At 40.2% G+C, this 69,556-nt stretch overlaps 7 protein-coding genes across 17 annotated transcripts in view; 1 reads left to right on the top strand and 6 right to left on the bottom strand.

Annotated features, from left to right (window-relative positions):
- Positions 1-77, bottom strand: part of mst1rb (macrophage stimulating 1 receptor b) — a 21,780-nt gene extending 21,703 nt beyond the window's left edge. For both annotated transcript variants that reach the window (XM_039796327.1, XM_039796326.1), the window contains exon 1: positions 1-77. This exon is cut by the window's left edge and continues 186 nt beyond it. The gene's annotated coding sequence lies outside the window, so the exon portion shown is untranslated.
- Positions 78-1,094: 1,017 nt separating this feature from the next.
- mon1a (MON1 secretory trafficking family member A) lies at positions 1,095-7,823 on the bottom strand. Of its 3 annotated transcripts, none has more exons than XM_039797827.1 (6): positions 7,667-7,823; positions 6,879-7,030; positions 4,215-4,598; positions 3,333-4,098; positions 3,046-3,193; positions 1,095-2,215 (listed from the first exon to the last, which is right to left on the bottom strand). In XM_039797827.1, exons 2-6 carry the CDS (start codon positions 7,000-7,002, stop codon positions 2,075-2,077), a joined length of 1,563 nt encoding a protein of 520 aa, XP_039653761.1. In that variant the 5' UTR covers positions 7,003-7,030; positions 7,667-7,823; the 3' UTR covers positions 1,095-2,074. The 3 variants fall into 3 exon arrangements, with proteins under 3 accessions (XP_039653761.1, XP_039653759.1, XP_039653760.1); XM_039797825.1 differs by having other exon boundaries at positions 6,879-7,034; positions 7,667-7,822; XM_039797826.1 differs by lacking the exon at positions 7,667-7,823 and adding an exon at positions 7,474-7,645 and having other exon boundaries at positions 6,879-7,034.
- A 617-nt stretch (positions 7,824-8,440) lies between these two features.
- LOC120557474 (TRAF-interacting protein) lies at positions 8,441-16,928 on the top strand. Of its 2 annotated transcripts, XM_039797831.1 has the most exons (17): positions 8,441-8,615; positions 8,875-8,993; positions 9,083-9,140; positions 10,307-10,390; positions 10,511-10,550; positions 10,632-10,759; positions 10,864-10,958; positions 11,212-11,325; positions 11,443-11,530; positions 11,621-11,710; positions 11,796-11,884; positions 11,982-12,137; positions 13,157-13,196; positions 13,278-13,382; positions 13,478-13,528; positions 14,645-14,788; positions 16,817-16,928. In XM_039797831.1, the coding sequence occupies exons 2-16, from the start codon at positions 8,896-8,898 to the stop codon at positions 14,750-14,752; spliced, it is 1,344 nt and encodes a 447-aa protein (XP_039653765.1). In that variant the 5' UTR covers positions 8,441-8,615; positions 8,875-8,895; the 3' UTR covers positions 14,753-14,788; positions 16,817-16,928. The 2 variants fall into 2 exon arrangements, with proteins under 2 accessions (XP_039653765.1, XP_039653764.1); XM_039797830.1 differs by lacking the exon at positions 16,817-16,928 and having other exon boundaries at positions 14,645-15,285.
- grm6b (glutamate receptor, metabotropic 6b) lies at positions 15,452-35,252 on the bottom strand. The gene is made up of 11 exons (XM_039797829.1): positions 34,755-35,252; positions 33,018-33,610; positions 28,166-28,382; positions 25,774-25,909; positions 25,132-25,286; positions 24,647-24,787; positions 24,323-24,523; positions 23,084-23,223; positions 21,413-22,036; positions 21,020-21,331; positions 15,452-16,990 (listed from the first exon to the last, which is right to left on the bottom strand). The coding sequence occupies exons 2-11, from the start codon at positions 33,555-33,557 to the stop codon at positions 16,763-16,765; spliced, it is 2,694 nt and encodes an 897-aa protein (XP_039653763.1). The 5' UTR covers positions 33,558-33,610; positions 34,755-35,252; the 3' UTR covers positions 15,452-16,762.
- A 528-nt stretch (positions 35,253-35,780) lies between these two features.
- comtb (catechol-O-methyltransferase b) lies at positions 35,781-42,208 on the bottom strand. Its single transcript, XM_039799168.1, has 6 exons — positions 42,040-42,208; positions 40,686-40,857; positions 36,711-36,828; positions 36,410-36,603; positions 36,193-36,324; positions 35,781-36,107 (listed from the first exon to the last, which is right to left on the bottom strand). Exons 2-6 carry the CDS (start codon positions 40,854-40,856, stop codon positions 35,928-35,930), a joined length of 795 nt encoding a protein of 264 aa, XP_039655102.1. The 5' UTR covers position 40,857; positions 42,040-42,208; the 3' UTR covers positions 35,781-35,927.
- Positions 42,209-42,767: 559 nt separating this feature from the next.
- LOC120557080 (SRSF protein kinase 2-like) lies at positions 42,768-53,883 on the bottom strand. 6 transcript variants are annotated; one of them, XM_039797107.1, is made up of 16 exons: positions 53,759-53,873; positions 53,504-53,611; positions 51,300-51,571; positions 51,111-51,219; positions 50,906-50,993; positions 50,233-50,320; positions 49,851-49,957; positions 49,537-49,702; positions 49,334-49,359; positions 49,158-49,214; positions 46,480-46,837; positions 46,189-46,286; positions 43,763-43,870; positions 43,572-43,641; positions 43,399-43,491; positions 42,768-43,285 (listed from the first exon to the last, which is right to left on the bottom strand). In XM_039797107.1, exons 3-16 carry the CDS (start codon positions 51,496-51,498, stop codon positions 43,101-43,103), a joined length of 1,752 nt encoding a protein of 583 aa, XP_039653041.1. In that variant the 5' UTR covers positions 51,499-51,571; positions 53,504-53,611; positions 53,759-53,873; the 3' UTR covers positions 42,768-43,100. The 6 variants fall into 6 exon arrangements, with proteins under 6 accessions (XP_039653041.1, XP_039653044.1, XP_039653042.1 ...); XM_039797110.1 differs by lacking the exon at positions 53,504-53,611 and having other exon boundaries at positions 46,543-46,837; positions 53,759-53,883; XM_039797108.1 differs by lacking the exon at positions 53,504-53,611 and having other exon boundaries at positions 46,492-46,837; positions 53,759-53,883.
- Positions 53,884-55,526: 1,643 nt separating this feature from the next.
- Positions 55,527-69,556, bottom strand: part of ccdc120b (coiled-coil domain containing 120b) — a 14,294-nt gene continuing 264 nt past the window's right edge. The window contains exons 1-10 of one of the 2 annotated variants that reach the window (XM_039797113.1): positions 69,413-69,556; positions 62,272-62,371; positions 61,392-61,522; positions 60,449-60,550; positions 60,232-60,352; positions 59,978-60,037; positions 59,499-59,652; positions 59,224-59,325; positions 57,882-58,919; positions 55,527-57,192 (exon numbers count right to left, since the gene is read on the bottom strand). The exon at positions 69,413-69,556 is cut by the window's right edge and continues 264 nt beyond it. In XM_039797113.1, the coding sequence (XP_039653047.1) occupies positions 57,096-57,192; positions 57,882-58,919; positions 59,224-59,325; positions 59,499-59,652; positions 59,978-60,037; positions 60,232-60,352; positions 60,449-60,550; positions 61,392-61,522; positions 62,272-62,320 (1,854 nt within the window). In that variant the 5' untranslated portion in view covers positions 62,321-62,371; positions 69,413-69,556 and the 3' untranslated portion in view covers positions 55,527-57,095. The remainder of the gene's footprint in view (positions 57,193-57,881; positions 58,920-59,223; positions 59,326-59,498; positions 59,653-59,977; positions 60,038-60,231; positions 60,353-60,448; positions 60,551-61,391; positions 61,523-62,271; positions 62,372-69,412) is intronic. The other variant, XM_039797114.1, reaches the window with a different exon arrangement.

Consider the following 69,556-nt stretch of genomic DNA (forward strand, 5'->3'; position numbering starts at 1 on the left):
CCCAAAGCGCTGGGACATGTAAAATATGTTGGTTTTCGGATTTAACTTCGGTCCTCTTTGCCTCAGTAGTGCTCCAGCTCGGCCCTCCCCTTTCAGCTTCCGACTGACACTATCTGTCTGGAAACCAGTTCTGGATTAGCTACTGTCCATTTACCCCCCCCCACCGGCACTATTCCACACTGAACCAGCTTCAGAGCTACTTACAATACTTTGATTCTGCTCCCAAGTCTACAGTTTGCTTACTGTTAGGAATATGACTGTTCTCATGATGGTATACTGTAAATCAATAAATCCTAAAACACAATATACAGTATATACGTAGTTATGGCACTCACATTTTCGTTGTTTGGGTCTCTGTGCAATGATAAAGGTTTATCTTACCTTATATGATAGATCAGTAAATACACAATAACAGTAAAGTAAATAATAACAATTGTATAATTATAGCCTACTTGTTTTTAAATGTAACTAGTATTATAACTGTTTTATAACTATCATCAGTGGTGGAAATAAGTACATTTACTTAAGTACTGTACTCATGTACTATTGCACAACTGTGAGGTACACTTGAGAATTTCAATCTTCTGCTACTTCTACTTCACTACATATCAGAGGGAACTTGTACATATTACTACATGTGTCTGACAGCTGGAGATACTAGTTACTTTTATCTTACTTTTTAAGGTGTTACAAACAAAACATAAATTTAAAAAAAATATGAATACTGTGCTATGGATTAAACTATCCAACTGTTTATAGTCAGAATGTGCTCCATCTCCACCAGCTGTAACATTAAAATGCTGCTGCTGCATGTTAAAAGCATCAGTAATAACATTCCAATACTATAATATAGAAAATATAACCCTGAAAGAGACCATTCCACCCAACAAGTGCTTTTACTTTAATACATTTTGCTGTTAATACTTTTGTACTTATACTTAAGTGAAATCTTGAATGAATTTGACTTGTAACACTATTCTTTACAAAGCGATATTGCTACTTTGCAATTAGATAAGAGATGAGTACATCTTTCCGCCATTATGCCATTACTAATAAGTAAACACCAAGGTTACAGTCAAGAAAGACACATAATCTGTTTTATCACCAGCCATATATTTATTTATATCTAATAATTCTGGAATTGTGCAGCAGCCCTAAATCTGCACTGTTACAACCTTAAATTGGCCTTGTACAATAACAATTAGTTAAGGCATGATTTAGTGGAGGCAGATGTGACAACGTTGCAAAGCAGGATCCCATGAAGTGAACCTTGATGATTAGACACAAGCAGATACAATTAAATACTTTTCTTAATTAACATACAAATTATGGTAAATTAGAGAAAATTCTAATGGTAACTGGAAGATCAAGTGACTGAAATGTTGATTCCTTTACACTGACAATACATATTAACACAGAAAAATGACAGCAGTAAACAGGTTACATACTCATGAACGCATTTCTCTAAGGAGTGCCTTTTGCATTAAGAAAGTGCATAGATTTAAAATTACGATGGTTCTTACGGTTATTCATCATGTAAAGATAAAACACAACAGGACTAGTGTTAATCCATATTTTGACAGTATACCTTTTAACAAGTGATCACATTCTACTGCAGGTCCTCAGAAAATTCCAGTTTTTTAATTGAAATTTTATTCTTGATTTTGAAGAACTGCGCAGAAAGGATTTATAAAACAAAGACAGCATCTTTCATATTGTGAGAGGCATGTATAGGTCTGTTAAAGTTAGAACAGAATATACAAACACCCCAGTTCATGTTGTTATTGTGTCTTCGATGATGCTTCCATCTGTTATTCAAATTGAACTAATAAAAATCTAGCCAGATAAAATACATCTTTAACTTACCTTCATTGCACAATCTACTTCATTACACATGTGTGAATTAGATCAGGGGAAACCAGAAGCAAAAAAAAAAGAAAAAGAAAGCATAGCTCTGACAATCATTTGTGAACACTGAACTGACTACTGCATCATCCGCAGCTGTTGTTAGCACCAAGCCGTCAATGTTTAGGGTGATGCTTTTTATTTCAGGAGGTCAGCCGGCAGCGAGGGCTCAGTATGTGAGAGGACTCAGGATAAAGAGGCGATCCTCCTCCTTCCTGATCCACTTCAGCAGTTTGTGGACAGCAGAGACGGCCAAGGCCTTGGTCCCCAGCGGACTGAAGCAGAGGTAGAGCTCGAAGCCACTTGTCACCTGCAGCAAAGGAGGTAGAGCAAGACGAGGCGTGGGACTAGGCCGGCTACATGAGTATTAACAGGATTTTACGATTGCTCTGGTTTAGCTTGATATGTAAAACTCTTTATGCAAAGAGCCAAACTGACTTGCTAAATTCTTACCTTTAAAAACAAAATGCTGTCCTTACATACAAAGTGCAAAAGTCTACCTCACATGCTCCGTCCTCTGAATACAGCCACCTCATATCTTCGGTATAGTATTACGACATAATAGCTCATCACCACTCATCAAAACACACAGACTTCCACCTACAATAGTCTTACATATTATCTACTGTTAGTTACTGGTTTTATGTTGTAATTGCTTTTAATATGCTTGTTTTATGTGTTTTTAATGTGCTAAATGTGCTGGTTTTACTGTAAAGCATCTTTGAGTACCATGTAAAGCGCTTTATAAATAAAATGTATTATTATTATTATTATTATAATAGCTTACAACTTCACCACTCCTGTCATACCTTTCAAACTGTGTGGAGAGAAAAAAAGGAGGAAAATGCAATACAAGAGGGAAAATGTTGTGATGTATTAAGTGACTGTTACAGTAGTGCTAATTGTAGTTTATTGGCATACAGTATTACCGTATCCCTGTGGCTTACTGTATTTTAGACTATTAAACAAATGATTGAAATATCTAATGTTGTGAAACACACTGAGGGAAAAACTGTTGAAAATTGAGCCGGAGGTGTTGCAAAATACGGTAAAAGACAGTACAAGCATCTCAGCACAGGAATTTCCCCAGTGTGGGATTAATAAAGTCTATCTTATCTTATCTCACAATGCCAGGCTTACCCATGCCAGCAGGTTTTCAGTTTCACTACAGCGGTAGAAGGAGCGGAGAGGTCTGGTTGGATGATGCAAGCTGCTGTGGAGGTCCTGGTACAGTCCCATCAACCTTTCCTGCTCTTTATCAGACTGGTACACTTCAGGGAACTCTGGACTGCAGGAACAGAAAGAAGAGTATCTTGTCAGAGGGATGCCAAGAATTAAAAGAAAAGAAATTGCGTTATTTGTGAAGCTGGCATGTTTGTTACGTAATTCAATAACTATGAAACTGTTTCAGCAGATGTCCTGCCCACCTGGTGTACAGCCCTGAGCTCTTTGATTTGTACAGGAAGTGCCTGAGCTCCGGGATGCCGACCTGCGCCACAGAATAGCTGGGACATTTAAGAGCTTCTTTCAGGGCCTGGTAGGCACTGCGCTTGCTCAGCCTCTCCAGGAACCGCCGCTTGCAGTCGGACATGTTAAAAAAGTCCTCTCGATCGGTTGAGACCAGGATGAGGCAGAGCTCGGACGCAGGCTCCAGATAGGAAATGTGAGCGTGGAAAAATCCTGCAGTGTTGAACTTTGGCAGACAGATCGGCGTCCAGCCTTCGCCCTCTCGAAAGGACGAGGAGGAGCCGACGAGGTTGAAGACCAGGTGCAAGTCTATGTGGTGCAGGAACTGGTCCTTTTTCCTCACCAGGGTAACCAGGCGGTCCCCCGCCAGCAGGATGGAGAACACCAGGTTCTTGGATTTGGCGGCCTGCAGGCCCGATGAGACCATGTCCCTGGCGGAGCTGGCCAGAGGCAGGCACGTGACGGCGCTGAGCAGCAGGCCGGGGTCTCGGTCCAGCCGGTGCAGCAGGTTGTCGGTGAGGTACTCGGAGCCGGCCAGCAGGCGGCGCAGGTCGTAGTTCTGCTTGTGCTGGAAGATGTGGTTGAGCTGGGTGAGGGTAAGCAGGCTGACGATCTGGTAGTAGATGTACTGCAGCTCCCGCAGCAGCTCCTTGTCTGACTGACAGGTTCGAGACACGCCCACCAGGACCAGAGGACTCTTGCTGAGGAAAACCACTTTACAGCCATCTGACACACAAAATGTTTACAGAGTTGACATGGATTCAACATAGTTCATAAAATGCACTTTTTTTTTAAACTCAACTCAATATCAACCATATCCTACATCTAAAGAGTATTCTGACCTGCATGGATGGAACGAATGATGTTCTTCTCGGCCTCAACGAAGGATACGAGGGCCATCATAACCCCCGTGGTGCTGGACAGAGCCTCCTCCGTGCCGTAGCGGGTGTAGATTGGCTTTCCAGCCTCGCTCAGCACAAACACGTGCTTTCTGTGGCTCCTCCATGCCTCGCCGGTCACGTCTTCCTCCTTAGTCCTACTCTCTGATGTAATGTCGTTGTTGTGTTGCTCCTCTATGGTTTTCTCTCCCACCAGCACCTTGAGCTCCTCTGCACACTCTCCCGACTTGTCCAGTTCGGCCTCCCTCCGAACCTCATCCTCAGCCTCAGCAGTCAGATCCTCGAAAGACTGTGCATGAACAAACATAGCACTCTTCTGACCGGCACCTGTGTTAATGTAGGGATACATGATTGTCAAATGTTTGTCAGTGTAAGGTATGGATGGGTAAGGAATAAATAGATAAGCCTATAAAACAATAAAGCCCTGTTGGAGGCCGTTTCATCTGTTGGTCTAGCCCCATTAAGGACTGTCTAATCCACTGAGTGGGAGACCAGTGGATAGCTGGTTCCCATAGAAAAGTCACAGATGGGGCTGTGCACTGCACTTTAATGGAGGTGAGGTGTTTAACCAGACATACATTTGCCAAACCAACCACTTAGTTCTCAGCCTTTAAGTCCTTTCTTTTGTAAAAGTAAAACAATATTGTTTGAAAAACCTTCCAACAAAGTATAAATCTTCCCTTTTTCTGGCTAGTCCAAGTCAGTGAGGGTAGCGTCTTCTTTACATAGTTTGAAAACTTCTGACACAAAAGTATGATTCATACTTGATCGGAAGTGTTTTCAAACACTACATTTCAGGTTTACAGGAGAAAAGACTTCAAGGATAAAGACGTGCTAGTTGGTTTGGCAAATGCACTTCTGGTTAGCTTCCCCGCCTCCGCACATCTGCTCACCTAAGATTTTCTATGGGAACCATCCAGGACTGTCTCCCATGCAGTGGCTGAGACAGTCTCAAAGGGGGCTAATGCTGGCCAAAAAGGTAACTGAAAAAGCAGGTAAATGATACAAGGATATACTTTTGAATGCATACATTATGCCTTGTCAATTTGCAAGATAGGATTTTATCCTTTTACTAAAACAAAAAAGGAAAACTCTAATAACAAGTACATATATATTTTGAACACTGACTGATATTAGCCACAGTCCAGGATAAGCATCAATAACAGATGATATATTTGGTCTTTTAATGAACATATTATTAGTGACAAAAACAAGAATAGTCCTAGTTTAGGCTATCACTTTTCAGACCAGTCACAGCAAGAGAAATTACTATAAACTCTGGTCACAGCTTATCTAATTTAGAGAAAAAGAAAGTAGGAGAAGAATAGAACCAGTCTGATTATGAGCCAGCATGATAACACTACAAAAATGTCCTGTTTATATCAAGGCTCAGTAGAGCAAATCCAGGAAAAAATACATAATTTCTCCTGTCAGACTTCGATTTGTTCAAGCTGGTTGTGACATACTCGCTGGTGCAGACGTGCTTTCATTGTAACACTTTTTTTTACAGACTTCAGTCAGGAGATGTCTGTATTTTTACAGTTCTTGGAAAAGTATATGGTCATGTTTCCTTCATATACTTTTAGTAAGGCAAGGTATTCCTAATGCGTTTAAGTCTTTTGCCACATAAACTTCGAGAGGTTATTAATATTATTACAGAGTAGGGTCTCAGAGCCCAAAACTAATGATGCATTCAGGAGCTGCATGTCAAATTCCATTCTTTGAGAAGTAGATGACATTCCCCTCAAACAGCCAACAAAGTGGCATGCAGATTACAAAAGACATTATTTTAATCATATGTTCAATACTTCTTTGCACAAACAGGATGTGCATACTCATGCTCACTCATGTTCACACACACACACACACACACACAATTTTAAATGGAGAACTTCACCCTGTACCCAAGTGTTCCCAAGTATTACTGTCGTGCTTTATGCATGTTTTTGTCATGGTACAATTATGTATCCATTAAAAATCCATATTATTACAGGCATAGTCTGCTGATAATTTTGGACAGATGCCAAAGAGGGAATAACAAAAGGTTTAATTATGTATCAACGACACTGCATAAGAGTTACTTAGAATTCAAGACAGTAGAACTCTACTTATCCATGGTTTGACGCATGACCAGCCCAACTGAAAGAGGTTTCTTTGTATAAGGGACACTGGTGTACTGTAAATGTTATACTTGTGTACTGTAAATAGTGTTGATGTTTTGGAATATAATTCCATGGGGGTTGGGCCAGGAGATGGATTATACAATTCATTCATTCATTCACTTATTCAATGTAAATATGTTCAGACAGACCAACAGTTTTTGAAGTAAGCATGAGGGGACAAATGGTAATACAGATCCCATTGACTGTGGCCAATTTCGGGCCATTTACTTGTTGCTACAACTAAAGGCATTATATGTCACAGTGTACAGTGCCTGCAAGTGGGAGCAAACACACTTTTCACATTTCAATATATCTGAGCTTTCCAATCCACTCATGGTTAGGATAATCAAGATGTATGTGAGACTTAAATTACACTGAAGGTCTGTGTGACTGCCTACTGACAATGAATCTGCAAAAAAAAGTGCTGAATATGGAGCAGACTTACCTGGTTCAGTTCCCTCCACCAGACCTGGTGTGGGGCTGTCCGCCCTCTCAGAGCGAAGGTGGTCCACAGGAGCCAGAGTACCATCCTCCCATGACACAGTCCCCTTGTGGTCTTCTCCATCCATCACTGCTACTTAGGGCAGGGATGCACACCTGACTGACAGACAGACGGACAGACAGACAGCTAGAGCGCTATATGGGACCAAAGGTCAACAACTTACTCCACAGCGCTGTGGACATAGGTCTGGCAATGCGAGACAAACAACTTTGTGAAATGCAAATATAGCCTACTACTACTACTACTACTACTACTACTACTACTACTACTATTATTATTATTATTATTATTATTATTATTATTATTATTATTATTCTTAACCTATTGCTTGAATTACCCCTGAAGGGATGAATAAAGTATATGTCTGTCTGACTATCTATCCATTTTGACCACCAGTGCGCGAGTCATTAAATGTTATGGTCTGACTTCAGCCCCTTTTTACTTTCTGAGAAACGTCAGTTTCACTCTTGGTGCTAACGTTAACGTCACAAGCAACCGCTGGTGTAATGCTAAACTGGAAAACAGAATAAGATATTACTTTCTTGTAACATTTCTTCTTGGTGTTCACACTCCTCCAGTCTCAGAGAGATGTCTGATACTTTGTACAGTTACTTTGAGAGCTAACTTAGCCGAGCTCATCAACAGCATCTACGGCTAGCCGGGTCTGGTTTCACCGCTTTCGATCTGACAAAGAGCTCTCATGACTCGTTACATTATTTCCAAATGATTACCTTTCATTTCTCGAGCTGTCTGCATTTGATCGCTGCGCTCCACAACTCTCTTCTCACTGCAACTAACTAGCTAACTAGCTAGCTAACAAGCAGAGACTAGACCAGACTTGTAACGTTCTTCTAATGGTAGTCACCATGCCCTGCTAGGTTGCGGAAGTAGGAATTGTGGGATATGAAGTTCTCTTCGGGAGAATTGTTCAGGAGCAGTAAACAGGACGATTTGATTCAAATAAAACAAAAGTTGATTTTGAATTTTGATTTTGTGAATCACTCATGTAGCTCCATTAAGCATATTACATTCAGATTACATTAAGCAATATTTGCTGTTATGTAGCTTAGTTCCTTATTGTATCTTTATGATGCATTCATAGCCCCTAGGACACCAAACAACTGCTTGCTAGTTCTCGAATCGAGATTATGGAAAACCAGGAACATCAGTTCTCATTGGTCTGAAAATGTTCTCCTTGGTTGAAAAAACTGAAATATAACGTCCCCTCACAGTGCGTGTACATGTGTGAGATAAAGAGATTTAACGTTAAACAACAAAAAATGTATAGCAAATGAGTGGAGATTAATTCGTTAGTCCCTAATATATTTTAGCTTCTCTTATCATTAGTTTAAAAAAGAAGCTCTGTTTTACTTGTGAGTAACTTAATTGTATTAAAATACTTTGTAAGGTATTTTTTTAATACAAGCAAAGTGTTGTAGAAAAACTAAATTGACATTTAAGAAGAAATGTGTCTACGAACAGCACCTGAATGCAGCGTACGGGGCGGGACTTGGCGTTTGAACGTACAGCGGGGAAACGGAACAGTCAATTGTGTTTTTGTTAGCGAAGTTCTGTCTGATAGAGACAGTTTAACTCCACTAAAATGTCTTATTCCACACAGTATTAGGGATTCTTGATTTCATTACGAAGGACTGCGCAATAACTTAACATCCTTGTTTTGTAAGTATGGCAACTGTTTAATACGGCAGCCAACTTTAACAAAAGCTAGCTAGCGTTAGCGTCGCAACATTTTGACGAGTGCAGGGCCAGTAACGTGTCAGCTATCAGCCAACATTAATGTTAACTTTAGATAGCTAACATTACTGTTAGATAGCTAGCATTAACACGTTACAGCTTGAGCCACACGAGCACGGTTATGCGGAGAGCAGATCACTGTTTGCACGTCAAGTAACAATGGTTGCTATCCTATTCATAACAGGGAGATCCGTGTGACAGCAAGATGCCTATCCGAGCATATTGCACAATTTGCTCCGATTTCTTCGATCACTCCAGAGATGTCGCTGCCATCCACTGCGGACACACTTTCCACTATGAATGGTAACCTGATATAGAAATGTAAATCTTCAGCACTCACATTTCTGACACGTTATAAATGACCAATTGTTCCCTTTCCTCTCTCTTATCAGCCTTCTCCAGTGGTTTCAGACAGCCCCGACAAAAACCTGTCCACAATGTAGAAAACAGGTACAGTACTTAAAGGGCAACTATTATATAGCATTTTCAGGATAATACTTGCATTTTGTGTTTGTAATAGAACATGTTTACATGCTTTAATGTTTAAAAAATTATTTTTTTTTTCTTATACTGCCCATGGCTGCTGCATCTGTATGAGCACCTGTCTCTTTAATCCCTCCTCCCGAAAAAGCCCAGTCTGCTCTGATTGGCCAGCACGCTTCTTGGAAACTCCGGTGCCTCCATGTTTCGCTAGCTAGCTAGTTGAAGCTGGACCTACTGTAACGGAGTATATAGCAAGACTTTGTACCATGAAAAATCACCAATAAAATCTTCTAAACCAAATATTACACAACACTACTGTCCCAGCAGTAAAGTGAACAGAATTTGGGAAGAAATTACCAGCATTGGCCAAGATTACAGCTATGTCGCGTTAGCATGTAGATACTTAATAGTTAGCAGTATGCTAACGTTACATTGTAGTGGAATGAAGCAGCACTTTAAAGGCTTCTGAACCGAACACTACCCAATCGGACATGTTTCAGCAGTAATTCAACCCAGAATTTAACAACATTGGCAGCCCAGATGACATTGTTTATTGTCGTTAGCCATGTAGCTACTATTGTTAGCAGTGGACACTAATAGAATATAGCAGACATTTCTACAGTCAAAATAGCAAATATATAAAGACTTTTAAACCAAATACTAGCTACATCAAAAGAAATGTTTCAGAAGTAATGTGACCCAGAATTGGGGAGGATTTAACGACACTGGCAGCCAAGATGACATATTTTACTGCCGTTAGCATGTAGCTACATGCAACAATGTTAACACCGCAGTGTCTTAAAAAAGATAATACTCCAGTAACTGCCTACTTGGAGCAGATGACCAATCATAGCAGGCCGGATTAGAGTTGCGTAACACTTAGTGAGAAAACTGTTGCAACCAAAGTGTTCAGAATAATTGGAAATCTGAACGTTTTAGCTCACAGGGATTTGTCTAAAATACGTTTACCTCATTAGTTGAATTTGGCCACGTTTAACATCAAAATCCAACATTATAACATTGTAGATATGACAGAAAACACGGAAAAGCATAATATGTCTCCTTTAACACTTCCACACACCACCAAACAGAAGAAAAACATCAACTTAAATACCGTTGTGCTCTGTGTGTAGGTCAGCACCAGACACATTATCAGCAAGCTGTTCTTTGACATTGGTGGAGAGGAGGAGAGCACAGCAGACCCTGAGTGCTTGCAGGTACCAAACTTATATCAGAAACAAGATATCAGTGTTGACAAATGCTTTAGATAGTCATTCTTGTCATTACATCATCTGGATTTGATTTGTTTTTGTTTTTTATTTGTGTTTTTCCCTTAGAATGATCTTGATCGAATGAAGGCACTTTTAAGCTCTAAAGGTAAGAAACTTAACATTGTTGTGATGCTTGCTTGGTAATAGTCTACTGCACTAGTTCACCGTCCATCTGATCAATATGTAGAGCGAGACTGGCGGGATAAACAGAAGCTGGTGGACAGTTTGAAGGACACTGTGGACAAGCAGAGGAGAGACCTGGACAATGTACGGAAAGAGATTATGGAAAAGGAGATGCTCTGTTCTGCCCTCAGAGTAAGCTGACTGACTCCATCATTTAAGCCCATTTTTGTGTTCCGACTCATCGATTATTGTCTCTGCAATGCCCTTCTGTTTATTTGTATAATTGTTAATGACAGAAACAGATGACATACCTGGAGACGCAACAGAATGAAACTCAGGCTGCCAAGGAGGAAGCCCGGAGACTCAGGACCAAAATGAAAACCTTTGAAAGGTATCTGAAGTCATATAAGTACTGTCATATTTTGTCATTTGAATATACAAGCAAGGAAATAATTAATTGTTCATTTCCCTCAGCTAGAGCAGTCAGATAAGTTCAAACAAAGGAACCATTTAAGGTTACTTCACAACAATGTATTGACTTAGTCTAGTATGATCATATTCTATCCACAAGCTGTGTTTGTGTTTTCCTTTTTTATTGAAAAAGAAAGTCATGCTGTGCACTAACACTGCTGGTGTGGCCCCAGCCTGGACATGTTGTTGCAGGGCCAGAGAGCAGAGGTGGAGTCCATGATCACAGATATGGGTGTCAGCCAGGCGGCAGTGGAGCAACTCTCAATCTACTGCATCTCGCTCAAAAAGTAAGGAGCCCAAGAGCTGCTGATCAGTGTCAGTCATTTTCACACTACTTCGTTTAGAGCTTCAGTCCTAATGAATGCAACTTCCCCCTCGTCACTCACTATCCCTTACTTTCTTAGAGAGTATGATAATCTTAAAGGAAGCCTGAAGTCTTCGAATGACATGTGTGAGAAGCTGAAGAGAGAAGTGCTCACCTCAAACAACAAGGTAACTTTATGTCACTAAGTCACCACACCCAAAGGAATCAATTCTTGAATGTGGAATCTCTAAGTCAAAGGGTTCTTTGTGTCATTTTAGTTACTCAAAGCCACAGTGGAGGTGAATCAGACCAAAGAGGACATGAAGTCCCTGCAGAACGATCTGGCCAACGCTGACAAAGAGATCTCTGTAAGGCAAATCCACCAAATATGCCATTACTTTCAATATCGGAGAAAGCCATGGTTGTGATTCCTGCATGTATGTCTGTCCACAGAGTCTGAAGAAGAAAGTGGAGTTTCTTCAGAGGACTCTGAGCACCCCGACACGGACAAATGAAGCCCTCAGTCGGCTCGTCTTTGAAAGGTGTGTCACTCAGTCACTAGACTGAAATCTACCCTTGCTTCGATTTGACATAAACCATGTGTGATTTACCGATGAGGTTTCTGTGCCCATCTTTCAGCCCGGCCCCAATGGAGCTGAAGCAGCCTCGTCTCCACCAGCCTGCAGATAGCAAGGATATTGACCTCAACATGACTTACGACGTCCCTACGCCAGAGGATGTGGCCAAGAAGCCAATGCAGTTCCAATCCAAGAAGATGCGGCTTGATCCAGCAACGTAGGTTTAATGTAGCTCATTGTGGGATCTCTTCTGAGTTTGGTTGTGGTAGCTGCTGCTGTCTGAGCTACTTGTTCATAATTTTGTTTTTTAAAATCTGGTACTGAAGAATTAAAGTGATGGTTCGAAGTAATTTCACCCTAGGGTCCTTTGCACCACGACCTCGAGCCAAACACCCCTTCAGAAGCTTTTTTCAGCTGGGTCGAACATTAACACGAGTTAGCATGATCAGCTGAATAGCTTAGTGCAGGCGCTAATGGATCCAACTTTGTATCTCGTTAATGATCCCACTAATAATGCCCGAAATGATACAAAACTTCTACACTAGTACACATAGGTTATGTACTCATAAAACAATGGATTGGAAAGTTTGTAAGTACACCAGGAGTTTATTTAAATAACACTTGCCTGCTGGCTTCTGCTCTCTGCTGCTACCAGCAGTAAGACGAGTGCTTAGGGACGTCTACAAATTACAACACCGAAAAAGAGATACAACAAAAATATTTATTAATTAAACTTATTTTTTAAAAGTAAGTGCTGTAGTAGCAGGAGACAAGTTATAATTGAGGTAAGTTTGGAGACATGACCTTATTTAATCATTAAATTAATAAATATTTTTGTTGTATCTCTTTTCGGTGTTGTAATTTGTAGACGTCCCTAAGCACTCGTCTTACTGCCGGTAGCAGCAACAGCAGAGAGCAGAAGCCAGCAGGCAAGTGTTATTTAAATAAACTCCTGGTGTACTTACAAACTTTCAAATCCATTGTTTTATGAGTTTGGTATCATTTTGGGCATTATTAGTGGGGTCATTTATGAGATACACAGTTGGATCCATTAGCGCCTGCGCTAAGCTATTCAGCTGATCACACTAACTCGTCCAATGTTAGACCAAGCTGAAAAAAGCTTCTGGAGGGTTGTTTGGCTTGAGGTCAAGGTGCAAAGGACCCTAGGCTGAAATTACTCTGACCCATCACTTTAAGTAGAAGTGCATTAATAGTGTAAAATGTTTTATTTTTCAGGTTGTCCAAACACAGCGAGAAAAGTTCATCTCTAAGCAAGGTACCTTTTCTAAATGTCACTCAATAAGGTCAATTTATTAAATTAGTTGCACATGTCTCAAAATATGTTTTCTTACCTCAGGCTCGAGATGAGGATGGATCCATGGATCCTTTTTTGAGGAACTCCCTCCTCTTCAGAAAAAAGACTTTCGGTAGCATGTTGGACCCTCAGAGGAAGCCCGGAGTTGTACGTACAACCCAACAATCTCCTGCACTTTAGGTTGAATGTGTTAATGTGGTTTTTTTTAAGGGGTTGATAAAAGAAAATGTTTCTTGTTTCAGGTGAAAAGTGGTTACGATGGTTTAGGAGGACGTACTAAATTCATCCAACCTGTATCCTTTTTTTCCCTATGTGGAATGTATATGTGTCTTTTCTGATTTGACTTACATTCATTTGATTGATGATGGTGGAGCGGTTTACCTGTTTGGTGTTCAAACTATTCATCTGTGTCGAGGCTTACCTCTACTGGATTGTTAGCCCAAATAAATTGCCTATTTATGATGCAGTGTGCTCTTCAGCAAAATTTAAAGCTGCACTCAATTTATATTTTTATATAAGATTTTTTTATATTATGTTATACCTACTGTACACAACCTGCCCGGCACAAAAAAAAGCAGACTAACTAGTGAACACAGTGGAGCATTTTGCTGCTAAAGAGCCAGATATTTTTCTCAGGAGTTGGAGATCAAACCAGAGTTTAAATATTGGACTTTAAGTGTATTTGTCAGATAGTCATGAACAAGACCAATGTTAATGTTGCTAACACGTTTCCCATAACAACTTTAGAAAGTAAGAATGTGTCAGTGTTGTGTTCTAACTACTGATCCCATTTGGCGAAAAGAAAAGAATGCAGCTTTAATTCAAAAAAATGCATTTGGACAGTATTCGTTTTAGACATTTTTAGTTATCAGAGAATAGTTGTGGAAAAAGTCATATAAAAATAAAAAAGTCAAATATTCATATCAGAACCATTAGGGTAAACTCAGGTGCAGCTTGACTCCGGATACGCGAAGAAGGTTTGGAGACTTTGATGACTTACACAGAAGCATTTAATGAATCTTATTGGCGCCGTAACACGAATGCTTACCTAAATCATGAATTCAAACACCTCAACACTGACTGAAAACAATGGCAGCCTGACCATACTGTGCGTGATCTAATTCCAGGGACCATGGGAGATACACAGGCCAAATCCTTTTGCTATCGTACAGCTGCTCAGTCTCCCTCAACTTTGAAGACCCAGAGTTAACCTACAGCCTGTTCTACAAAGGTTGTGATAAAGTGCTTCCAAACTGAACATTTAGGCTTTAACCTGTGACTTGAATGTGATCTAGGGTACTACTTGTTTCAATTTAGCAAAATTCTACCACAAGAACATGATTAGGACAGGGGAAAAAAGCAGCCCGTATGTAAACTGCATCATTCTTTAACCAAGCACTCCACTCCAGTCTCCTTTATCAGAGATTCGCCCGCTGATGAAAGCTAAAAGGAAAAAGGTAACCAGGCCTCAACCCAAGATTGCAACTTGCCTGACTCTGGACGGCTTCCTCGAGTAAATGTGGAGCTCTTCTTCCATGGATGCGGAGTCTAAGGTCAGAACGCTGTAGCTGTGTGAGGTAGCATGTTTGTGCTGCTCTGGCACACAGAACCAGCCTGGCAGCGGTTCTGCCGCTCAGCACCAAACAGGACTCTCGGAATTAACTTTACCTAAAAGTAGTAACTGACCTCCCACTTAACGACGGATGCTGAGTTTTGGTGACATCAGCAAACCTGCTGTACATTTTTTTTTTTTTTTTGTTGACTCTGACTTGTTTGTGGAGACTGTGTCTTGACCAGCCTTTGCGTTGGAGCCTATTCTTGTTGTCATGTGCGTGTCTGTATGCGTGAGACAAACCGACTTATTTGCGGACCATTCAAATGTCAGTGCTCTGTATTATGTCACTGATAATCACTGATGCATCTGTTGGCTATACCCGTCTTGTGAAACACCTTCATGTGGATATATACTTTAGGTATTATTTTATTTTTAGCTTCACTGGTCCTGCTAAATGTAAACCAACTCAAATAATAAACAATATTTTTTTATTAAGGTTTGTGTGGGGTCTACAAACAATTCCCTCTCGACTGTTCTTTTATTCAGAACATTTCACTGAGGTGTGCTCTCCTGCAGAGGGCAGTACAGTGTTTTCTCACGTAAGGGGCATGAATCTCAGCCCTCATGCACTGTGAGAAAAAAAAATGTTCTGCTCGTAGTAAATGCTTAATCCATTTGTATTAAAAAAGGCTTCGCCAGTACAGTAGGAAATCCTCAAGAAAAACGTTATTTAAAACCCCTTCGGTAAAACCTGAGTTGTGCATTATGATCAAGTAACAAAAAGTACACTGCAAATCATATCCTGGCAAATGCGGGACTGTTGGTAATTTTAGGAGTTGCCTCATTAAATGAATTATGTGTACAGAAATGAGTACTTGTAGTGATGGAGGACTTTGAATGGCACAAAATCAATCCATTGCAACTGATGACGTGAAGCTTTCTGACACGGTTCCCATTTATGAACAAAACCGTAGCTTGTCATGTTGCCTTACAGGCTGGCCTTCGAGGAGATTGCTTGATATTTTTGACAAACAATATGGGGAAATGCCAAACATTGTTTTCCACTGCAGAGCAGTAAAAGTACCAGGTAGAACATAAATATCCTGCTCATTATCACTTGTATCCTGTTTGCACCCATGGACTTACCATTTCCACAATGAAAATCAGCTTTTATCGTAATAATTGCATACGCAACTTAATTTAAATAACATGCTTTGTATTAGTGATTGGACATTGAATGATTCTACTATGGGTGATTATGATAAAGTTGGTCATTATAGCTGCCCGGGGGACTTTATCAGAAATAGTAACAGGACATGGTGGTGTATTCTAAAAGCTTGTTCCTTCCAGTGCAATCAGAAGAGAACATCACAACACCCCGTACAAACAATATCTCAAATTGTTCATGTACACATAAAACACAATTCATGCAGTGCTTTTGGAGCCAGTAAACAACGCTTCATTGACCCCAAGGGATACCACATACTATACATTTACATCTTCCTGTAGGGCAAAGGTCGGCATTTAAACTTAACTTCTTTTTTTCCTAAACAGCATTTCCCAGGGAAAGTTAAAACTAACAATACCTCCTCAGTCAAGTTGAGGTGCATATGTGGATGTTACAAAAGAAGAAAAAAATCTTAAGCCAGTCCATTTCAGGACAGCTCAATGTCCTTCCACTTCTTGTTTAAGTGTACTAAAAAGCTGTCCATTTTAAGTGTTAGCATTTCGGTTTCCTTTTGTGTTTTCTTCTTCCAGTTTCAGAAGATCTGAGTTACCTAAATTAATGTAAAAAGAAACAACATCCAAGAACGTCTTTGCTGGTTTTTCAATCCCCAGTAAAGGGGAAGAAAAGACAATCCAGCCGAAGCTAAAGTAAAAAAAAGTAATTGCTGATTTATTTTTTTATCAGGCGTCTCAGTGAGTGCTTGTGACATTAGAAGATGAAAACATGGACCCAGTTTTATTTGTTTCACTGTGATCTGTCTGGCACGATCTTGGACTCTCCGTTTGACTTCTGGGACAGATTCGTGGACACGGTGGCTGCCTGCGCCACGGCTTTGAAGCTGCGCTTTCTCTTCTGGACGTTCTGCTCCGGGTGGAAGATGATGACGTAGACCTTGGGGATGTAGAGCATGCCCAGGGATACGGTGGCGCTCAGGCTCATGGACACGGTCAGGGTGGTGGTCTGGATGAACATCTGCAACAGAGCCACGGAAGGTCAGAATGATCCTTACTAAGGCTGAGCCATTAATCGTTTTCAAATCGAAATCGCGATTTGAAAGAATGTGATTAGCTAGTCGTTAAGACCGCGATTAATCAAATGTGCAACATTTAGTTGAATGTTTGGTTTAACGTTTTTTATTCCTCTTTCTATAATAACTATTTTACTGTTTTTTCAAAGGTAATGCTGGGATAGTGTTACACATCACAGATTGTTTATGGAAATGTCCTATTGTCAGTGGATTTTTTATTATTACTTTTATTAACATGATTGTAGAAGGTGCCATATGTAGATGCTGCTATTGAACTGAGGCATATAAGAAACGTTTACAGGAAAGTACTGATATTTTTTATTATAACTTTAGCTTTTGTGATAAATGTTATGTGTGTGACTAAGCATGGGACATTAACCATGCTTATTAAAAGGAAAAAAATACATATTTCTGGCAATTCATATTTTTGTTCTCATCCTTGCATAAGAATATAGAGCCTTTTTGATGTGTTCTCATGTTATAATGCTCCATTAGCATTTTATCTACACGGTGAATATTAAACTTTAGCTAAACCTTTTTTTTTTTTAACTCCAATCGAATCGTAACTACAATATCTGGCAGAAAAAAATCATTCAGCCCTAATCCCCACACACACACACACACACACACACACACACACACACACACACACACACACACACACACACCCCACGGTCACAGCTACTCAAATTATCGATTCATATCTGCTCATTATCCGTCCGTCCGTGTGCATTTAATATTTGAGTATATCATCTTGCACATGTTCATCTTATGTTACCTTATAGGTTGTCACAATGCAGTCTTAACCAATTTCGTCTCAAAGCACAGGAGGCAGTGTTTTACCCCTGATAAATTATATATAACCTGGTATATGTAGTCAGGAAATGAGGCTCTATTTATGGGCTGACATGTCTACTCCTCGCTGCTTTACCTCTTAATGCAAATCCAACAGTAATAATGAGAAGTGGCTTCTCCTGAGATCTGCCTCTAATAAATTATGAACTCATTCAAGCAAAATGTACAAGTCATGAATAAATCAAGCCATATGTTCCATAAATAAGCAATATTTGTGCCATAAATAAGTCATACATTCTACTATCCTCAGCAGCAGCACACCTCCTGGTATCTCACAAGCTGATGTCCATACAGTATAATTTCCTTTATCATCTCTGCCGTGCTTTTCATCAGTTTCTTTTAGTGACCTCTCCATTTGTAAAAGGAGCTGTGGTGATTGTATTCATGTGTTTGGCCCGAGGCCAGCCGAGAGACTGGCTCAGGAACAGTTAACGGATGTTCCGTATGTAAATACAGACATCAAGCAGGTAAATCATCTCCTACATGTGGTTAGTCTTACGTAGGATGGGAGGATAACAGAAACTATTTCCATGAGCCAGACAAAAGTTAGTGTCTATATTTAGCTATTTTTCTAAGTGGTGATTAATTGAATCAGATGGCTGAATTGGTCTACGAGGGGTCTCTACCGTCCCTCAGCTCATCTGACCTCCTTTCTTTCCCTCCCGTCCTTTTCTTAATTCACTTCATTTCCATACGGAGGAGGTGAAAAGACTTTGAAAGCACCTCAGGCTTTAATTCTTTCAGCCTGACTGATTCATAATACCGCTCTCTATTAGTCAAAGCGTATCTCTATTTTTCCAAAAGCCTCATACTTTGTGACGGCAGAAATAGCCCACAAGCTAAATTAAACTCACAGTACAGTGGAGGAAGGATGTCCTGTGAGTACAGCAGGAAGTAAATAGGATATGACAGGCAACAAACTCAGATTTCACTTTGAACATCTGTGGGATTAATTTACTCTTACTATTAGTGTGTTGTGTATTTCATACAAATAATGTTTGGATTTGCCTGATTATTTAAAATAGGAGCCACAGAAAAGAGCCTCAGAGAAAATTGAATTTCCCCAAGAGGGATTAATAAAGTACTTCTTTTTCTTAAGTGACTGTGACAAAATGAATGTACTGATATTCATTTGACCATTAATTGTATAACAAAATGAGAGACTAACATTTACAAAAGAATCTATTAACTGATCAATTAATAGATTATACCATAAAGAAAATAATGATCTCATTATAATTGCACAAATGGCTGAATGAATGAGAATTAATTTGTACCATCTTAAAAGTTGATTATGTAGACGTGTGGTAATTCAATTCAATTTTATTTATAGTATCAAATCATAACAGAGTTATCTTGAGACACTTTACAGATAGAGTAGGTCTAGACCACACTCTATAAATTCCAAAGCCCCAACAATTCCAGTAATTCTCTCAAGAGCAAGCATTAGCAGTGGCTGTTGTGACAGTGGCGAGGAAAAACTCCCTTTTAGGTAGAAACCTCGGCAGACCCAGACTCTTGGTAGGCGGTGTCTGACGGGGCCGGATGGGGGTGTGATGAACAGTGGCAAATAGTAGTCACATTAAAGATAATGGAACAGTGACTTCGAAAGTAGTCGTGGAAGTTCATGTCATAGCAGGGCGCATCGTGTCATACTGAGTAGTGCAGTCTCCAATACCGGATCCTGACTACTCTGTGCGTATGAACATCACAGCAGGGCGTTGCGGGATGTAACGTGGCGCTGCAGAGAATGGGTGGATGCGGCGGACGCAGCAGGATGCGGCCGGGCATTGCAGGGAATCGCAGAGCAGGTAACACTGCCAAACATGCAGGTGATGAGAGCTATTGTTTTATTCAACAGCAGAAAAGCACGTACGTAAGTGTTGGCACAGCGAGGCCTCAGAGTGCCCTGCTATGTGTGATAAAACACCAACTGGTGAGTCCAAATGAAAACTGAGAAAAGATTCCTTTCTTTTTTAAAACATTGCCAAAAAAATATTTCCTGTTTTCAGCCCCTTAAAGGTGCTGTAGGTAGGATTGCGAAGATCCAGGACTTAGCCAAAAAATTTGAACATCGACAACTTCTCAGTCCCTCCCCCCCGTTTCTGCTAAAGCCCAAAACGGTCTCCTAAGCCCCTCCCCCCAGAAGGGAGAATTAATGCATGTGCATGAGCAGTGTTTGACACGCACTTATGCCGCGTTCTATTTACCTCGAACTCGGATTTTCCGAGGTCAAAATCGGAAAAAACTCGGGTTTGACGTCATTCCCAGCACCGGCTTCTGAGTCCCCCGGCCCTGATTGGTGCATCTGAACAGGGAGCTGTGGGGTTTGGCAAATCGCACTACAAACTGTAGGTGGTGCCAGAGGAGCCGGATTTATTTTTTTAATTACCTGCTTCATGTAGTTCTACTCGAACATAGGGTCAGTTTCAGCAAATATGACAGAAAGTTAGTTTTATAAGTCTTACCTACTGCACCTTTAAAATGTAAATATTTGCTGCTCTTCTTGATCTTATATGATAGTAGACAGAGTATTTCTGTATTTTTAACTGCTGGCGGGATAAAGTTATTTGAAAACACCATATTATACTTTGAGAAATTGCGATTGGCTTTTTTCACTATCCTCTGACATTTTATAAATACATCGATAAATTGGGAAAATAATCTGCAAATTAATTGATGCTTTTATTTGTGTAGCATTGTATTTTTTTTAAGCAATATCACTATAAAAATACAATATTACAATACACATCCTGCGTTGTACAAAATATACTTAAAGTATCCAACATAAAAGTATTGTTGTATAAAAACAGTGTATGTTATTAACACATGATATATGTTATATTATTGGATAGTTAGTACTGATATAATAATGTATAATTTAATGGTTTAATTGGCTGAGGTGGAGCTAACTACTTTATATACTGTTGGGTAGTTCAGTCTGTAAATACATCATATTTTAGAAGTTGATCATGTTTTGTATTTCATCTAAGTAATTTCCTTGTGAAATGTAGTGGAGTAGAAGTATAAAGCAGTATAAAAAATTTACTACTACTACTAAAGTACTCCAGTAAAGTACAAGCGGTTGGTAATGCCTATAAAAATGTTAGATTTCCCACCTTCTCCGTAGACTGCGCTGTTCCAAAGAAGATAGGTACAAAGGCCAGCCAGATGATGCAGGTCGTGTACATGGTGAAGCCGATGGGTTTGGCCTCGTTGAAGGTCTCAGGAACTCCTCTGCTCTTGATAGCGTACACAGTGCAGGTGATCATCAGTACGATACTGTAGCTCAGACACAAGATGAGGGACAGGTCGGACATGTCACACTTAAGGACTCCGCGGGCAAACTCTGGGTTTGGGGGCTTCTGCTCCTCGTAGTCGATGATGGTGTGAGGGGGCATCACACCAAACCAGATGAACACCCCGAGTAACTGCAGAGAAAGGAGCGTTAGTCAAGACTGCTACAAAGAATCTAGGTGATGTGTCTGTCAAAGAAGCATCAACATGCATACCTGCACTGAGATGAGTATAAAGGTGATAATAAGCTGAGAGGTGGGACTGATGAATTTCGGGGGCGTGACTGACTTCTTCCCCTGCTCGAAGATGCGGTAGATGCGGTTGGTCTTGGTGAGCATGGCAGAGTAGCTGATGCTCATGCCGAGCCCCAGCAGCAGCCTGCGGAAGGCGCACACGGCCACACTGGGCTCAGCTATCATGAGGAAGGTGATGAGGTAGATGAGGAAGATGCCCGTCAGCAACACGTAACTGAGCTCTCTGCCGGAGGCCCGAACGATGGGCGTGTCGTTGAAGCGGATGAAGGTGACGATGACTCCGGTGGTGGCCAGGATGCCCAGGATGGCCAGGAAGACGGGGATGATGGCCCAGGGAGAGCTCCACTCCAGCTTGACGATGGGCGTGATCCGGCAGCCTGTGCGGTTCTTTAAGGGCCTCATGTCGAAGGGGCACATGTCGCAGGAGAACTCATCCAGCAGGTACTGGTAGCCATCGCAGAGCTCGCAGTGCCAGCAGCAGGGAACACCCTTCACCATCTTTTTCCTCTCTCCAGACTCACAGGGGAAACTGCATACCGACTCAGGGATATTACGATCACCACCTGACCACTGCATCTCCTCCGGCTAGGGTGGATGTACAAACAAACAAACCTCTTACTACTTGAAATATGCTGCTGCCATTAAACTAGACAGACACTGTCGGGCCCAATTTCCCACAAATATGTCGTCCCCGACTAATTCTAGAATTGGCCGGAATTTTAGCACACTGGTTGTCATTTCATGTGCAGTTTGAGTAGGGTCAAGAGTCACAACGCCTGATATATTGATATAATGATCAGGCTTCCGGATGATGAATTGGATATCTGATCAGAAATTAACAGCTGTCAAAAGATCCGTTATCCACCGTGTGGTAGTGTTAATAATAATAATAAGAAGAAGAATAATAAGAATACATTTTATTTAAAGGCGCCTTTCCTCGGCACTCAAGGACACCGTACAGGGATACATAAGACATTTAAAAGCAGCAAAAAAAATAGTAGTAATAATAAATAAAATAGAATCATGATGTGGCAGAAAATGTGGTCTTGAGACTGCTGTGATATAAAACTGCACTAGAACTGAACTGCATCTCCATATTTGGAATTGTCAGTGGATTTAACCAACGTTAACGGGTTCACGTCGATGAATTCTTTACAAATAGTTTGACATTTTAGGAAAATTTGCTTTCTTGCTGAGAGTAAGCTGAGGAGATTAGTGCCATTGTCATGTCTGTATGCTAACTATGCAGCTAGAGCCAGCAGCTAGTAAGCTTATCTTAGCATAAAGACTGGAAACAAGGAAACCGCTAGCCTGACTCTTGCTAATTCCAGGAAGTTACTGCACCTGGTCAGGAAACAGTCTGGCACATAACCAACCGTAAAACCACAACGTGGCATTTTGTTAGTTAAGAGGGCATTTGAGGTGCTGGCAGGCAGATTTTGTTACCTTTGGACAGAGCTAGACTAGCTGTTTTCCCTGGTTTCCCATCTTCATGCTAAGCTAAGTTAACTGGCAGCTGGCTCTAACTACATGATTAGCATGGACATGAGAGTGGTATCAATCTTCTCAAAATGTAGAACTTTTAGTAGAAGTTGAAGTAGTACCTCAAATGGAACAAAACCAAATATTTACATTGAGACGAAGGTGGTTGGTCCACTGGCCGATAACCTTGTAGCCGGGGTTGCTCACATTAGACAGTTGGTACTGGAAAATGTCGTAACGACCAGGAGCGTCTCCATTCTCATTGAACATCACTCCAGTTCCTGCGCTGCCTGTTTGATTGAGACAGTTTAAATGACCTGTGTGCTATCAAAAAAAGAAGAAGAAGTGAGTCAAAGGGGAGGAGGAATTCAAGCTCTCTAAGCTGGAAATATGCACCCCCATCTTTAGTGGCAGAGAAAACACCCACACTCTGTTGAATACAGCTTCTGTTGGTTTTCTTCAGTCTTGGGCAATCATGTGAAAGCTGAGTGCAGGATGCTCTTTAGTAAAGGCTCTCCTCCGCACGTACAGTCTTTCAGTGCACTCTGCTCTGTTGCCCTAACGTGATTGAATGTTCCTCTCAGGTCCCTGCAGGCGCTCCATCAGAAAATCTTTCATACAAGCCAAGGTCATCCAGCAAGATGAGAGCAGTAAATAGGATGCTTTCATAGAACATTTTTTTTGTGTTTATTTTCCAAACTGTGACTTTTTTTTATGAAAGACGTGGATGAAAAGCGGGAGCGTTGTGTATAGGGAAGAGCGAGGAGGCAGCCCTAGGGAGGAAGGGACGTGCTTTAAAGAAACGTGCTGTGTTCTGTAGCTAGGTACATTAGCAGAAACAACTCAAGGCTTCCGACTTCATGCTGACCTCCCTTCTACAGTTTTCGTTTTTAAATGTGCTTCTTTTAAAACCTCTGCAGTGTCAGGGAGCAGCAGTGGAAAAGCAACATATTTGCCACTTAGGGTTTCACATCCAGTTTGATGAAGGAAAATAAACTTTTTTGAATCCAAATCATCACACATTGCATGAGAAAGGAGAAGGAAAAAAAAACTAGGGATACACCACCGTTTGTTGAAATAGGGCTTATCACAGTCTCCCCCAGCTGTAGATAGGTGAGCGAACGCATTTTTTGTGCATGCATCGTTTTAGTCCGGTGCAACACCAGCAGCGCCGCCGCTAGTTAGCTTAGCGTAGTGAATGGAATCCTATGTTGCCGGTTAGCATGTTGTGAGTAAAAGTGAGCCAACAAAAGACAAAAAAAATAACCTAATTACTTGCACTCAGATAAAAAAATGTGTTGGCCCACCCACCTATCTACAGCCAGGGGAGACCGTGATAAGCCCTATTTCAACAAATGGTGGCGTATTCTTTTAAAGTCAAAAGCTCACCATTGAAGTTGACAGAGTGAATGTATTGGAGCAGCATCTGTCCTTCCACAGGGTCCATCTTCTCGCAGACACCCATGGAGCCGGGACACAGGTCCATGTGCATGCTGTGTAAGGCGTGGGCCATGGCGTACACAGCATCAATCACAAACTGCACTTTGCCCTCCTGTTCGTACTGAGAGTGTTGACTGATTCTTTCCTCACCTGACAGATGGCAAAAGCGTTATAAGATGAAGAGTCAAAACTGCTCACAAACACAGAACTAAGATCAATTTAAAATTTCATTTTCAAGGATTTCCCCTGTACATTAAACTGTAGTATTCTTACCTGTACATTTTCTTCTACCAAGTTCATACTTTATGCCAGGGCGTGTAAGTTTGCACTTGAAGTCGTCCTCCCAGAATTCTGCAAACCAGATGTTTCTTCTGTTGTTTTCTAGAGATCTTGAAGTGAAGTACTGGTCGAACCCTGTATTATTTCACAAACCAGACCCCATTTAATGTTTCATGAAAATGTCATGCATGCTTTGAAACCACTGCACTCTGATTGTTATCAGTATACCAATAATCCTGTTGTGCTGAAATCAGTAAATAAATACAATTCTTTTCACAATGGTTGTGACTCATTTTATTTAATGACATTGTGAAAATATCACTATCAGATTATCAAAACATCAATGATTTCCTTTATTTGTTGCATTAGTATTAGACTAATCTATTAGTGTCAAATGTTGCAGGCTATTGTAGATATTCCTATTTCATCCTTTGTTTAGGGTTAGATGTAATATTTATGATTTAATAAATTTGCCCTACCATCAATAGAGGCTCTTTTGGGCAGGATGGTGACAGCGCCCTCAGCCACATCCTCCTGGTCTTGAATGGGGGAGTTTTTGGCTCCCCAGCTGTCGGAGCCAACAAACAGAAAGTGGCCTGTCAGGTTGGCCTTTTTGGCACTCTGCAACACCCGTCTGAAAGAGAACAGATCGTACTTCATCACACACTTTCCACTTTAATTCTCTGCTGGGGACCAAGTGTGATTATCAAACCGAATTTTTGACAATTAAATATAAAACACTCATCATCTGGCTGATTTCCTTTCTCTAATATGACGGGCAGTAGGATTGTGCAATTAATTGAAATTTTAATCATGATTATGATTTCGGCTCCTAATGATCACAAAAACAAAGTAATCGAGAAAAACTATTATTTTGCACATTACGTTTTGAAGATTAACTCTTATGGTGTTCTGAATGAAAAAAAAAAGTATTAATGGAAATTTCACAGTTTTAGGTGTTTTCACTGTTGATTTGTTTAACTGTGTCTAGGTTTTTAAAGTTCAATAATTGCAACATATTTCCAAAAGACAATGAGTAACTTTTTTAAATAATCGTGATTTCAATATTGACCAAAATAATTGTGATTATGATTTTTAACGTGCAGCAGAGCTTGACTCACTTGATGTCATCCTCATTTGCAAAGATGATGACCCCACGAGCATTAGAGGTCTCCATCAGCCTCTTGATGATCTTCTCAAACTCCCCTGGTCTGGGCTCTCTGGGAATCTTTATGGACTGTGCAATACACAGCCCACCTGTGTCAGAGATATTGGAAATGCATTGGCTTTGCTGTACATCCCAGTTTTCTCCCCTCACTGCACAGTTAAATAAGTATGTATATAATACTTATAAATAATACCATAACTGAAACATTAAAAAGTGAATTATCTATTACTAAAAGGACAAAATACAATATAGTGACATTACTTAGATATTCATGTTTCCCTTCTCATCAGCCTAATTAGCAAATGTTAGCATGCTAATACGCTAAACTAAGATAGTTGACATGGTAAACATTATATCTGCTTAGCATCAGCCTTGTCATTGTGAGCATGTTGGTGTCACTACCCGATGTGAGTCGAGTGCAGATGTGAGTTGCGCATGCTCAGATTTAAACGGTTTACGGCATAACGCCCGGATCCAAGCAAGGTGGACGCATCTGTGTCATAGTGAAATCCATAAAATAATAAACTTTTCTCATTACAAACAATAACAGAAGATGGAAATCATTTCAAAAACATTTTAGCTATCTATGATTGTTTGATTGCTAACGTTAGCTCAAAACGGCATTCGTGACAGCCTTTGTTGAGTTTGATTGCTAACTTGTAGCCAGCAGTGAACGAACTTCGTTATGTAGGTCCATTTTTATTGTATTGACATTACAGAAGTCTCTCGTTAGCAGGTTCTTGTGGGCTACTTCAGCCTCTAATCTAGAACTGACATCAGGGATCATGCCGTGAAAATGTGATGCCTTACGCTAAATAATAAATTACTGCTATGTTATGTACCTATGCGTCATTGTCGCAAAGTGAGGCATGCACAACTCACATCTGCACTCGAGTCACATCTGGTAGTGACGTTGGCCTGCTGATGTTAGCATTTAGCTCAAAGCACCACAATACAGCCTCTCAGAGCTAACATGGCTGTAGAATATTAGTTTCTAGATGAATAGCTTCGGACCTAAGCTTAATAATTCTGTAAACCAGGTATAGTAAATTATTACATTGAGTAATACCAATAAATACTACACTACTAAGAGTCTACAGCCACACTAGCAGCTTTGAGACATGGTAATGTCAGCATGAAGACTTGGTAATGTCAGCATGCAATGCTAACATGCTGATGTTTAGCAGGTAGGCTATCATGTTGACCATGTTCACCGACTTAGTTTAGCCTGTTGGCTTGCTAACATTTAGTGCTATTTAGCACCATCTGGATCAACGGAAGTGCATTTCCAAGATAAAGCCTGACGTGGCTCACGTGCAGGATGCCCGCTCTCTGTCTGTGTATTTGTTCTCAAAATCCCTTCGCTATGGGAAACGGCAACAGCTTTCGAGTTAGCAAGCCACATGCCGAAAACGGCAAGTTTTGAAATAAAATTGGTTTTGCAACAAGACGGGCCTGCTTGGTTCTTTTGGGGGATTGTTAATATTTACAAAGAATGTCTTTACAGCATTTACTATCTAACTGGGATGTTTTGAGACTGATACACTGGTGAAAGCAAATTATATTTAACCACATATCCTGCTAATTTAAATAGCTCACGTTACTGTATTTGATTAACTGTTTTTTGTGAACAACTTCATTTCATATTGTATGTGGCGTTTTCTTATGCGGGGTGCAAATGTTGCACCAAAACAAGTTCCTTCCTAAGACTATTTTGCAGAGCCACCATCGCTGCCCTTATTCCACAGCACTGTGGAGATAATTAGCACTAAACACAAATTATAGATGGAGCTGATGGGAATGTTAGTTTTGCAGGAAGTGGTCATAAACAAAAATGATGGAAATTTAATGTTTACCTTGTGAGGGTGTTAGATGAAAAGTCAGGAGTTGACCAAAGTTATTAGCTACAATTCATTCTGAGGGTACCAAATTTTCGTTCATCGAATAATAATAATAATAATAATAATAATAATAATAATATTAATAATAATAGAGGCGTACTCAAAACCACAAATGTAAACTTCATAGTGGCACTAGGGGAAAGGTCAGGGGATTAGGATCCTCTGGGGGCCACAACCGTGGCTGCTGTCAACTGTCCAGCATTGTCAATTATTTATATGCAGTGTGTGTAGGATACTAACTGAATACTGAAACCTGAACCCTAGTAACATCATTGAGCTTTTAAACCCATATGAGGTAGTGACTTCTGTTTGCCCTGTTAGTTCTTCTGTATTAAAGGATTTGTGTTTCCTATTTTAGACTTTTAATGAGTGAGAACAACACGTCTTGTTAAATGAGTAATTGTCCCAGCAGGGAATTCACATTCATACAGCCAAACACAAAACCTGCTTCTCTGGATATCTGGAGGAAGGCGTCTACACCGCTCTCTCCATAGTTGCCCTCGGAGGCCAGCGTGGAGACGTAGTTCCAGCCCATGGCTTTGACTATGTCCACCATGGCCTGGGCCTGGTAGGAGTCAGGAGGCACCACACGGGAGAAGAACTCGTAGCGGCTCTTGTCACTCAGCTCTGGGGCAGTGGAGGCATAGCTGATCTGGGGGATCTGAGACACAAGGATGGGTCAGTGATGACGAAAGAGTCAAGGGGAAAACATGAGCAGCACAATTAGGCAAATATTGTATACCAAAGATTTAAAAAAGGACTAGAAGAGGCAGTGAACCATATCAGAGGATGATGCACCACTGAATCACAAGACACAACCTTAAAACTAAATGGACGCCTTCCAAGTTAATACTAACAAGTTGTAGTAGATTATAATCCCAAAATTGGACTATCATAGAGAGCGATCATCTCTTGAACAGCCTGTGTTCTCAGTAATTCTCAGAACTGAGGCAACTTCACTGTGCCCAGAGCTGGTCTGTGATAAGGATGTGGACAACGTGAAATACAGATGGTAGGAACCACAGCTGTAAAAGCATTTGTTTGGGAGGAAAAAATGATGAGAAGATTAATTTACTGGTGTGCTACTTCTTTAATGACACAGTTTATGTCGACAGCCTCAACCCTGACCCTGCTAATGCTGGTCTCCCAGCGTGGCTTAACGCTGGGCCCTCTGGAGCGGACGAGCAGAGAAAGGTAGACACAAGGGGGTAGTGAAGGGAGAAGGAGAGAGGAGCGAGATAACCATTTCACAGATTATCTGGAAGGATTATAGGGGTTTTAGTCAAATTACGTTAAGCACAGAGGGAGAGACAGAGATCAAGAGACTAGAAAAAGGTTAGCATTTCTCAGCTGTAAGCCATACAATATATTTAATTCTGATGGCCACATGCAGCTTCAATTTGCTGCTGTGTGTTAACCCTGTCAAGCTCAAACTTACTGGTCGCCCTCCATTTTACTGACCACATCCTCAACCAGGTGTGAACTTTCTCCAAAACAACATTATTCTTTCATTGTGTTTAACACGTTCTTTAAGTGACATGTGACATCAGTGTCCAAACAAGACTGTGTCAGCAAGGAGGTTATTTGTATTTGTAATAAACAAGACAAAACGTAATCCTCTCCAAAATAATCCCATAGAAGCATCTGCACCAATTCACTTTCTTAAATCAATGAGCCATATCAGTAACATAAGTATCCACTCCTAACTATCAGTAAGTGATTGAAACTGTCCAAGATATTCCAGAACCAAGCCAAGAAAATATGATTGTGGTTTAGCCCTGACTTAAGTCTCTGGTTAAACTTCACTAACTAGAAACAGAAGTGTTTGCAGGCACAAGATAAAGATGTTATGACAAACATGAATTTTTTTGTGACCGTCAAGAGAATTGATACTTAATACATTGCAACATTACAAATAGGCCTACAACTAAAACTTATTGTATAATGTTAATTTAGCCTATAGATATAGTTTTTATTATTATTATTATTGTTTAGTCTATGAAATGTCAGAAAAAGGAAAAAATGTCCAAATACCAAAGTTTTCGGTTGCTCTATTTGTGAGACCATTGGTTCAAAACCTAAAGATATTCAATTTACAGCAGCAAATCCTCAAATTTAAAATGCTGTAATAGTAATCAGTTAATAATTTGTCTTAACTGGTAATTTCTTAAAGGTTTTATAAGAAAATACCTCGTCTGAATATACTGTTGAAATTACAAGCTGACATTTTTTTGGAGTAAAATTCAAATATAATAATAATAATAATAATATAATATGATACACACCATAAATTATACATTATATTATATAAAATGCCATACTCCTACAATACAGTTTTCACTTATTGCAAAAAAGAAATAGGCAACATAAAACAGCATGTGTGGTAGCTTCCGCTGTGGCTAAGAGCAGATGTCAACGTATAGTGAACATCAGTCTAGAAGTATCCGCGGCGCGGAGAGCAGCACATATGGAAAGTAGGAGGAAACATACCATCATCGAGGCTACAAGTTGCTGTTATCCTAGAACCAATGTCATCCCCCTGCCCTGATGCTCTATTTTCAGCCCAGGGTCCTGAGCTGCTGAGAGGGGCTTAGTGGAGGGTGGGATCTATAATTCTGTAGTTAACATCTGCCCTGTATGCAGGCTACCCTTTCTTGGCTCTCAAATCAACAATCCTCCTTACTATAAAGAATGCAGTACCAGTGGCTGGGTTAACTCACTTGGTAGAGCAGGAGCACATATATAGAGGTTTACTCCTCGACGCAGCGGCCGCAGGTTTGACTCCAACCTGTGGCCCTTTGCTGCATGTCATTCCCCATCTCTCTCCCCTTTCATGTCTTCATATGTCCTGAGGAAATAAAGGCCTAAAATGCCCACAAAAAAAAAATCTTAAAAAAAAATAGAATGCCGTACCAAGTAAGAAAAATCTGCTTTCAGTTTTTTTTAATGAAAAACAAATTTGGTCAATTTGACCCTGATTAGTGTTGATTTTTAGACATTTCTAGATTCCTGGCAGACAAGGTCAGTAAATCATGAAATAATGTGGGATTTACACAGACTGAGTGTCCTATCGCTATAAGCAGTGTAATCACTTGTCAAAGGTCAATTATCTGTAAAAGAAGGAAAAAAAACTACAATGACCACATAACACAGATTAACCTGTGGTGGCCACCCATGAGAATGGATTCAAAATCCAATGAAGAAGAGACTCAGTCAAGAGTCAAAATCATAATAAGGTTTGAAACTCCATACGTGAAATGCAATTAAACCTCAGTCACCATGTTCATGCTGCAGAATGAAGACTAAACTTAACTAGAAAATGCAATCCCTGCAGAAAATGCGTGTTATTACTGAATAGCTAAATTGCTAAAGCTAAACTGGATTAATAGCTTAAATCTGTAAGAAGTTGAAGTAGTGAGAATAGTTGGTGGGAATTGTTTTAATTGGTATGAATTTCATTGACAACACTGAAGTAAAAAAAAGATGTGGAATGCTAAAGCTAAACTGGATGGTAACACTTTACTTGAAGGTATCTTTAAAAGTTGAATAATAACCATATTGTATGAAAGTTGTAGGTGTTACAACAGTGGCACAGCAGTAGCAAGCGAGCGACACATTATTGGGAACGTATTGATATAAAATGTATGTGGAAAATAAAAAAATGTGGGCATATCAGCGATTCAAAAAAGTGGTTCGCTGTGCCTTTGCGTGGAAATGTCAAGGATGTTTAACATGGGCATCGAATCAAGGAAGATTTGGAACTGTTGTCATTTGGAAGCTCACCGAGCAAAATGTATAAGTCCTATTGCTTAAACGAACACACAATAGACAAGCATACCTACGTTTTGATGTATGTATGTTGTATGACAAGGAAAAATTGTGGGTGTGAGATCAAGTTATAGAGAAGGGGCTAAGATGATTTTTTTTAAGGCTCCGTGCTCTAGCAATGACATCACCCACTGTAAGTCACGCAATACACACCCATTAGAAAACTTCCTAAAAGGAACACTAAACTTAAACTTAGTTTTCACAAAAACTGTTAAAGATATCAAACTGCTGAGATAGAGCCTAATAGCTGATTGGTGATTGTAGTAAATGGTTTAAAGTTTTATTGGTGTCTGTAGGTGAAAGTATGAAGTAGGAGATATATTTGGAAGTAGAAGAGGATTTGAAGCCTGCTCTCATTGACTTTAATTGTAAAAAAAAAAAAAAAAAATTAAAAAGCTTAATATTTTTAAAAAGTATAAATAGCAGAACAAATGTTGAAGAAGTCCCATCATGTGCTTAACCATTTTTGATATTTTAATGTTTTTTGTAGCTGAACGTATGCAGAAGTTAGAGGTAACCAAAGAAAGTTGAAGAATGGGATAACAATACTGTGAATGCTGCTGAATCAGCATTCACACGACGGCCGATTCATCATCTAAGAGTGGATAAAGTGATTAAATGAATAAGACTGTCGTGTGCTCCTGCACATTTTAACTAGATCAGCAGTGAGCTAATTTAACAGTATGAGCACGAACAAGTAAGTTCTATTAAAATAGAATCATTAGCTAGTTTGAGCCATACGTCTATATCAGTATGTCTGTGTTTGTATGTTCAGACACGTGATAAGTAGGCCTACACTGTCTGAGCACAGCTGGTCACTGATATCACTAAACGATGTTCAAAACTAAACATCCAAATATATAAGTAGTATCTCTATAGTTTGAAGGTCATTGACTAACTGTTTTGGCTTGTGATGCCTTAAATTGATGCAATGCCACTTGTGACCCCTAATCACTTATTTCATTTGAAAGGTTTTTGAGAAGTGAAAGCATCCAAGATATGTGTACTTTTTTTTTTTTTTAAGCTTTATGGCAGATGTATGGTATTCCTGCCAGACACAGAATAGAGAGACAGGAGACACATGGCTATAATCAAACTGGTAATGGTTCAGTTATGTGGTACATGTCTTAACCATGCAACCAACAGGATGTATTTAGAAATTAAAATGTATAAATAACTGAAAATATAAGGTTTTCCTTGTTAAAGCATAACTTTTAATTATTGACCTTAATTATCTTTGGGCCCCTCAGATTTATCTGGGGCCAATTCTGGGATCCTAACCCTCAGGTTGGGAGCCACTGCTTTAACTCACATGCTACTATTTTTTCCTTTGTGAATAGATTAAAAATCCAGTAAGGGATAATGACTTTCACCTGGATTCACCACATCAGCTTACTTACTGAAAGAGGAACTGTCCCAAATATTTAGCCCTTTCAGTGTTTAATGAAGAGAGATGGGGAAAACTCACTGAAAACAATCTGAGCACATTGGCCACCATGATGGACACCGAGCTGCCAGACGCCCCAATCACCCCGACCACCCTCTCTGGTTTGGGGATGATGGGAGGCTCTCCATTTGAGCAGCGCACATCTGAGGTGTCCTTCTGGATGAGGGCCTGGACAAAGGTGAGCGACTGCTCTAGGGCGTAGGTGTCTCTGGAGCAGGTGTCCAAGATCCGGGCCCCCAGAGTGATGTTAGGCAGAAGGTCTGGGTCGCTGTTTATCTGGTCCAAGGCATAAAGCATGGCCTCCAATCGATGGATCCCCTTTTCTCTCTTGATCTCCCCGCAGGGCACACCAGCAGGCCCCCGAGAGTGCACCGGGAACAGCCCGCCCAAGGTGATGTCACCCTCAATTTTGATGGACTGGGGTTGGGTGCCCTGCTGGGCCCAAGAGCCCGGGCTGACACCCAACAGGAGCACCCATATCAGCTGAAGCCATGTTTGGTATGTGAAAGGTGAACTGAGCCAGCAGCACCGATGGGATGAGCGGGCCTCTGATGTCATCATGATGACCAGCAGAGGTACTGACAGGACCAGGCCACTCCCTCTACCTTTGACACCTGAGGGCAGTCAGAGAGGTCTGATTAACATCCCATCATAATGATCAATATGAAGCAAACGGCTACAAACTGTCAAACTACTATTGCTGTTCATCTACCTGGTTCTTTGGGTTTATATAAGTTTGGTCGGTCACATCAGTGAAGCTATGTGACTGTGTTAAATATTTAAATACAACGTGCATTTTTAATGGTTACAACCTAAAATGAAACATTTTCTGATTCACATTGTCTTTTTTGTATGACAGGTTTGGTATCGTAGGAGACTTAAGATCTTAAATACAGTTTTGTGTTTTTTGAACATTGCATGTTAATGCTAAAATGATCCATATCAGATAACGAAATGTATAAATGCAGAGAGCCCACTAGAAGATTGTTAAAAAAGAAAAAAAAGACAGTTAAATTGAATCTGCTTTTCATGTTTATGCTGCGATCTGTTTTGGTGCATTAGATCCAAACTAAGAAAATGTATATATAAAGCTATATATGTACACACCATTTAAATAAATCTGCAGCTGAGGAGAAGAGTTTACACGGCATGCAGGATAACAGAGTAAATATTGGAAGCTTTTATCAGAGAGCTGAGAGCTGATGATGGAAAGCACTATAAATTCTGCAAAACAGAAAACATCAACTGAACTGTTGGAGCAGTTTGCTTTTATCAGCCTGACGATCATTGACCAAAACCACAGTGAACTGGGCTAAACATCCACCAGACTGTAAAAGTAAATCAATAAGAGTGTAAATATGTTTAATGTTTCCAGCAGAATTTGGACACTAGAAAATATTTATTATGGGGTAACTTAATTTTAGTTAAATAAATACTAAATACTACATTATTTTAGTATTAAATCCAAATTTCTAACATAAATTAAATCAAAATAACAGTTTCAAGGCTCTTTCAAATTGCATTACATACTTATATTCATATTTAAACTCATTTATGATGTCAAATCTTTTTTTTTTCTGCAGTGTGCTTGTCAAGTTGAATTCATAGAAATTAGGTAACTGGAAAGAGTCTCGAAATAAGAGCATAAAGTAAATGTGCATAAATCACACAGCGGTTGCAGACATTTTATTTCTTTTGAAAATACCATTAAGGTAACCTGCAAGAAAAAACATTTCTTCATGTAAAGGAACTTCTTACCCGTCCATTCTTCATTGACCAGTCTTGATTTTATCCATCACATGTGCTATTCCAAACCGGCCTTCATCCATGGTCCGAAATGTGATTATTTATCTAGAGGCAAGGCTTTGCTCTCCTCACCAAAAGTAAATCCTCTGTCATCTCAGACAGCCGCTCTGCACTCTCAAAAATAACCACAACACTAAAAACAATGGTGTAAAAAAGGAAGCAGTTGTGATTTATAAAGACTATATGAACACACTGACTTTTGAGGCGTCAGGGTACAGTATCATTGCAGAATTACAGAAAAGTGGAGGAAAAGCACAACATTACAGCGGTGAGATTCTACAAATCACTGCCAAATCCCTTAAAAGCTCTCTCTCTCTCTCCTTTTTCCTCTGTGTGCATCTCTGTCCAGGCACTCCACTATCTCTCTCTCTCTCTCTCTCTCTCTCTTTCTGTTGAACTCTCCTTGCTCGTTCTCTCAGTGCACTAATGGCCACAGATTGGGATTATCATACATGCGTAAATGAAGAAAGCACTAGGTGGACTAGCCCACTTCGTCTTTTTTTTCAAACAGCTGAACCAAATGCAGAGCCCCCCCCCCCCCAGCATGATGGAACTCACTTTGAGAGATTAGATGAGCAGCGATTTGATTCATACTCTCGCGCACACACACACACACACACACACACACACACACACACACACACACACACACTCTCTGTCTCTCTCTCTCTGTCTCTCTCTGTCTCTCTCTCTCTCTTCACACACCTGTCAACACTGGCACAATGGTGGAGAATATCAGAGCAGAGAATAGGTTTCTGCACCACAGAATGCAGCTAGATTAGATTTACTATTGATTTGAGTTGATGCTCTCGGAAAAGCAGCCCCCGGATCAGTTTGCAGCTCTTCAATCTGTCAATTAGATGCTTGGACATAGTATCACTACTGCTGCCTACTGTACCAATATAGACATAGTGCATCAAGTAGGCCTATTGACACTTCCATCATGTGGTGTTACAAAAATGAGGCACACAACACAAATTCCTTCACTGGTTACTTTTAATTTCAATTTAATATTCTTCTATGACATATTAAAAAACTTCTGATTTTAGGTCTGTTCAATGAACCCAAGACAACAGAGTTCTGAGGTTTACTACCTGTGTAAAACATCACATTTTTTGTTAAAAACTACCCTAAGAAGACAGACTTCTCCAAGCCATCCTCCACTTTGGTGTACTCCAGGTGAGATTTGAAGTACTGGCTCTTGTATCGTGGGCTGCTCCGGATAAATTCCAGGTATTCAGGAGCTCCGGGGCAGATGACGTTGTCTGCCAGCAGGACGCTGCCTTTCCTGAGGAGGCCACACTCCTGACGAAAAAAAGCAAAGAACATCATGCATCATGGCAGAAAAATCAAGAGTTGGATAACTATAAAATGACCATAGCAAACTTGCCTCCATCAATTTTGTGTCAGGAAGGTAACTATTCTTCCAGTGATCCAGGAAAACCAAATCAAATGTTTTCACTCCAAACTGCTCCTTCATTTTGGGGATCCAGTCACCAGATGCTCCTTCAACTAACTGGACCTAGGAAGAAGAAACACCGTCTTCTGACCTGTACACACTATGTAAATGATTGTTCTTCAGTTTGTGTGGAGACACCTGGCTTTACCTTGTCCTCTAATCCTGCCCAAGCGATAACTTGACGAGCAATTGCAGCAAAGTCTGGGTTAAATTCAAGAGTGATGAGCTTGGCGTTGGGTGGAAGCAGGCTGGCGATCCGCACCGTGGAGTAGCCACAGTAGGTTCCCAGCTCCAACACAGTGGCTGGGTTTACCTCTGACACCACTGAGTCAAGAATACACCCTGTGGCAAAAAAAACAAACAACATAGATGATATTAAGACAGAGCTGAGTCACCTAATGTAATCATTTTACACATGAAACACATACAAAATAGTGAGAATTCATTACCTTTCTCATCCCCCACATTCATGGCCCACTCCTTGTTTCTGCAGAAATGATCGATGGCTTTGACCACGCTGCGAGGGTCCCCTCTAGTGGCGTTTTTCTGTACTGCAGTCAGGATTCGCTAAAGGGAGAACAAAAAGCCTACACTTTACAATCGTTTTTTTAAAAATGTTTTATGTCTTTTAGTGTCACAAACAACCCATAAGTACTTATTCACTAATTACATAAAAGAACTTGGTTGTGACCACACAATTAAGCAACAGACCCCATTTGATGATGTCTATCCTCTTGTTTTTCAAATTCTTTTAATTGGGATTTTCTCAAGAAGATTCAACAGGACATCATTAAGGAGCAACAGCCCATTGTTACCCTTTGCAACTCTGCCCAATGTTATTATTATGGACTCACATAAAGCACATTTGTAAAAAGATACAGCAGTGTCTTTACTTTCTCCGTAGGCTTAGATCATTTGGAAACAGCTGGCAGAATATTTTTTTTAATGATTCAGAGTGTCATGTTGTACTGCAGCACAGCCTGGCTCAGCAGCCAATCTGCTAAACTTAAAACTAAAGAATATAGTCAACTCAAAGTTTGTGCTAAGTTTATCCGTCAACCTGCTGCACACTCCTTTCAAACACTCCACAAAAAGGAAATGCTCAGGCATCTCTTCTGACTTTATGCATGTTTTAAACTCTGAATACCAACTTTTGCCTTCTAACAGGCGATTTAGAATCCCTTCGTTTAGATACAACAGGCTTAAGAACTCTTTTATACATCAGTCTATCCTGTTGCTAAACCAAAATCTGTGTGTCCAATCTGGATCCAAGGACATCATGAAACATGTTTCTTTGTCGTGGCTGTTGATGTGTTTTCATCTTTGTACTCTATGTGTAATTCTTGTCTAACTTTGTGTATTTTTGTATTTTTTTGCATTATTTTACGCAAAATGAATTTCAGTGTAAACCAACAATAAAGTTGTATCGAACCGTATTATCTGCCAATTATCTTTTTTTTTAATTTAATTTCGTTAATAGCGTTAAAAAGCATTACATTCATTTTTACATGTTTCATAAATTACTGTTCTTGTCCATAAAGGTGCAGAAGCCTTTCTGAATGAATCTTTGGCACTGTTTCTTTCAATATGGAATCAATTGAAGAATTAAATAGCAATCATCAAGAAAATATAGGAAGCCTAATGAGGAAACATGTCTTTGTTATAGTTAATTAAATTAGAAAAAAGGCTGCTGCAAGTCAGCTTTGTAGATTGTATAAACCTGAGTAGAGGTCTAATCAATCAGTACAAACATGAGCGGGGCCTTTAACAACAGTATGCCCCATAATTGAGTGTTTTAAAAGGTCTTTGCACATTTACCCAGGGATTCCAACCAGCGACTTTCCAATTCTCAACTCTGACCTGTCAGCTACATCGTGCCTTACACTAAGAAATCCAAAAACAGAAAACCATTTCATCAAACTGTATGATACAGATGTTAAAATGTTTGCTTATGGAGGTCGCCTGCAAGCAACCCTTAGGTACTCTAAGCGATGTCACGCGTTTTTTAGGCTACAACATTTTTTGTCACATTCAGCAAACATCTCCTCACTATCCGTGAGCTGCCTGTCCCCTGAACACACTGTAAAAAAACGCGGTCTCTGTACACAGCCTAGGGTCCACACACGCAAACAAAAACAAAGTGGTCCAACCTGAGGCCTGTACTACGAAGCAAGATCAACATGGCCTGGATTTCTTTCAGTATACCCGGCTTCACCTAACCTAACAACCGCGTCACGACGGTGGTTAACAACTAGTTCAATAAACCCAGGGTTTTCCAATCCAGTGGCGCGCGCGTTCACATAAAAGAGGCGGTGTTTGCACAGCACGACCAATCACAAACATCTACCAGAGCCGCATATTTTATATAAGAAGAGCAAATTATAATTCTACATAAATATGAAGAACACAGACATGGTTTTACAGGGAAAACGCTGAAGCACAGAAGGGAGGGGAGGGGATAAGGAGGAGGGAGGAGCGAGCTAGTCTCCGTTTTGTTTGAAAATACTTTGAACGTCAACAAGAAGTAACGTCACCCAACATCGCTTAGAGCACCTTTAAGGTTTGTAAGTTTTCTGCTGTAATTGTCTGTTCAATTACTAAGCCACATTAGGGACATGTGATGTGGCCTAAAGCTTTTTGTATTGTTTTTGCTTTCAATAGGGACAGATGAAGAAGCATCAGCCCTTATTAATTAGCACAAAGGAGCTCTTCTCAGGAAACAATAAACCAGTGTGGAATTACACATGCATCTTGTTTATTGCCTGTGTCTGATGGGTCTGATGGAACTATGAAAGGCTTTATTGTTAGGTAGTTTATATTTATAACTTCATAATCTATATTTCTAATCTGGCTCTCCTTTCCTTACTGTCTACTTTATATATATATATATATATATATATATATATATATATATATATATATATATATATTGCTGTCAGTATTTTGTTATACTATGTGTATAAGACAAATTATATCTATTGTGTTGTAATGTTAACATATATAAACAGATGTAAAATGCTAAATTTAACTGCAGGTTTTTGATGAGCTACTTCAGCAGCCAGTGTTAATGATAATTGGATGAAAGGATTTTAGCTTGTCATAGCAGGAGAAGCACTTAATAACATTAACAATGGCTCTGTTACAGTAAAGTGTCCCAGTGAACAAGCACATACAGTAGTAGAGAAGTGGGACACCTAAATACAATGCAGCTATAATGAATGGTATTAGTCACACGAGTGAAAGATCTATTGTTTCAGGTTCAATTTATTCCTGACTTGCACCAGACTTGTTTTCTTAAAAGCTTAGTGAACCTGGATTTTTTTTTTAAAAGGTCTGATTGGGATTTTTTCACTGTGTGAAAATGGAATGAAGATCAACAATGTCATCAATATGCAACAACAGGGCTTTGATTTAAAAAAAAAAGCCAAATTAAGTTTTCACAAAATGTATGTATCTAGAAAAAAAAAAAAAAACATCATTCATTTTAGTCATAATAGGGCCGTGGCTCTATGGATGGCAATGTCGATCTGCCAGTCAGTTCACCGCTATTGGATGAATTGAAATGAAATGATTAGCATTGTCATTTTGAGCGTGCTGTTTAACTTTAATGTTACTGATAATTTGGCCTTTCAGCAAAACAGTGAAGTGCAGGACTTCACTTGCATATATATACATTGGTCACTGAAGTACTCATAAGGATTACTGCAGTAGTCCATTGTTCATCTATTTTGAGGTGTGTATAAAACCCCACTTTATAGGCCAATACGTTCTCTCAGTTAAATTATTTGGCAACACTTTACATGAAGGTATCTACATAAGAGTGACATGACACTGTCATGACACAGTCATGACACATGAACCCTAACCCTAACTCTAACTCTAACTCTAACTCTAACCCTAACCATAACCATAACTTGTCATGAGAAAAACCGAATGACAATATGCGTTATGTCATAAATGTTTATGACACATTCATGACAGTGTCATGTCACTCTTATGTAGATACCTTCAAGTAAAGTGTAACTAATTATTTTAGTGTTGCCCTCTGACATGAGGTCCACATGCACAGACTTTAAAACTGAGAACATCTGCCAAGATGTTAAGTGTATTTGGATTATGCAGTGAAGAGAGCTGCTACCTATTTGTTAACCAAACAACAGTACTTGCCAAACTTCAACACTCATTTCTAACTGTTAGCAGATTCAGGTTCACTGGACAAACTTCTAAGAGCACTTTTACTAATTTCAGGACTGTGTGTGTGTGTGTGTTTGTGTGCGTGTGTGTCCGTCCACTCCTTTTTTTTTTCTTCTTTTTTTCAGCCTAAATCTCATCATTACCAAATATCTCAGACTCCTCCACTTCAATCCGGTCATGAATGTGTTGCTGCTCTTTTAAGAGCTGAATACTGTTTATTGAAAGCACACCTGAGGACGTGTGGACTGGGTCAGAGTGTCCAGCATCCGCTCCACAATGACATCATGCCAGATCAGCGCCAATCCTCCATGATACTGCACAGCAGCAGGAATCACCCATCTGTACAAAGCATACAAAAGAGCTGCTCCACCGGTGCAACTGTAAAGAACAGTCAGCCACATTCTGCAACCAAGACAGAAAGCGTAAACATCATTTTTGCATGGATATATGGTGTATATGCTGCATTATAAGAGGAGGCTGTTATAAATGAACCACAGACACACAGTGCAAGAACAACACATTTGCATGAGATAAATGAAAGCTCTGATATATCTCCTCACTCTACCTGTCCCTTTGTGCAGGGCTAATGAGATGGGTGTTTACTATACAGTATACTGTTACTGCTCCTGTTTTCATTATCAGCTGCTGCTGCTGCTGCCAGGTCCAAGCTGCACACCCACACACATCTCAATGTGGTGATGTAGGATATCATTTAATATCAACTGCAATAAGCACGGGTAAACACAGTCCTTTGTGTGCAGCTTTTCTACTGCTCATAGAACAAATTAGTGCAGCTATTTCAAGCATGGATGAATTGGGTAGAACAGAGCAAAAAGGAGGCAAAAAACACAGCCAGAATCCTAAACAAGGGCTCGTTCTGTGGGCAAGCAGTAAAGAGCATGGCTGGAAACAGCATCAACCTTGCACTAATAATGCAACTGTGAAAGACCAGTGGTGGTTGAGGTAATTCCTTTTGATTTGGAGTTTGAGTTGCATGGCAACTGGCTGAGGGTTAAGATCTGTGTCACAAAAGGCAGAGCACTGGGACTTTAACATTTACATTGGCTTCCTTCTAACATAGACAAAACCAGTTGATTCAGAAACAGAAAAGCAGAAGCCTGGAGGGGCTTGGTAAACACACACTTTCATCTTTTATCATGGTGTAGAGAGAACTTTGCACAATACCAAGTTACATGCTGTGCATAATATCTAACAAATTCAATCTCTATGCAAATAACATCAGAAAAAGTTTTCAAAAAAATAATAGGAAGGTAAACAAGAATATAAAGGTTATTAACATATCCAAAACATGTTCATTAAATAGAGATACAGATACATTGTATTATGTATTGTAGAAATGGCATTACTGAAAAGTATCACCAGCAATGTCAGTTTGACACTAATTATAATTTTTCCATTTTGCAATACTTAGAGTGCAGTTCAAAGTCCATAAAAGGAACTAAAACCAGATTGAGCAATGGTCTCCCTTGAGCAACACAGGAACAAACACATGTAGGGCATAAAAAACAACTCATGCATTCTAAAAGGGTTTCTCATGAAAATCCAACAGAAAATTAGACTTACATGTGTGGTCAGGCGGCACTCCCTGTCAACTTCTCACCTCCTCTCGCTGCTAGAGGAAAATCTATGAGTTTTCTAGCAGGCAGACACATGCCTGCATTTATATGAGACTAACTCCTCCCTCCTGTTCCTTCCATCCCCCTCTCAGAGCTTAGCTGAATGTGAGCATGCAATGCAAGGAATGGACAACAGACCAAATCTCCACACAGCCACCCACAGCCACACACACACACACACACACACACACACACACACACACACACACACACACACACACACACACACACACACACACACACACACACACACACACACACACACACACACACACACACACACACACACACACACACACACACACGGGTTAATCCCTGCTTGGCATTTAATGATTTCTTTGGTTTCCCTTTGAGTGCTGTTGCAAATACTAATTCACGATGTCAGATGTTTAAAAATGACATAAAACACGTAGTTTTGGCATTGTATACGATGCTGTTGTATACATGTATAAGTTCCATTAGGATAACATTTCCACCCTTTTCACCTAAAATGTGGTTACTATCACATACTGCAGTTTTTTTTTTTATAATACAACATATAGTCATTAGAGTACTGCTTCAAGTTGACATTTCTGAGACACTGTCTGAATAAATTCATCTCACACTTCAGACTGTTCAGGTTCACCATTACATTTTCAGTACTTAAACTTACAAATAACTACTGGAGAATAAAAGTAATCTTATGTCAGTTTATTAAAATTCAGGAACTTTATGATCATGTATCAAGGCAGTTTTTCAGTAAGACAATACTTCTCTTTGGTCATTGCTATGCCTGAATTAGATGTGACTGCCATTAAAACACATTTAAAGACCAAGCAACCCAACTGGGTAAAGGCTGTTATTTAGGCTAATAATGGTCTATGAAAGATGTGCTTATTGATGCCAGCATCAGACTACTGCTGTATATCCCACAGCTGTCCAATTCCCGTGTCCAGTGCAATGTGTACCAGCCTGTTCCTGAACAGAGAGCTAGTCCACTGGGCTATGAATAAGACAGAACTGGTACATCTAGGAGGTGAGCCAGGGGTGTTGCAGACACTGGGCAGCTGTGGCTCTTTCCTCTGGCACTAACTCCAACATGGTCAGGAGGAATGAGCTGAACTGCACGGCTTCCTCCTGCCGCCACTCATACTTATCCAGCAGGATCTCAAACAAGCTCCATGGCTTCAGCTTTGAGATGTGTCGCAGTTGTCCTGCACAGGGTATGAAGTAGACTGATGGATATCAGATGCAGGTCATTTGGCAGTATAATGAACAAATGAGCATTTCTAAATTACTGTATTTGTAATAATTTAGTGTATTTTACCTTTACGGTTGAAGTATCGTTTGGAATTTCTTCCTGACAGGGCGAACTGGGATGGAAGGGATCCCAGCAGCTCAATGATGTGGGCAATGTGATCTGAGAGAAGACGGAGCACAATGTAATATAAAGCACATTCAGTTTAATCAAGGACAAAAGAGATGCAGCGAAGAACAAACCTTCTTCTCGGGAGAAAGTGGCTCCTGATTGGGGATCGAACAAATAGTCCCCTGTGGCCAGCTCAAAAGCCTACAGAACACATAGAGGAATAAAGAATATGGATGCTACACATCTAAAAAAGCCGATGCTGGAATGAAACAAGAAAAAAGAGAGATGAAAAAGGCAAATTTCAAAAACACGATCGGCTCACCATGCAGGCGGTGCTCCAGATGTCAGCTGGTGTGTCGTAGTCGGCACCGATCAGAACCTCCACAGAGCGGTACTGACATGTCTGGATGTCTTCAGTGAAGTGTTTGTGCTGACGACAAGAGAAATGAGATTTTAATGTTCCACTATTACAAAGTAAATGACCTGCATCTATGACTATTAACAAAGTGCCACACAAAGTGTCTTCAATCCTCTTTAGCTCAGTACAAATTAACTACAACTTGTTTAACTTTATACATGAAATTAGAGACTTTTTCTCTTAATTATGTGCATAAGCGTTTTCCTAACTTTTTTAACACATGACATTCCCTACACTTTCAAAGTACTAAATGTATCCAATAATTGTTGAGACATTTCACTAAAAACCGCTAATGCAAACCTCCTGGTGCTAGCGGAAAAGTCAGGGGATCGCCAAAGTTAGTAGGATTTATCCTCTGGGAACCCTGAATGTTGTACACAATTTCATGGCAATGCATCAAATAGTTATCCGATACTTCTGTCTGGACCATAGTGTTGGACAGTGCCATCCCTAAAGCCACGCCGCTAGCATGGCTAAAAACATTTTTTATAAAGGGAAATGTCACCAGAGAAAATAACATTGTTGTCTCTTTCTCTGCCATATGAAATGAGAAGCATAACCACCACCGGATAGTTCTGAACTGCACAATATTATACTGTATGTCTCTCTCAAGCTACATTTCAAATAAGCCCATACAGTCTTGTCTCACTGGTGCTTCCAGTGAGACAAGACCGGCAGCTGTGTTTATTTGCTGGAGGGCATGGTAAATATAGCTACTGTGCTCTACAGAAAACACCTGTCACATTTGTTTTTATAAAAACGATGGGTGGGAAGTGTTTTATAAACTAGACATGAGGCTGTCATAACGGCTGCCTCAGTCCTGTTATGCCTATTCTGCTCTTTCCCTCCCTTCAGCCACATTCCCACTGCCCTATGGAGGAAATATTTATTCATAATTCAAATTGAAAGTCCAAAGAGAAATTTAAAGTCCAAAGAGAAAACAAAGCGAGATCAAATTAAAAATATTATTTTTTTTTTTAAATTTTCCATTTGGCTTTTGATTTTGATTTAATATTTGGCTTTTGAATTTCAATTTAACATTGGATTTTCATTTGGATTTAATATTTGGCTTTTGAATTTCCATTTAACATTGCCTTTTCGTTTGGACTTGACACATGTCAATGTAAATGAGGAGGCGTGGGAAGGTCTGAAACGAAAGGGGTGCAGAGGCACCTTATGAGCAGCAGGGGGAGCAGACTGCTGAGGAGCACACTGTTAAGCATCTGTCTGCAGCTTCACCACTAGACTTGGCCTCTTGTTTCACATGATAGAAAATGATGATGTAGGTTAAACACAAACGACATTTCATGCAACAACAGTGAAGTTTTCATGTAGTTACTATAATTGGGCCCGTGTTAGTGAGGACTAGATTAGGACTGTATTTAAAGCTGATTCTGGTTCCCAACTTCGCCCCAGGTGTGTCTGTTTAAAACACGACTCAGACAACTTCTCTCTTTTGATGTTATATTTAATTAAGCAACAGTAGAAACATGGGTGTGGGTAGCTCTGCTACGTGCGTTTGTGTGTCGGCAGATCTCGAGGATGCACATGAATTATGAATAAATATTTCCTCCATACTGCCCCAGCCCCTGCAGTGTATTTACCGGCCTATTTTCACCCATTCCCCACCAGATTGTCAATGTTGCTTCCTGCCTTGCTATCCAGCCACCTGTACCTAAACACTCATCTTTACCTGCATGCCTGTACCTTTTCCCTATTTGCTACCCATGCCAGTACACTTATGTAGCTTCACTTTTTTTATTTTAAACCACTGAACTGTTCCTGTCTGCCTAGATTTCACTCACTTGCCTGACAGCGGTCATTCATAAACCATCTCACAATTTGCTTCATAGCTCCAATAACTGTATTGTACAATACAATAACTGAGGTGTAAAAGAAAAAATAACTGTTGTTGTTCTTGATTTAAGACTTATCTTTCACTTACTTCTCGCTGAACAGATTTTCATTTTATTCGTATTTATGTTCTTATTTTTTTACCACTTTTGTTTTTACCACTCTACAAATTTCATCAAATTTTCATTTGATTTGGTACATAAACATATTTTGATAAACCTGAACATGTTCAGTTCATTTGTGGTCTGTTGATAAATATAAACCAATATAACTCAAGAGTCTGATGCAGGATTTGGGTATTCTCCAAAATCTTGTGTAAATGTGTATTTTGATGAATAAATATTATTTATTTAGTCAATGCTCTATTATGAAGCTAGCGAGGAGGTATGCACTTACTGACATCATTTGAGTGTGAAGATGAATATGATAATTTTGTAGGTTTTCAGGTTTAGTTTGCTTGTTAAATAGTCACTCACCACCCAGCAGGCATTGCCCAGGTCAGCAATCTTTATGAGGATTTTATCAGCATTCTGGGGCTTCAGTAGGTCCAGCAGTACACCCGAGTCACTGATACCTACAAAATAATATAAAATAATGTGATGGCTAAGTAAATCAGACCAGGTTAGACTTTGAGTGTACTGATGATGCTAGGCAATCTATATAACAATACTATATAAATATTAGCTCAGGTAAACACACTAACAAAAGTACAGTTTTGTGCCAAACTGTAAACTTTAGGTTTCCACAGGAAGAGGAAACACAAATGCCTTGAGACTGACTAAGGTGAGAGGATGGTGAAGATGTCGGATGTGATAACACTGATCTAGAACCAGAGACAGGAGCATCTGTGTTGAGGTCTGGCCACGAGCAGATGGAGTCCCTCTGGCTGTGTGGAGCTGAGCCCAGTCCGTCCTCCAATAGCAGTGTCTGCCTCCTTAACGTGAGGTTAGGACCTGTGAACTTAGAGTGACAGGTGGAGCTACGGGTGCTAGGAGGAGCAGCGACATCAGAGAACGACACATGAAGTTTGTCTTTTTGACTGTAGTTAGATGCACTCTCCTGTCCTCGTCGACTCCTGTCTTTTCTTGTCAGTCGTTTGATGGGGCTCCTGGAGACCTTGCTGGACTGCAGTTGTGGGAAACAATCAGAGATGAGCATTGAGTAAAACACTGAATAAATTGTTGAATGAATTATCACAAATGAATGCCTGTTTCGGAAGTAAAGCAAGTCATGCAAATGAAAGCCACTATATGTGGTATTTAAAAATGTTTGACTTTGGTGGCCCCTAATGGTAGCTATAAAATCACTAAACATAACATTCACATACTAAAGAAGTATTCTATGACCCTTTTATCAACTTCGTTTATCAACACATCTAATACAGTAGGCTCGTTCGAGATGAGCAGATCTGCGCAGAATCGATCACCGGTCGATCGCCGCCCAATGCATGCCGGTTAGATTTGTGTCCCACTTGATCCCGACTTGCTCTGACGTCATGCACACGTGGGCAACGATAATCTCACGAGACCAAGGTGGCCGCAGTTTTTAGAGCCATGCGCCGCAGTTGCTTTTCACCGACTGCAAGAGCCCATTAACATATATATTAATGGACCAATAGACCCCGTTGCTCTGGACGGAGACCAGTGAAGGCTATTAGAAGCACTTTTCCGGTGATGGCCAGCTTTACTGCGCAGCCTCCAACTGACAGAGACAGCGTAAATGTGACGTGAGCAACGTGTCTGACAGTTGTAAGTGTTCTGGTAGCTGTGCCAAGAGAAATCTCAATCATTCCCAATCTTACAGAGACGGAGAGCGTAGGTATATGTAAGGAGATAACATAAGCACAGGCTAATTATTGCTAACTAACATGCTAGTTAACATTAGTAATTAAACCTAAACAGCTAACGTAAGTCGAAACTGCCTGCGAGCTTCTCCTGTACTATACGGTAATTCCTCTATCTGCGACAGTAAGTCACTTGGTTATGACACAATCGTTAGCCTATTTTTACAAAAACGTCTGCTACGGAGCCATAACGTGAGATACAAGGTAATGGAGCCTTTTATACGTTGTTGTGTTTCTTTAGAACTAAACAATGGACAAATCGAGTCTTTAAACGCTTCGGATGTAAAGTTATTCTCAGTCAAGTGACGTAAAAAAAAAATGGCGGTAAGCGGAATGCTAACAGGAGGTGATGGCCAGTTAGCAACAAAATGGCGCCATAGATGGCTCGAGTTCTGAAGCGAAGCTTACCCCCTTGCAAGAGCCAGGTGGACCAAGGGGCATGCTGGGAAACGCCGGCCTCTCAGCTGATCTAACAGCTGATTAGTTTAGAATCGACTCTACATGATGACGTTTTATATAAACTTTTTATTGATTTTTGAATTGGAGGGATTTTAACTGCGATTTATCTGATTTAAAGGCTTATTCTGTACAAACCACTTGTTGTGTAGCTGATAGTGATGTTTAGAAGTCAGAGAGACTAAATCCGTTCAGATTACGGATCATCTACAGTGTGTGATAATTAAAACCAGCAACAGATCGCATGTAGAGCATTTTTGTTATAATAAAAACAACTGGAGACTGTGTACAAGCTGATATATGGGTCTGATAACATTTTATTAAATCGGAATTGGACCACAGTGTTTCTGTCACTTCCTGTTCAGCCTGAAGGCTGCTAGAAACGGCTAGAAAATTGTCCAACTTGAGAGCGGATTTTTGTCACCGCCCCCGGCTGCTGCCGCCTGGTCTCTTCCACTTTACAGGCGAGGCGCAGTTCATCTCGAACGAGCCTAGTGTAAACTTGAAATCTTTTCATATTTGAGCCATGCATTCCGTCACCATATTTTCATTTCATCAGTTTTTATTTTTTATTTATATCGTCTGTAGTTAATATAAGCCTGTAGAGCTTTACATGAAATCCATGTATTAATATCTCAAGAATAAATTGTGAAACTTTTACTTTACATGTTGTAAAACAGTAAGTTGCTAACAACAACCTATTTTGAAACCACAACAGCGGTTGTTGGAAGGACATCAAAATCTGCAGTTGTGTCCTCTTACAAAAGCCTACAACAAGCAACCCCCTCCACACCCCAACTTGTCCCATCCCTTTGAGCTACAGGAGCCTGTTAGTGGCACAACAATACTACAAGAGCAAGCTAGTTTGAGTTAGAGCAGAAATTCAACTCACCTGTCACCATGCAAATTATAATCAGGAACTATTTAAGTACACTTCTTGAGCATCACAGTCGCAATTATATCACTCGGAATCAACAGAAATCCCAATCGTAAAGGACAGTAATCTGACAAAGTCAGTGGAGAACATGTCTGATGCCCTGCCTTTTAATTATTTTACATGTCCTTTAGTGAGTTACAGGATTTAGATGTTGTCAAGATGCAGTTAAGAGGCTCAAGTGCAAAAGCAAAACAGAACATCCATCTTACCCACTCCCCAAGAGTGTGGAAAACCCCAGTCAGCTTCCCCAACAAGTTGGACAAACTCTTGGGAGTCATAGCAGAAACGAGGACGTCATAATGTAATTTTAACAAAACACAACCATCCTAATATAATGAATGAAATGAAAGAGTATGTACAGAAGAATAGATTTCAGGTTGCACACCTGTTTTTCTCTGGAGCTTCTGTTCACTGGCAGGAAGCGAAAACATCAGCAGGGAAAAGAGCCACAGAATGTGAAATAAATTATTTTTTCTTGCATTTAATCAAGAACACCTCCATCAGGCTGGTACGGTAGATTCCTGTGACAGATATTCATTTCTAATGAAAGTTGGACATACATGTGATTGCTAATGCAGCATCACTAACCTGTGGAGCTGGTGAAAGCAGAGGACACTGGCAGCTGCCACAACTTGGTGTTGGCCGCCAGGTTCTGAACGTAAACCTCATCCACTCTCAGGAGGATGTTTTCCGGCTTGATGTCTGTGTGGATAATCTTGCATTTACTGTGCAAGTAATCTAAACCCTGCAGAACCTGTGATAAGTAATGGAAATACAGTCACTGTCACTGCACCGCATGTCAGTGAGAAGCAAAAATAGGAGATAATCTGTTAAAAAAGAGCTCAGTCAGTGGGTAAAGAGAGGGAGGATGCTTTCAGATGGAATAAAGGGTTGCACAGCACCTGTCTGAGGATGCTCTTAACGCAGGGTAGGGGGAGGCCAGTGTAATTGGATTTGATGATCCACCTCAGCAACTGGTGGCCCAGCACCTCCAGAACCATGCACACATCTGGTGAGCAATTAAGGACCGTTTTTCATACTGTACAGCTTGGGTATTTAGAGTTTCTTGTGTATATGTGGAGAAGGCGAAAACACATTTACACAATCTTTTCTCCTTACAGTTCTATCACTATGATATAAGGATGTTGTAATGGTAGCACCTGTTTGTCCGTGTGTAGGCATATTTGTAAACAGCATAATTTAAGAACTATAGCTGAGAGAAATGCCATACCTGCACTGCAAGTTACATAGTAGGTGATTACGTTGGGACATTATAAAGGATACGCTCTCCATTCACTCCAGTGATCCTGAAGTCATCAATGAGGTGCACAATTTTCTCACGTTTTGGATCTTTAGGGTCACTGTCCCTTACCTGATGGTCATATAGAGTACATATTACAATATCAACAAAATTATAAAGAATCTATAAAATGCAATAACACGCCAACAATTTTAAATAAAAGATCACGGTTAAAGCCACATTGTAAGATGCTGGTGGTGTCGTATAGGTGCGATGTGTACTCCATCCTGTCTTTCTCTCTCTCTTTCACACACACACACACACACACACACACACACACACACACACACACACACACACACACACACACACACAGTGTATATAGTGCATTATTTCCCCCCTCATCTCTAACAAAACTATTAGTTTTTGATCATCTTCTCCCCATGATACACTTCTTTCAAAATCAAACGTGTCTCTTGTTAGAAATCTTGAAATTACATCAGAAATTGCATGTTATGCCATCATTATCTGTCTCACTTATTAGTGAATCTTCCTGCTCCACAACCACCACAGAGGGAACAGTATTTTTGTGTTGATCAGACACTCAAACATTCTAGCCTGATCTAATACTTGTGCATTGTAAGAGTACTCTAATATTACTAATAAAACAAAGTATTAAGTATACATCTTAAACAAAAGAAATGCGGTAACACTGACACATTTCAGAAGTTTGATCTCATCCAGTGCCGTCTCTGTGAATGTTTGAGCACTCTTCACAACCTTCAGAGCCACAAAACGCCCCTTCCTGCATGCAAACAATTATGGCAGTTAGTTACTATTATGTTTAAATCTAATTAGATTATCTGTATTATTATGCTATCATTTTATATGTGAATAGTCAATAGGTCAAACCTGTACTTACACCATATCCCAGCAGAGCCATACAGTAGAGAAGTGACCCCATCCCAACTTTTTAACCACTTGGTAACGGTCAACGAAAATCTCTTCAATCTCTACAGGGTAGTAACCGCCTGCAACACAATGTACCGCCCGCATCAAAAAAAAAGATCTCAACCAGTGTGTTGGAGTTTGGTGTTGGAGTGCTGCCTACCAATGCCATAGTCTGCAGGGTTCTCCTGTTGCTCATCGTAGGATCCCAGAGGCTCAGGTGAATGACGATGTATCTGTATAGCTGGAGCGGAGTGGGCAGGCTTGCTGGGCGGGGGGGAAGGTTTAGGACTTTCTGCTGGTGGATTGGAAGAGCTGGCTGAAAGAAGGGCTGATATGGCAGCAGCATATGAAGATGACATGTTTAACTGGAGCCTGAAGAATTCGATCACAGCTGAAGATGGGCCCAAATGACTGGAGCACTCAGAAGGAAAGCTGCAACAAAAAGGCATTTGCATGCTTAGAAGGGGCTTTTCAATCATGCTTACATCTGTAAAACTTCACTAGCTGCTGTCTGTGGCAGCTAGTTTGTGCTTTTAGTCACTGATTACAGGAGGTTGTTTGCAATGACATTTCAAAGAGGCTGGAGATGCGTGCGTTTATTTTTAGCTGGATGAATGGTATGTCAACGTAAATAGCTTCTGACACTGACACAGCTGCAACTGGACTCTTCCTGATATTGCATGGACTACAGTGTGGCCGCCACAGTTGTAAACATGAATGGCTGGCATTTCAATTCAATTCATGTTCTTTCAAGGGATCTGGCTAGTGCAATTATTTTGTCAAGACAGTAAAGTAAGTAAAATACACAACTATCACTGTACTCAATAAGTGGTAATTGGTGCAATTAAAGTGCACATATTATGCTTTTTCCCTTTCCTTTATTGTGTTATATATATATATATATATATATATATATATATATATATATATATATATATTTTTTTTTTTTGTGTACATGTAATAGGTTTACAAAGTGAAAAAGCCCAAAGTCCACCCCACAGGGACTTACCATCTCCAACAGAAAACACTGTTCACAAACTGCTCCAAACAGCTCTATTGTAGTCCAGCCTTTACTTCCGTGACGAACGTGCGTCACTTTGTAACACACGTTATAATGCTCGCCAAGCTGCTAGCGTGGCACGCCCTCATACTCTGCTTCTTAATGGCTAGTAGTCCTTACGGTGCAGATCCACCTGGCCGTGCGACGCTTCTGTCGTGTCGCGCCCCGCTCTATTCCTATGGGTGACGTCAAGCGACTTCAACGCGCACGCAAAGCATTCCGGGAAGGCGGCACTACATTTGAGAAAATGTAGCGCGTCAAGAAGCTCACCGATGCCCATCTTTATGCAAATTAATCCGTTGAACGCGAGGCGACTATCCAATAGAAGTAGAGCACAGAGGACACGGGGAGAACATCACTTCTCCCTGACACAACATTCCCCGCTGGACCCGCCCATAGCTGAACCCCCATCAACGGAGGCATCGCGACCGATCGCGACACCACGCGACAGTCGTGTCGCAAAAGTGGATCTGTACTGTTACCTAGCTATTGAGCATGTGCAACTCCCAACAAAGATTGAACAGAACTGTGATGCCTCACTCCAGAGAGCTCAACACACAGGGTGAAAAGAGGAGCTGCAGCAATGTGCAGTACAATAAATTATATGGTGATTTTTGAAAATTAAACCACGTAAACCTATTCTGGTACAACCTCTTTATTATCAATTATGAACCTGAAAATGAGCATAATATGATCACTTTAAACATTTAGAGCTTACATTCCGGAAACAAAACTATTGGCTTATGAAAGAAAAAAAAAATCTTGGTAACATACAGCTCCTTTTCACACAGGTGAGTTCAACTGAACCTAATGAACAATGATGTAAGCTCACCGCTAGCTTTGTTTTTACTCTGCCAGTTCCCTTTTTTATTTAAAATGTTTTACTTTATTTCCACACTTTCACAAATAGCCTATATGCTATTCAAACAGTGTTTGAACGATTCGGCATGTAGGCTACTTGGAAAACATTAAAAAAGATATTAATTTCTATGAACATTATGACAACAACAAAAAAACTCAAGAAGAAAGGCACTTCAATACACACAAAGAAAAAAGATAAGTGATTAGATTTAAAAATTTAAAACAATACAAAATTACAGAAAATGGTGACATTTCCTTGAAAAACACTTGCGGTACATCAGCTAAACACTTTTCTTACTCTTCCAGTTACGGTGCGCCGCTAGCTAAACCTTTTTACATGTATCTGCACTGCTTATGACGTTAGCTAGGTATTTTACGTTTACATGTCTTGTATTATTAAATGTATTGTGTATACTGCGTATACCTGTCAATTATTAACTTACTTCTGTTGCTTTTGGCTCCCACCGCGACACCAAACCCATACGTATAGCTATATGCACCTCCAAACCGTTTTATTGTGAAGGTTGAAGCAGGAAGTCCAGTTAAGTAGGCTACAAATGGAACGCACTATTAGTTTAGTCTGGTTCAGTACATGTTGATAGTGTTAATACGACAAGTGGAAGTACAAAAAGTTAGAGAGCCGTACGTATTTCCCTCACAGTAAATACTCAACAACATTAGAGGAGGCGCCTACTTACCTCTTTGTGTGATATATCCAGTTTTATTATTTGTGACGCGGGACATAAAACGAGCCTGGCTGGCACGAGGATTCAGCCCGCGTGCTCTGCCCCTCGCTCACTTTTCTGTATGACTTAAAAGACACCTCGGTCCAAGAATAGCTGTCTGTTTCTGCTGCTATATATATATATATATATATATATAAATACATATATATATTTAGCTAGGCGAGCATTATAACGTGTGTTACAAAGTGACGCACGTTCGTCACAGAAGTAACAGCTAGACTACAATAGAGACGTTTGGAGCAGTTTGTGAACAGTGTTTTCCACCAAAAAGTCCCTACTTTGGGCTTTTTCACTTAGTAAACATGCACAAAAAAGGAGATAATTTTCTTATTTATTACTTCATCTTAGACTTTCCTACAATCCAGTTATAGGTTTTAGAAATACTACAGGTCACCAAATAATTATGGCAGTGCAGAGATTAAAAAAAACACCACGACACAGAAGAACAATATTTTTTGTGTAGCAATATTACGGTTACACAAACAGGGATACTAAACGTGCTTTGTGAGATGGCCAGGAGCCAGTTTATAAAGAAACTTGAATAATATTTATTGATAAATAAGATATTTTACTGCATTTAATAGCTCCTGGGCACTGCCAAGGTCTTGAGCAAGGCAAACCCCCAACTGCTCGGGGGCTGCCCATTGACAGTTGCAGCCCCCTTACTCTGACATCTCCCATTTGTGCATGTAGCCTATAGGTGCTGAGAATGTGAATGTATTTCAGGCCTGTGTGTAATGAGTGTTCTAACATTTTTACAAATTACATTGTAATTTCCCTTGTGGGATTAATAAAGTATAAAGTATTATTAATCTCTAAATGGCCAGTAAACAGTAGGGATGGATACATCAGGGAGAATAAGAAAGGAACAATTTCTTAACTTTAGCAAAATTTCACTGTTTCCACTATTACTGTAGGCTATGTCATACAATAAAACAACATGTCTGACAAATTCTATGTTGATTTCAACATGACACTTTATTTAGTAGAATGAATGCACAATCTCATACATACAGTATAGGGCAGGCCTATATAGTCTTATTTCATAGGCCTCGTTATAAGAGAGGAGAGAAAGGGAAAACAGCTGCATTTAAATATCTAAAAAAAAAATAAGAAAAAGAATAATCAAATATTAACACGTCACACTGCTGAATGAAGTGGTTTGAACACACATTACCAATTCCCGCACTGATGAGAAAGAGCTACTTTTATTACATAAATATAATATAGTTTGAATACATTTGCTTAACAGATCAATTTATTTAATTAATTTTCAACTGACAGAGTACATTATATGAAAAATACATTTACGACCCCCAGTGCACAGCAGTTTGGTCTTTGATTTCAGGTTTTAACCAGCTGGAAGAAGCTCTATGAAGCTGGATGCTGAGAGGATGTGAACACTTCAGACAGCAGAAGAAAATAGGTAACATTCAACGCTGTGCTACAGTTTGTAACAAAGTAAAAACAATATCACTTATGACAAACGTTAATTACATTCAAATGAGTCTCACAATGGCCAAAGATCAAGTACATTAAATGGGGAAAAAAACTACAAATGTTCTGTCTACACTAAGATACTTTCAGTTTCCTTGAGGGTATCATGTTTTATTCTGATCTTTCTGAAGTTCACATTGCAGAATGCTATTAAGACTCTGGTTGCAAATTAAAAAATATATTATGTAACATAACCACTCTGATTTAAAAAAAAAAAAGTAAAAGCATTTTTTTTTTTAACAACACAAAACTAAGCACATTAAATGTTGTGAAATCATTTCAAATACAAAAATCAGCCAGCATGAATTCTCATTAACAAATATACTGGTATGAGACCTGCTCACACAGTCATTCAAAACTGCCGCAGCCCTATTCTGTTCACACCACCTACCTCGTATTTTACAACCAATTAAATAGTGCTCACTTGGGGGTTGGAAATAGTGGGGGAGCTTATTAATTAATTACTTATCATGTGGTTTGTTTAAAAATTACCTTGTTAGTACGGGAATAAAACATCAGCTTGAAACTCATCAGTACAATCAACGCTATATACAGACTAACATTCAGATAGACTTTCAGTAGATGTCGACAAAACTCACTTATTTTTTGCTCCCAATTATAAACCTAGTCTACTGCCTGTCATTTCTTTTGGTGACAAATTTATAGGGAATTAAGGCTTAAGATGTTCATAAAGTGCTCCATATGACACTCAAATCCTCCACAACTAAATGCAGAAAAAACTGATTTGATATGAGTAAATAATTGTCATACAGTCATGTGCTACTGCCCAACAGTAGATTTCACAACAGCCCTCAGGATTTTTCCAAAAACTGGTCTAATTGTTTTGTCAAGGTCAACACAGAGAAAGCTACATTTATTTGCCAGCACTAAGCTGAATCTAGAAAATATACAGAAAAATCACAATATATATGACATCATTCCAAATATCCAAATTTAGTGACATCGTGAACTGCTTTCAGTTTTTGACTAGACTAAGCTAACAAAGGCTTAATGCTAGCATTTCAGATTATTAGAAAGCACTTCAAAGTTTTCCAACCAAGGTTTAGTTTTGATATTAAAACATTTAGGCACTCCCGTCTGCTACACCAGTACACTAGTTCGTGGCCCCTTTTATTTATTAAAAATGAAAAATACAAATGGCTGTGAAATTAACGGCAGATGAAGACTGAAGCATGTTTTTTTGCGTTTTATACAGTTTACAAACACACATTCACTGGCATGTATTAATACTTTTCAAATGATGTGAGCTCATATAACATCTTTGTATATCACAAGATTAATGAGCAATAAATTACCTCTTTAATATAGCTGTTCTTTATATCTCAGAAGATACAAAATAGTAATTTAGAGTTGTATATATTCTGTAAAAAAGTATATCTCGGGAGACTTTTCAGGGTTATTAGGAAGGATTTTACTGCTCGTGTTGGACCCGAAATATTGATATATTAAGTACAACATGACCATATTGTTATTAGATGAGTCAACTCCAGTGCACATCTACATGAGAATACTGGGTTTGAAGTTCATATACTGGTGGGATCAGTTAGAACACGGGGAACTTGCCAAGGCTTTTTCACACTGTACAGCTACAGTTTGTCATATTTTCCAGTCTCTTTCTGCTGAGGTTGCTGTGTTTTGCTTTGCTGTTGAGGTCACATTGTATCAACTTGTGTGTGTGTGCGACTATGTGAGTCTGAGTGGATGTGTGTGTGAGGCTACAGTGTTTTTGCTCAGATTTTGTAGTGTGTGTGTGTGTGTGTGTTCTGCTGCTTCAGACTAGGGTGCCTGGGTCTGCACTGGGTTCCTTTGGGGTCACCTCTTGCATCTGTGGATGAGGAGTCTCCTGATAGAGCGAGAATTCCATCGACCTGTTGGGGAGGCAAGACAAATCAATACAGCACTCCACAAACACGAGGCAGGAAGTGGAGGGTAAAACCACAGTGAGAATACATTTTCATGAAATGAAAAGTATGAATCATGGTCAGGGGCTTAGAGAGGGACGTCCTTAAAAGTTCATAAAATCCCTGTGAAATTAAGCCTTCTCTCATGGGCCACCTTACGGAAGGTGATCAGCAGACATCCGAGTGCCTGGATGTTGGCATGAGGCAGACAGCAGCAGATGATGCTGACCACGCAAAATATAAACACAATCAAAAATAAAACATGCACAGCTGTAAAGGTCACAGGATGATAGATGGATTGGCTGTAGAGTGAGAGTAATAGCACCTCAGTGGTAAATACTGTGTGACTGTATTTGCAAACATGCATGTTGGTATTTGTAGTCAAATAATAAGCATTTTTACAAAATGCCCCTTGAGATCAGATAAAATCACAGTGACAGTACAACGTTCTTCCGCTTTGAGTGCAATGTAATTGTGAAACACAAAACAATGTACAATAATGAAAGAAACAGTTCCATTCCTTGAGGCTTGGTTCTTTTTCAGTTTTTATGTATGAATTCTAGCTCAAAACACTGATGATGATATCCACCAATATACGTACGTACAGGTGTAAAAGAGACAAAGCAATAAGATCAACAAAAAAATCATATACTGACCTTCCATGCAGCGGGTGACCATGGAAGCTGGCTGACTGGGGTATCTGAGATCTGTGGAGGTTGGCTGGTTCACCTTGAACAGACTGGGCCTGGTGCACCAGCGGGTGGGGGTGTGATAGACGAGAGATCCCTGCCTCATGGCCCTTTGAGGCAGCAGGAGGATAGCCAAGGGCGTTTCTTAGGTACCAGTCCCTCAGTCCCTCTAGAGCCAAGGCTTTATGTAAGCTTCGCGTTGAGTCTTCTGGGGTTGGGAGAGAGAACTGTGGGGGTCTGCGGCTAAACGAGGGGCCAGACAGCTCGGTCTGGTAGGGGTGCAGGTTGGGGATGGAGGATGTGGTGGTGCCAGAGGCAGGCAGGGGAGACTCGTACGCTGACAGCAGGATGGCATCCTGGGAATGTTGCTGCAAAGGAATAAAGGGTCCACAAGATTTGGTTCTGGTGACTTTGACCCTGCGCAGCTCAGCTTGGGACCCTCGGAGCACCATGGGGCTGTAAGGTGGTGCAGCGCTGGGGAGGTGCACCTGGGAATGGGAAAAGCCATTGGCATGGGGAGGCACCGCCGCAGTGGAGGAGCGAGGGGAGGACATGTCCTGCCAGATCCTGCCTGTGGACTGGTACAGGTGGTGCTGCACTTGCATCCTCTGCTGTTTCCCCCAGATATAGTCCATCAATAGCTCATTGTAGCCTCCACCAGCCCCTCTGTCACCCATGGACAGACGCATTTTGGCCTGGTCCACAGAGCCATCAACATGTCTCTCAGGGCTGCCCAGGTGAATGTGTCGCAGCTTGCCATCAGTCAGTGTCTCTGAGCTCTTGTAGGGCCCTCCTCTGGGGGGCATCCCGTTTCTGGGAGCAGGATCGTCAGGGAGGCTTGATCTATCCAGCAGGGCCTCGGAGCTGTTACTGCGCCTGGCCCGGGAGCTGTAAGGGCAGCCTCGGCGGTCAGAAGAAGAGCCCTCCTGGGCCAGTGGAATCATATAGGGCACATCCAGGCTGCCAGACCACTGCTTCAACACATTACCACCCGACACATCTGACCTAAAGCAGAGACGAGCACAACAACAGCTTACATTAGGAGAGGACTCTGAGCAACTATGGATAAAGAAAAGTGAGCCAAAGCAAAAAATCACTTAAGAAGGGACACAGTTTGTATGCTTAAAGACCAAAAGATGAGCTTAAGCCCTTGCTGGTAGCTAAATATGACACCAATCGCTGTTACAACCCTGACTCGGTCTGCATTTAACTAAATCATTAAGTAATTTCCAACCACACAGTGATCACAGAGGGACAAAGCTGTAGCTGTGCTGCATCAGACAAACAGCAGCACTGTATCACAGATTACCTGACGTGAACGCTGATTGGAGCAGTTCGGGCCAACAGAGGAGTAGCTGGTACACTTCTCCCTTCAATGTTAGATGCACTTCTGGGTAAAGAGTGAGTTGGGCTGTGAGATAAAACACAATACAACATGGACGTATTTACCATTCATCACCCATTAATGAAAACAATCATGATTATATGTGCCGCACACATATCGTGAACTATAATATGTACACGCTCAGACACATCAAGCGGACTGCACAGCTTGCGGTATGGGGTCACTTTAAGTGAAAGTACCTAACAGAGCTTGTGACAGAGTTGCGGCGTGTCCTCATCTCATAGTAAATCTCGACTGGCGACAGCTTCCTGCTGATCCTGTGGTCAGGGCTGCCCACGGTGAGCCGGGGCTGAGACAGAGAGCGCTGGTCAGCCGCAACACTGGGAGAAGACTCTTTTGGGAGAAGAAACACAAAGAAATTATCTTTTAATGAAGCCCACTCACTGACGACAAAGATATGATCCCTTCCATTAAAAGCACAACAAGCCAAGTGCTCTATTATGGGTTTACAAATAAAATGTGACTGCATAATCTTATTCAGTGTCTTAACACCAGAAATGCAAATGAGTCTCCCACACACTAAGCGTTACTGATGTATTTTGAATGTGAAAAAGGCTGCAAACACATGAGCTAATTCTACTGCGTCAGTTAAGCTCATTATGAATATGGATATACAGTATTCACCAGAGATAGTTTGTTGTGTACTCAGTTGACTCACCGTTGTCATGGGATGTTGAATCTGACATGGAGCTTGTACTCTCTGACATGACAGTGTCCTCTGAAAGACAACAAACCATTCAGATCACAGATGATGCAGCATGACGTTTGATTGACAAGAATGCAAAGCTAAGTTTGTTTTTCAAAAGTAACAAATGTTAATGACAATGCTTGTTTTCTCACTTATAGCAGATGTGTCAGACGTTTTTTAAGTGGGTGTATAGGTATTGTTTTAGGTGTTTTTTTTAATTGTACCTGTGTGACACCCCCGATGAACTGTCCTCTTGCTATTTGGGATATTTCGGTCTGATTCTGAGTGTCTGTACAGAGCACCGGTGAAGATGGCTTTCATCTGCTTTCTTTGGGCAGCCTCATCCTGCAGCCAGGGACAGCCATGCCGTGTTAGACCACAAGTACACACAGCGGTACAGCTGCTGCGTAAACACAATTAATATTCAAGGTGTTGACTTACCTCTGCCTTGGTGTTGGTTGCCAGGCCAGCTCTGCGCTGCACCAGTGGGGGTTTCTCTCCCGTCTCCAGGGGGAAAGTATGTGGCAACTTCCCAGTCAGCTCCTGCAGAGGACATTCATTAGCTCCCAGTCACTAAAATCCATCTTCTCACTGGCCTGTGAGGTCCAAAGTGTTACATAAAATGATACCACTTAACAGATTACTTTAAGTCTCAATAAAACCACCCCTTACATAGTTGACTGAACTGAAATAGATGCCAGAAATAATGTTTCTATTATAATTTACCTCTAAAGCAGAAACAGAATAACTGCCTATGAGTAGTGCCTCAAATTTCTAAACTTCTAACTGAAGCGTAGACAACTTGTGAATCCAAGAATAGAGCACACAGAGACAGAGCAGTTAACTATACATGCACCTGAAAACATAGGTATGTTTCAAACAGCTGTTGATGAAACGCTGAGGCAGCTGTGGCTACATTAAGACGTGCTGACAAGTTCTCTGGAGCAATCAAGCAAATACTGCAACCCATTTCATATGAGAAAAACCTATTACTGGTGGTTGCCAGTTGCATCTACATCCAAAGGTTCAAATTTACCGAACATAAAAAAAAGAAGCTATAATCTGTAATAGGCTGTTTATTGTCTATTTGGTAAAAACACAATAAGTGAACAAACTAACAAACATTGGTGCAATAGCCTGTATATCCTATAGGTTAATATGCAATTTTTATGTATTATTGTATATCCTATACGCTAATATGCAATTGTTATGTATTTTTGTATCTCTTTTTTATACTATGTATACTGTATTATGTGTTATATGGACCTGTGTCTGCAATAAAGCTTTATATAAACTGCTGTCGTCTAAATACTTGAGGTGTATGGAGTGAAAATGTTACAGCCTGAGTCACTTATGTTTCTAAAGTGAAGTGAGAGCTACTCACTGCTTCCAGCAAACAGACTTGTTTGAGCTCCCCCACTCTGGTGTTGAGGAGGGCCTCCAGGGCTTGCTTCCTCTCTTGCAGAGCTGCAACCCTCTCAGCCTGCAACTTGCTGTCCTGGCAGCCTTGAACATCTACACAGCACAGGTCACACATCTTCAAAAAGAGTTTAAGACATATTCTATCTATATTCTACATTTTTTTATTGTCCCACAAAAATACCCAAACCAACAATGAATAGTATAGTCGATGCATCCAAAATGTATCCTTATATACCTTTTTCCCCTCTGTGCTATTGAGCTCTATTGTATAGCTCTAATTATTTAAAAACTTCTCAATGAGTCACACTGTTGTACTGGGTGACGTGTTCCTTCATAACCTTGTGGGTCAGTACATACATCGTTTGTGACCTGTTTTCTTCAGTAGGAACCAGCTGGCTTGTGGATGAGAGCCACAGACAGGGTAGGGAAGTCCGAAAGTTTTGAGACACAGACTAACACATTGTTGGTTTTTGTCTTTTCATGGGATTTGTTGACCATGAGAAAAATATAGAAAAATGATAAGACTTCTCCTTTCACTATTTCAAATATTCTTGTTAAATTAAAATGCAGTGTTATGGTTCCTACTGTTTCACAATGATTGCTTTTCAAAGTGTCTAAAGTGTCTGCAGTGCTCTGATAAGATTATCTGACAGCTGTGGGGACAGTTCGGGAACAAAAGGCCTTCACACATACAGCTGTTTTTTCAGCTGGCTGTTACCTTGAGAAAAAACACTTTTGTTTTCCTTCTGTTCAAAGTGTGAGAAAGAAAACACAAGCCAATCCAGGCTTGTTCAGAAATAAAAGTGCATGTCTCTACACTGTGAAAACTCATTGGTACTCACCAGGAGCCCCCAAACCCATGGATGTGATCAGATGTCCTTTGACCTCCATGTGATGTAATTCTGGGGACTTTACAACTCTCGCTCCAGGCCACGCTCTCACCTGATGAAAAACAAACAGAGACTTAACTGCTGCTGAGATGCATCAACAAAATATATTTAAATTTAGGTCTAGATGTTTTCTCCTGGTGAAACTTGCAGTATCAGCCATGTGTTTTCTTGAGGTCTAGAGTCAATAGCTGCATTTCTAGTAGGGCTGCACAATATATTGATTTCTTATCGTCATCACAATATCAACTATTATTATTATTTTTTGTTAGTTGAAAGAAAATATCAGTAAAAAACGGCACTTTAAAATGAAACTGTCATTCTTTTTTGTGTTACCTTTTATGTTTAACTCAATGTTCAATTTGTTCAGTAAGAAAATGTTGGAAATTATTTCCTTTATTTGTTTTAAATTCAACAAGCAATTTGTTGTATTTTAGCAGAATACTGAAAGCAGTAGAAATGCAGAACTGAGTACACTTTAATATTTTTTAATTAATCGCGATATTCATCAACATTATCGCATATCGCATATTTTCCTCATATCGTGCAGCCCTAATTTCTAGTAAATCAGCAATAGATTATTAGCATGGCAGTCTCCTAGATCAGATTACACCAGGTACCATCAGGGGGAGCTACTACACCTCTGTTCAGGTGTCTACTGTAGAGCTGAATCATTGAAAAGATAAAAAACATTACTAATACAGCTTAAAGATTAGATTTTTCTACGACAGTAAAATATACATATACATTCATTAATGTTCAGAGACCCAACAAGCTATAAGTCAATCAGTCATGCAGTATGTAGTAAACATCATTTATTCTCAGAATAGCAGCATCTTTACTAAAAGCACTATAAATCCCAGATTTGACATATATACAACCATATTAATAATACGCATTTAGACAGTTTTATAGAACATTTAGAACATATCAAAAGTTCAACAAAAGTCTGATGCTAACTTAACTTGCACCTTAAGGCATTCTAAAAGTGAATAATACTCTAAAATTAGCTCTCAGATACAATTAGCAACCAATTCATTTGAGAAGAGTAGGAAATGAGACAGGATAAGTCACATTAATAATGTATGGACAGAAACAGAGAGGGAGAAACCTAAACCCTGAGTGTTTTATGTCTCAACAGCTACTGGTACAAAAGAGTGGGAGCCAGAGGAATAGAGCCAGAAGCAAAGTGATGGAATAAATAACAGAGGCGAGGAATAAATGCAATGTACAGCAGAGTTTCCTCTTTCCTGCTGTCATAAATAGCAAGGTTTACATGATATTCACTTTGTATGGAATGTTTACACATGTTTACTATATTTTATAGCTTCTTTTATATCAGATCATCTGGGGCCGATCTATTAAAAAGGAAAACAAACTGTTGCCTTACATTGAATAAGATCTCATTATAAAAGACAAGAAATGCTCCTTTCACTTGACTGAAGCAAGTGAGCAATGTTTCATGTGCCCTTTTCCCCACATAATAGAGGTTCATTACAAACAAAGCCTCTTCCCTTATACCCGATAGAGACTTGACATCCAAAAATAGCGATCGCATTTTCTGCCAAAAGCCTCTCACTCAACGGCGCTCACAAATTGCTGCCATAAACAAGCATCTTGCCAGTCGACTAAATCACAAAACGACTTAATTCAACCCATGAAATTTAGACGGAAGGCCTCAAGGGCTGAATCAAAATTACCCATCCAAAGGCTGCTTCTGCCAGCATCACATCTTTCAAAAGTAAACTTTTATCTATCAGTTACTCTGAGCAGCTGTCTCAAAGCTCGCAATTGACCAGCTTTTTGCTTTTTGAGGGTAAGACATTCTGTTTTCCTCACTCAAGCAGCATAAAGTATGAGGCTCATTTTGTGTGAAGACATACTTGAAATACTTGTACAGAGTTTTTCGTTGGCTCGTCCTGGAACTGAACCAGTAACTGCTGTTTGTTCCTGTACGTGTGAAAAACCCCCAGCATACTTGACCTCCCCTTGACACGCACACAAATGGCAGAGTTATGACCGCCTCACGGACAAAAGCTCATCACATGAACCGCGTTACACAAAACTGAGCCTGTGATAATTAGATTTTAAATGAATCTAATATACTGAGAAGTACTTTCACCTTGGAATGTACAAGGCAGTGGCATGTCAGTTCTCTGCTGAGCAGTAACCCCACTGAGAGAAGCGGTCAAGAGAAGACAGACAGAGACATTTGGTATTCATCTGCATGGTCGCTGGGCAGCTGGAGCCGAAAGGCTGCCGTGCCTCTAAGGAATGGCTTTGTCCAGCAACCAAAACATTTGCTTGGACGCTAGGTGCTATCCTTTACACTCTTTATAAAAACTAACAGTCCTTTGACTTCTGAGCTCTGTGTTACCTAATGTTTCATTTTTGCTACTAAACTGCCATAATATAATCAATTAACGTGTTATTATTTAACTTTTGAAGAGAGAGAAAAACACATTCTTCTTCTCACAAATGAAAAGTTAAATTCATTAGCAGTAAAACCCAGCTTTTGTGATCTTCAACACACTCGGGCGTTTTACTGCTACAGCCTTACTTGGTCTGGTATGACCAGTAGCTAATGTTAGCAAGTATATATAGTATATATTGCTGTGTAAGTGACATTACTATGTCAGTTTGATGACCTAATAACTCAGCGTACTTCTCTATAGGACCAAACACACCTGTGGCATCTAAACGAAACGCATCAGGATGCACCACTGCTCTGTTCCCCAGCGTCAACGCACATCAACTCTCTGGAAAAGTAGCAATTTTATCACATTCAACAAATCCTAACTACTGTACCTTCACCTGCTACTGGCATCAGTTGACGTACACTACCGGTCAAAAGTTTGGGGTCACTTAGAAATTTCCATTCCACTCCATTATAGACAGAATAGAATAAAAAAAAATTTAACCAGGGCAGCAACTTTCAGATGACATATTTTTTAAAAATTTTTTAATTAAAAAAAAAAATTGTTTTTTTTTTTTTTTTTTTTTTTTTGTAAAGTGTTTTTTTTTGTTTTTTTTTTTTTAAATTTTTTTTTTTTTTTTTTATATATATATATATATATAAAAAAATTTTTTTTTTATTTTTTTTTATGTAAGCACATAATGTAATCTGAAAACTGCTGCCCTGGTTAAAAAGACAATGCAACTGATCTCAGCTGGTATTCTGTGTGGAATGGAAATGTCTAAGTGACCCCAAAATTTTGACTGGTAGTGTATGTAAAATAATGTGACACTCCACAAAACCAGTGTGTGTTAGCGTTTACCACTATCCCTTAATTGCCTATTGTTCAGCAAAAGTAATAATGGCTAAATTAAAGCAGAAAAAGGTGCCAACTATAGAATTAGAATTGACAGAACGTAAATAAAAATACAAAGAAAAGAAAGAAACCTCTGCAAAGAGAGCTTAGCACCAATTATACATCAAGGCACTCCAGGGTTACCACAAACTCAAATATCCCTTCAAGACAAGTATGAATCAATCAACTGCAAAAGCTTCTAACCACTACTGGGTCTAACAAAAAATACACCTGAGAGGGTGTCAGTCAGCGGTCTCACTGGTTGAAGTCAAGCACTAACTGCTTAAACATCTGGTGTACAGATGTGTGCAGAGGTACAGGTACAACAACATGAGACCGCATCACATTCCAGAGAGGAGCCTGCGGGAGAGATGGCGGGACAATGAAGTTTCAGATAAACAGAGTCTCAGAGAGCAGCATCAAAGCCGGGATCAGAGGAGATACGGGTACGAGAATTATGAACGCAACACGATCATCAAACACATGTTGACTTTGCATGTGTAGGAGGATGAGGGACGGGGTCTGGGTGGTGGTATAGATAGCACTGTGGGAGCCACGTTGATTAAAACATGAGCTGTGCGATGAAAGTGAGCTGCCCCTGTGCAGCGGGCATCACACGAATGCAAATCAGCAACGAGTTTAATATTCAAGTCGGGCTAAACACTGAAGCCTGTAAGGTAGGTCCCATCCTACCGTATCCACGCAAGGAACTGTACTGATCTCGCTTCATCTTAGAAGTCATACATATTAGATTACAACATCCATAGCAAAGCTAAATGCCTACAGGCAACAGTTTAATATCCAGTTTTCTCATCCCTTGATAAACACGGTACCTCCCAGCCCTTTAAGAGATTCACTCTCACTGCTGTCAGCTTTTATCTGGCCCAAGAGTCCCAGGAAACAGGCTACTGCTGTCAACATAATTTATATAACAGATATATTCATGACTTACAGTACAGCATGTCTTCATATGTAACAACAGATGCTTCTGCAACAACCTCATATCTGTTGCAACCGACAAAAGGATGCGCAATGTGTTTCGAAGTGTCTTTCAACAGGCAATATGGAGCAGCTGGGACGTAAACGAGCAGCTGAAATATCACCTTCAGGCCCTCTATGGACAGGTGAGGCTGGAAGCCTCCATGTTGACTGTTGGAGTTGACACAGCTGCTGCTGTTATGAACTTACACATGCAACTAGAGCAGGGTTACAACTATGTTTCTGAGGAGTCCAAACTAGGCCAACAGTGTTGCTTAACAGTGTTGTGTAGCTTTAAAATATCAATATTAAATCTTGCCACTTTGGCTCTCACAAGGACTTCAATGGCGTGCCAGGACAACACTGCTGTCCCTCGCTCTGTTTATTTGTAAGAGAACAGATCTGCACGCTCTCCCTGCATTCAACATCAAAGTCCCAGGATGTTACATGCCCGTTGCGGAGTTGTAATGATGAGGATGAGGAATAGAAATGTCAACATCTAAATGTTTTTAACCTCAAGGAAAACAAGGGAGACGTGATTCAGGTTTCGGTATGATAAAGAGATCAGTCGGGGTTTAGACATGCAGCTGATTCAGAGCAGAGGATTTACTGAACTATCTCCACCTGACCAACCCCAACCAAAGAACTGTAGCAGGCTTACCCCCTACCCCCTACACTAATATGATCTCTTCTTGTGCTCTCTATATCCATGAAATACTGATTTATAACACGCAGGGCAGCTTAGCTCGGACTGACCAATCATGTGGCTCACCAGTTCTCCTCCCTGGACCTTGACGCTTACCTTTGCACGTTTGACACAGCTACCGCGGGGGAAACAAAGCAATCCTGGTGATTGCTATCCACCTGGATTCTGCTAAACTGAGGTGGGGGGAGCAATAAAGAAAGGAATGCGGCTCTAACATCGTAGGGGATTATTCTCATGCAGTTTGCCTTTTGCTCTGTAACACCTGGAGGGATTTCTGTACATATTCCAGAGTTGTTTTTATGCTCCACCGTGGCTGTAATCCACCTTGTTTGGTTTTGGAGGGAGTGCAGGGCTGATGATGTGCACCCACAGCCATACACTTGCATTCGTTACTACACATGCATAACAGGCTGATACTTTTGTTCATTTGAGCCTCATGACTTAAGAAATGTGGGAGAATTCGCTCTCTTATCCACTAAAGACAGCACTACTGCTCTGGTATATTTCCAACACTTGATAGGATCTGGGATTTGATTCCCTGAGCTCACACACTAAGCACCAAGACACTTTAGAAGAGGCCAAAATCATATTTTAATTTTAAATCCATGCAAATGTAAAAGGGTTTGCTGAAAGGTTCTGGATCCAGATCTCACTCACTCACACACACACACACACACACACACACACACACACACAGATGCTCAAATCATGTCAGTCAATGTGTTAATTGACTAAGGGCATCATAAAAGGAGCCGTGTCACCTTGGTGTAACAAAATGGCAAAAGAATTGTGTTTGCACCAAACTGGGTCAAAGTCCAATTCCATGGTGTTTGATTGAATTGTAACACTCACAGCAGCGTGAAACCCACATGGAGTGCTTTACAGAAATGTAGAGTGCCATGCTACCAATTTGAAGATAACAAGCAAATGGCGAGGCGAGAAAACAAACACCAACATGTGTCAAAATCCCCCTGAACAAGACACCAAGCATGAACTGTCTAAAATGTCTTTTAGCTTCCCCTGCAAGAAAAAAACAGATAAATCAAACATCTTTGCAAATATCCCAACGGCCAAACAACTCGACGCCCCTTGCAAATGCACAAGAAGCCCAAAATAAGAACAATCAGCACTTTCAAAAATGCTCGGCAGCAAAGTGGAAAATCCTCTTCTGAAAACAGAGAGGTGTTTCCCAGGTACACCATGCAAGAGGCAGACCATAGCTGTGAATTACCCTTAAGGCGCTGACTGACCCACACAACACATTTGGGATTTGTTTGTTTTTGCAGATCCAGACAGACATCCTTGTTCAGGAATCTGTTAATAACAGGGCTTAACGCTGCTGCTGCATGAGAACGAGCAGTATTCATTAATGAGAACAGTGAAATATGTAGACACAGCAGCGTGCTTCTGCCTATTTTTGCTCCATAACAATGCAGTAACAGGGAGAAGTTTCGGTGTAATTCCCAAAAAGCATGACACAGATTTTTACTCCTGTAAAGCTGCCCATTTCAATTCACGCAGCAATCCCAGCATTCCCTGCCTTTTAATGAACATGCCACACACACACACACACACACACACAAACACGCATGTTCTTCCGTTTTTCCAGGCGCTGGAATAAAGCACCAGCACACATGAAAGAGACATATTGGATTTCATTTCATACAGCCCTTGCGTTTTTTTTTCTCACGCGTGTTATTTTAGCTCAGCGTGGAAAGCATAAAGCATGTGTTCCCACATTAAGCCATGGCTTCTGAAGCTTAAGCCATCCTGCATCTGCATAGTCGTTGCAGACGGCAGCATCGGCTGATAATGGATAATGACACACACTGGACTAATTAATGGAAACAATAGGCTAACATATCACAGGTGTGTCACTGACCGACACGATGACAACCCCGGTTTTACGTTAAGGTGATGCACGTTCAAACAACAAATAAAATAGCAAATAACGTCTTGTAGCCTATAGTCTCTTATGGAGGCCAAGCTATTATTATTATTTTTTTTAGAGAATATCCTATACTAGGCTGTGTTGACGGTTATTCATTAATACGCCCAGTTAGGATGAGAAGGACATTTTGGAGCAGAATCCCCCTCCTACCAGAGAGCATGACCGATTCCTTCGGAGGTCTCCATGGTCCTCTGTAGCAAAACAAAGCCAAGAACAATCATTCCTGCCTGAGACCGCAGGACAAAATGCTCCCCGGAAGAAACCTTGTTTAATTTAACGTGTGGTAATTCGTGA

Source organism: Perca fluviatilis, chromosome 4 (assembly GCF_010015445.1).
Source record: "Perca fluviatilis chromosome 4, GENO_Pfluv_1.0, whole genome shotgun sequence".
Taxonomy (NCBI): Eukaryota; Metazoa; Chordata; class Actinopteri; order Perciformes; family Percidae; genus Perca; species Perca fluviatilis.

Excerpts from the sequence above, each read along its gene's own strand:
- mon1a (XM_039797827.1), bottom strand. The coding sequence starts at position 7,002 with ATGGATGGAGAAGACCACAAGGGGACTGTGTCATGGGAGGATGGTACT. Across the intron at positions 4,099-4,214 it reads CATTCGTTCCATCCATGCAG|ATGGCTGTAAAGTGGTTTTC; the intron begins GTCAGAATACTC and ends TTTGTGTGTCAG. Across the intron at positions 3,194-3,332 it reads AGCTCAGGGCTGTACACCAG|TCCAGAGTTCCCTGAAGTGT; the intron begins GTGGGCAGGACA and ends CTGTTCCTGCAG.
- LOC120557474 (XM_039797831.1), top strand. The coding sequence starts at position 8,896 with ATGCCTATCCGAGCATATTGCACAATTTGCTCCGATTTCTTCGATCAC. Across the intron at positions 11,885-11,981 it reads AGTCGGCTCGTCTTTGAAAG|CCCGGCCCCAATGGAGCTGA; the intron begins GTGTGTCACTCA and ends CCCATCTTTCAG. Across the intron at positions 13,197-13,277 it reads AAAGTTCATCTCTAAGCAAG|GCTCGAGATGAGGATGGATC; the intron begins GTACCTTTTCTA and ends TTCTTACCTCAG.
- grm6b (XM_039797829.1), bottom strand. The coding sequence starts at position 33,557 with ATGATGACATCAGAGGCCCGCTCATCCCATCGGTGCTGCTGGCTCAGT. Across the intron at positions 25,287-25,773 it reads GCAAATGAGGATGACATCAA|ACGGGTGTTGCAGAGTGCCA; the intron begins GTGAGTCAAGCT and ends GTTCTCTTTCAG. Across the intron at positions 21,332-21,412 it reads TTATACTCATCTCAGTGCAG|TTACTCGGGGTGTTCATCTG; the intron begins GTATGCATGTTG and ends CTTTCTCTGCAG.
- comtb (XM_039799168.1), bottom strand. The coding sequence starts at position 40,856 with ATGTGGCTGACTGTTCTTTACAGTTGCACCGGTGGAGCAGCTCTTTTG. Across the intron at positions 36,829-40,685 it reads CCCAGTCCACACGTCCTCAG|CGAATCCTGACTGCAGTACA; the intron begins GTGTGCTTTCAA and ends TTCTCCCTTTAG. Across the intron at positions 36,108-36,192 it reads CTGACACAAAATTGATGGAG|GAGTGTGGCCTCCTCAGGAA; the intron begins GCAAGTTTGCTA and ends TTTTTTCGTCAG.
- LOC120557080 (XM_039797106.1), bottom strand. The coding sequence starts at position 51,498 with ATGTCATCTTCATATGCTGCTGCCATATCAGCCCTTCTTTCAGCCAGC. Across the intron at positions 46,287-46,479 it reads TCACCTTAGTCAGTCTCAAG|GTATCAGTGACTCGGGTGTA; the intron begins GCATTTGTGTTT and ends ATTATTTTGTAG. Across the intron at positions 43,492-43,571 it reads CACTTTCTCCCGAGAAGAAG|ATCACATTGCCCACATCATT; the intron begins GTTTGTTCTTCG and ends GTCTTCTCTCAG.